Source organism: Cucurbita maxima, unplaced genomic scaffold (genome assembly GCF_002738345.1).
Source record: "Cucurbita maxima cultivar Rimu unplaced genomic scaffold, Cmax_1.0 Cma_Scf00088, whole genome shotgun sequence".
NCBI lineage: Eukaryota > Viridiplantae > Streptophyta > Magnoliopsida > Cucurbitales > Cucurbitaceae > Cucurbita > Cucurbita maxima.
The window spans coordinates 103694-175782 of record NW_019272104.1 but is presented as its reverse complement, the minus strand read 5'-3'; the positions used below and the strand labels follow the sequence as shown (position 1 = coordinate 175782).

General features: G+C 38.0%; 1 long non-coding RNA gene and 1 other non-coding gene across 2 annotated transcripts; both read right to left on the bottom strand.

The window, feature by feature from the left end:
* Positions 1–17537: 17537 nt before the first annotated feature.
* Positions 17538–29820, bottom strand: LOC111472816. The gene is made up of 3 exons (XR_002715489.1): positions 29632–29820; positions 25216–25218; positions 17538–17552 (listed from the first exon to the last, which is right to left on the bottom strand). It is a non-coding gene; the product is annotated as an uncharacterized LOC111472816 (long non-coding RNA).
* Positions 29821–31054: 1234 nt separating this feature from the next.
* TRNAN-GUU lies at positions 31055–31128 on the bottom strand. Its single transcript has one exon. It is a non-coding gene; the product is annotated as a tRNA-Asn (tRNA).
* Between the last annotated feature and the right edge of the window lie 40961 nt (positions 31129–72089).

Here is a 72089-nt window from a genome sequence, read left to right as displayed (position 1 = left end):
TAAAGGAGCATTCTTCTTTCGTCTTGACTTACTGTTTAGTCTTTCTTTCCTGCTAATTCATTCTTGAACAGTAAAGGGGCGAGTGAGACCAACAGGCGAAGAGGCGAAGCCATGAAGACTGGTAGGGAGAGGAGAATGAGTCTTTCGTCTTGCCTTCCTGTTCCGTCTCTTTCTTACTTATACTTCAATCAATTAATTCTCCTTGACTCCTTTCCCTTCTTTTACCGATACCATACCAATTGCAAAGGTTCGGTTCGGTTCAGGCACCTCTCTTCCTGTTCTTTCTTTTTCTTGACTTACTGTTCAGTCTCAAACCTCTCCCAGATTTCCTTCTCGTCAGGTTCCGCAGGCAGGTTCTGATTCAGCTTTTTGACCTAGTTCAACCCACTAGAGTTCAAGAGTGAGAAAGCAAATAAGAAAGCTAGCAAACAAGCAAGCCAGTTCCGGAAACTCTCTATAATAAGGATAAGGAGTCTTGACTTAGTAATTACCTATAGCCCGCAAAATAGGGTGATAAGAAAAGGAACCACTACAAGGGGAGTAAGATTCGGATTACCTTGTTGATCGAATATCTCAAGGCAAGAACATTGTTTGAGATTCGAATCACTCCACAAGCAAGATCGATCATGTCTAGCTTGAATGATTCTTGTTGATCAAATATCTCAAGGCAAGAACACTTGCTGGAGATTCGAATCACTCCACAAGCAAGATCGATCATGTCTAGCTTGAATGATTCTTGTTGATCAAATATCTCAAGGCAAGAACACTTGCTTGAGATTCGAATCACTCCACAAGCAAGATCGATCATGTCTAGCTTGAATGATTCTTGTTGATCAAATATCTCAAGGCAAGAACACTTGCTTGAGATTCGAATCACTCCACAAGCAAGATTGATCATGTCGAGCTTGAATGATTTTACATGCAACCTAAACTACATAGAATTGCAAAGAAACTTAGCCATTGACTAAAGAAGAGCACAAATGCTTCTTTTTACTATATTTTTCAAGTCTCGTACACATACAACATACATGGCTTTTTATAGCCTCAAACTGAAACTACTAAAGTCATTCCAAGAGTTGTAACATTCATACCTAATGGCCATAATTAACCATTATGTAATTGTAACCTATAGTAAATAAAGTCTTAAAATACATAAATGAAATACAATAACTCTAAATTGTAACCCACCCAAAATTTATAACAATCAAACTTCATTCTTCTTCAATGTGGCATGAATTGAAACATCTTTTGATAATTTTGACAACCTTTTCTTCACATCTTCATTGAAGTATATTGTATGATTGATGTCTTTTGGTTCATATTTGTCATGATCATCAAGAATGGACAAGTTGTCACAGATAGTGAGGAAAGTGACCATGATGAGCTAGTTGAAGAGGAAATCCAGGAGCATGAGGAGGAACTAGAAGATGGGAGTCGTTTGGTACTTGTAACCAGAAAACACCATCCTAAACCTTACAAGCTTCAATGGCTCAATAACAGTGGAACAATGAAGGTAACTTCTCAAGCTTTAGTATCTTTTACTTTAGGAAAATATAAAGATGAAGTTCTTTGTGACGTTTTACCAGTGCATGCTGGAGACATATTGCTTGGCCGACCATGACAATTTGACAGAAGGGTTATGTATGATAGCTATTTGAATCGGTATTCTTTTGTAAAAGATGGTAGAAAACCACTCTTGTGCCTTTGAGTTTTGCAAATGTATTTGCTGATCAATTAAAGTTGGAAGAAAAAAATAAAGAGTTTGAGGAAAAAAAAAGTTGAGTGAAAAAAATAGAGAAAAGTCAACGAGAAAACCATAGTGAAAAAAAAAATGAAATTGGAGAAAAAGGAAAGAATGTGAGTTGTTTGGCTAGAGTGGGAGAGGTTAGAAGGGCAATGTTCTCACAAAAAACCATCTTTGTACTTGTGTACAAGGAAGGATGCTTGGTCTCTAATGATAATAATTTGTCTTTGCCTAGTATGTTTCAATCTCTTTTACAGGAATTTGATGACGTATTTCAAGATGAAGTCCCTAAAGGACTACCTTCAGGGTTCTACAAAAAAATTGTTTTTTCGTCAATTCAAAACCCGGAAAAAGGTTCTACCGTATCTTTTGTTTCATTTCTTCTGGAACAATCACAAACACTTTTTTGATTATGGATCTACTACCAGAAACTCAATGCGTAATCTTAGCATTCAATGTGTATTCCTGAATAATCTCATTTTTCAATTATTCAACCATTTCATTTTACCAAGTTCAATGTTAGTCAGATTAGTCAACATTGATAAAGAATTTTTTTCCAAAATCAAAAGAGCGAGATATTGAACATAAAATAGACTTCATTCCAGGGGCGATAATTCCTAATAAGCTAGCTTATAGAGCCAACCCAACTGAGACTAAAGAAATTCGAAGGCAAGTAGAGGAGCTTATGAAGAAGGGATATATACGAGAGAGTTTGAGTCCATGTTCTGTACCAATCTTATTGGTGCCGAAGAAAGATGGAACGTGACGCATGTGCATGGATTGTAGAGCCATCAACAAAATCACAGTAAAGTATCGACATCCTATTCCTAGGCTAGACGATATGCTTGATGAATTGCATGGTTCATGTTTATTTACAAAGATTGACTTGAAATCTGGATATCATCAAATTAGAATGCATGTAGGAGACGAATGGAAAACCACGTTCAAAACTAAGTTTGGATTGTATGAATGACTTGTTATGCCTTTTGGGTTAACTAATGCTCCTAGTACATTTATGCGCTTAATGAATCATGTTTTGAGAGAATATTTAGGAAAGCATGTTGTTGTGTATTTTGATGATATTTTAATTTATTCAAAGACCTTGCATGAGCATGTGAAGCATGTTAAGTTAGTTTTGATTACACTTAGAAAAGAGAAACTTTATGCTAATTTTAATAAGTGTAGTTTTTGCATAGAAAAAGTTAACTTTCTTGGCTTCATAGTTCGTAAAAATGGAGTAGAAATAGATGAAGAGAAAGTTAAAGCAATCAGGGATTGGCCAACACCACAAAATGCAAGTGACGTTCGTAGTTTTCATGGGTTAGCTAGCTTCTATAGAAGATTTATAAAAGATTTCAGCACCATAGCTACACCATTGAATGACTTGGTGAAAAAGAATGTTGTTTTTAAATGGGAAGATATGCAAGAGAATGCATTTAATGAGCTTATGAATAAATTAACCAATGCACCATTACTTGTCTTGCCTTACTTTGATAAAACTTTTGAAATTGAGTGTGATGCAAGTGGTTTGGGCATAGGTGCTGTTTTGATGCAAGATGGCAAACCCGTAATGTATTTTAGTGAAAAACTAAATGGGGTAGCATTGAACTATCCTACCTATGATAAAGAATTGTTTGCTTTAGTTCGCACATTGCAGGTGTGGCAACACTACTTATGGCCTAGAGAATTTGTGATCCACTCTGATCATGAAAGCTTGAAGTATCTTAAGGGTCAAAAAGCAAACTGAACCGTAGGCATGCAAAGTGGGTGAAGTTTATTGAAACATTTCCGTATGTCATCAAATATAAGCGAGGTAAGGATAATGTGGTAGATGATGCATTATCTAGAAGGTACAATCTTTTTACTTCTCTCAGTGCAAAAATTCTTGGATTTGAGCATATTAAAGAATTATATCGAGATGACCACGACTTTGGAATTATTTATGCATCTTGTCTTACAAAAACACTATAGATGATTATTATGTGTTTCATGAATTCTTATTTAAGAAAAGTAAGCTTTGTATTCCTAAATGCTCTATCCGAGATTTGCTTGTTAAAGAAGCACATGGTGGTGGCTTAATGGGACATTTTGGGATTAGTAAAACTTATAATATGTTGCATGAACACTTCTTTTGGCCGAAAATGAAGCATGATGTTCATAAATTTTGTAGTCAATGCTTTAAATGCAAAGAAGCTAAATCTAGGTCACAACCAAAGGGATTGTACACTCCTTTGAATGTACCTAATGAACCTTGGACTAATATATTTATGGATTTTGTTCTTGGTTTACCGCACACTAAAAAGGGTAAAGATAGTATTTTTGCTGTGGTAGACAAATTTAGTAAGATGGCTCATTTTATTGCATGTAACAAGACGGACGATGCAAAACATGTTGCTGACTTATTTTTTAGGGAAGTAGTAAGATTACATGGAATCCCTAGAATAATTGTTAGTGATAAGGATGCTAAATTTCTAAGTCACTTTTGGAAAGTATTGTGGGGTAAGTTGGGTACCAAATTGTTGTTTTCAACTGCATGTCATCCTCAGACGGATGGACAAACTGAGGTGGTTAATAGAACATTAGGAGCATTGCTTAGGGCTATTATTTCTAAGAATATTAAGTCTTGGGATGAATCTTTGCCATTTGTAAAGTTTGAATATAATAGAGCAATTCATAGTACAACTCATTGTTTTCCTTTTGAAGTTGTTTATGGATTTAATTCATTTATGCCTCTTGATTTGCTTCATATTCCTTCTAATATGTTTGTGAGTGACGCAGCCACAAGTAAGGCAGACTTGATCAAAACATTGCACAAGGAGGTGAAGGAGAGAATTGAGACCCAAAATTTCAAAGTTACTTCAAGGATTAACAAAGGATGGAAGGAAATCATTTTTAAACCTTGTGACTGGGTTTGGATACATTTTCGCAAGGAGCGATTCCCATCTCAACGGAAGACAAAGTTACATCCAAGAGGGGATGACCCTTATCAAGTCCTTGAAAGAATTAATAACAATGCATATAAAATTGATTTTCCCGGAGACTTTTCAGTACATTCTACTTTCAATGTTGCTGACTTAAAGTCCTTTTGATGTAGGTGATGATTTGAGAGAAGCATATGATGGTGCCTTAATGGGACATCTTAAGATTAATAAAGTTTATAAGATATTGCATAAGCACTTTTGTTGGCCGAAGATGAAGCATGTGGCAGTTAGATTTATGGATGATGCAAAGCATGTTGCTGACTTATTCTTTAAGAAAGTAGTTTATGGATTTAATACACTTCATTTGCTACCTATTAGAAGCATTTACATTTGATCAAAACATTTCAAAAGGAGGTGACAGAAAGAAGGTGATGATTTTTTTTTTTTTTTTCAGATTCGTGGATGAATGTAATTCAGATCTCAAATTGAGACGTTTCCCTTAGAAATCCGAGCATCATATTTTTCATTTCTAAGTTTGAAGAAATTATTGTGGTAGAATTGCACCCGAGCAATTCAATCAATCCTTGATCAAGTTAGATTGTGGAGTGCAATTCAATCAATCCTTGATCAAGTTAGATTGTGGAGTGACTCAATTTAGAACAAGGTTTCCGAATCTTGCTTCTAGATCTTTGATCGTAATAGGTAATCTAGATAATCTAGATCTTTGATCGTAATAGGTAATCTAGATAATCTAGATCTTTGATCGTAATAGGTAATCATAAAGAGGTGTTAATTACTTTTGCTTTAAGAGTTCTTGCTTCAACAAAAGTTCGGACAAAAATTTGAACCTATGCGCAGAGAACTCGATTAATTTCAAGTCTATCGCATTAGCCACTCAAGCACATCAACATTTGTTAAAAAAACTTATGTTTAATTTCATAAATTATGTAAAACTCAAATTGTCAATTTGACTTATTCTTTGTGGAGATTAAAGGGGATCGGGAATAAATCCACTTCACAAACATCTCGAATAAATCCCGTTCACAAACGTCTTTTATCGAGAGACTATAAATACCCACAATATGTTATGTAAAATTCAGATCTCAAATTGAGACGTTTCCCTTAGAAATCCGAGCATCATATTTTCCATTTCTAAGTTTCAAGCAATTCTTGTGGTAGAATTGCACCCGAGCCATTCAATCAAGCCTTGATCAAGTTAGATTGTGGATGACTCAATTTAGAATAAGGTTCCAAATATTGCTTCTAGATCTTGGATCGTAAGAGGTAATCTAATTCTAGACTTATCTCTTGGTTGATTCAAATTTCGTATAAGGAGGTGTTAATTACTTTGATTCAAGGGTTCTTGATAAGATATGGAACCACTACAAGGGGAGTAAGATTCGGATTACCTTGTTGATCGAATATCTCAAGGCAAGAACATTGTTTGAGATTCGAATCACTCCACAAGCAAGATTGATCATGTCGAGCTTGAATGATTCTACATGCAACCTAAACTACATAGAATTGCAAAGAAACTTAGCCATTGGCTAAAGAAGAGCACAAATGCTTCTTTTTACTATATTTTTCAAGTCTCTTACACATACAACATACATGGCTTTATATAGCCTCAAAATGAAACTACTAAAGTCATTCCAAGAGTTGTAACATTCATACTTAATGGCCATAATTAACCATTATGTAATTGTAACCTATAGTAAATAAAGTCTTAAAATACATAAATGAAATACAATAACTCTAAATTGTAACCCACCCAAAATTTATAACAATCAAACTTCATTCTTCTTCAATGTGGCATGAATTGAAACATCTTTTGATAATTTTGACAACCTTTTCTTCACATCTTCATTGAAGTATATTGTATGATTGATGTCTTTTGGTTCATATCAGTTCTTGCTAAAACAAAAGCTTGGATCGTTAGGCTGAGGATTAGGGTTGCCTTATCACTTAGCTTTTAGAGTTGCTTTATTCCTGATTTACTGCCTAGCCCTGAATCAAGGTCGGTTTGAAACTAAGGAATAGCGCTCCACTCTGACTTCTCAATAAGGCCTGCCTAAGCATCCCCATAGAAATCCAATCACGAAATAGATCGAGTTAAAGTCAATACATCACTCCGGACGTGTGACACATGTGAATGAGTGAACTCAGTTTGTCTTCTTCGGTTTCAGCTTATTCCCTATTGGAAGACATTATTAGGTAAGGGCCTAATCCACATCTCTATCTCTCCTGAAGCGGTACTCAGTCTTACTGCCTCCTGGTGAAGAAAAAGTGAAAAAGTCAACTATTGAGGGATTGGGAATAGATATTGAAGATAAGGCTTTCAGCCGAAGGTCAACTCCTTGATATTTTAGATCTTTTAGGTTACGATTCTTTGAATCTATAGATCCTCAGCTACTACTAAATCTCAATAGTTTGAGTTTGCAGCTTCTCTAGCTCACACATTCGATCTTAGCGAACTAAGCGTTAGGCCTTTATCAGAGGTCAGAATGTAGATCATCCAACAACTACTTACTCATTAATACTAGTAGAAAAAGTGGCTTTATTCTCTGTATCAGGTTAGACGTCTAACTCAATCTCGAAGAAGGAATCGGGGAGAAAGATCAATACTTATCCCCGGCTTTAAGCCTCTTCTCAATCATCTCAGGTCGGGGGACGTGTAAGAAAAATAGAACTAACTATGAAAAGGGCATCTCTGTCTGCTTCTCCATCACAGTACGGACGTGTAACTAAATCATACTACTAGCTCGCTTTCATAGGATAGGAAATTCGAGCAAAATTAGACTTCTCCCCTCGTAGTGATCCCCAATCAAATGCATTAAGGGCTAATGAGCTCAGCGGCCATTGGTACTTCTTTGCTTCCTGATTGATTTAAGAGGAATCTCTCGTAACGGCCTCAAAGACTGTTATTTCGTCATCAGTATCATCTGATATTCTGTTCTTGGCCTACTTTTGATGATGAAGGAAGAGAAATTTGATAATATAGACTGCCTGAATTGCATCTTCATTAGTGTGAATTAATTTAGTGAAGGACTACAGCTCAATTACAACTTAGTCTGAATGATAAGATTCTGTAGTATCTTCCCTGGGAATCTCTTTAAAAAAAAAAAAAGCTAGTCCCTGAAGTCTGACTAATGCCTTCTAATTCTCAGCACGGGCTCTTGTACAAGAATAGCAAGATTCTAACTTATTCCAGTTAGATACTTAAGAATTCTAGCTTTGTTGCTGCTCTTCAACTGCACCCTAGACGACTTGATAGACCATATTCCATAGTAATTGGTTAGATACATACATGACTACCCTATTGACTTAGCCTCAAGGTCTAACTTAAGCCTATGTCTCCCTCGCTGCTCTTTCTCCCGTCGTGGTGATTTCTGGTTCGCCTTCTCTTATAACTACTTGCTGTATAAGACTTCCTTGGCTCCTTTAACATTTAACAGATGAAGGAATTTGATGAGATAAGAATTTTGATGCTAGCTTAGCTTATAACTCAAAAGTGAGAATCCGCGGCTTTAGACTGATTTGCTGCCATATCAAATTAAGGAGGGGAAGATTAAGTTAATTACAGGCTGATTTTCATAGATTTGATTATTAGAGCATGGGAAGAGATTCTATGGGATTTAGTCAAAAGTAGCTTGAAGCTAACCCTAGTTCCATTTTCGCCTGGACTGCAACTCATTCAGAAAGGCGTACACATAAAGCCTTTCTACTTCTAAGTTCTAAGTACAGAATGAATGCACCAAAATAGAGCTCTTAATTTACTGTTTTCGGAACAGAAGACTCCACTTCCGGACAGGGACTTTGACGAAGAAAGATTTGCCTTTGATGTATAAGTTTAGGCCATAAATCATACAATCGAAGAAGTAAATACTGTTGAGACGAAGGAAGCCCAGTAACAGAGTCTAAATCTCCTACCCTCAGTCAATAATTCTATCTTTGGTTAAGTCAAGGGGGTAGCGGCTCTAGTGAAAGAAAGACTAGAAGTCACTCCAGAAACATAGTAGTAGAAAAGTCTAAACCAATCAGATTTTCTTATAATTAGAATATTTCCACTGAGGCAATCTAAGTAAAGACCGGCAAGAATAAAAACAAACTCCACCTGTAAAGAAAAGAGAAAGAGCGAAGGGAATAGAGAGTCAGAGAGGAATAAGGAGTTCAGGGACAAGTTCTTCAGTGAAGAAGAAAGAAAGAAAGAGAAAGAAAGAAGAATACTATCCTATTTATAGAGTGAAAGAAGAAAAAGGGAATAGAGGTGTGATGGTGTTAATATAACACATGTGAAATCAGTTTGGATCTTAGGCACTTTTTGAACATCAATTATAGTAAATAACTAGCATGTTCATAAGTATTAAAACTTAATGAATTTGAATACTAACCTTTTGTAGTTCAAATTCCTTTTTCCTCACGAACCGGTTTCGAACCACCACTAGTGTCTTCTCCACTATCCTCCAGCCTTAGAACGAGATTGTGGAATCCGGTGAGTGACTAAACTTGGGAGGGATTACTAATATATGAAGAGAGAGCTTGTGAGAATTTTCTCAAGGTCTTTTTCAAGAAAGAAGATCTTCCATGTACCATGATCACTCTATTTAAAGAGTCATATTTGCATGTTCATGCAAATTTGAGATCACCAAATTTTGACACTCAAAATTCCACTCAAATGTTTGGGATTATATGGCAAGCATGCATGTTTGAGTTAACCAAATTTTGACACTCAAAATTCCACTCAAACTTGTGGGGTTTATTTGGCAAGTATGCAAGTTTGGTTAAACCAAATTTTGACACCTCAAAATTCCACTAACATGGATTTTTCCATTAAATGAAGTCAACATTTTGACTTTCTTCATTTTAATTCAACAATTAATTTGAATAATTAATTTAAAATTAAAGTAACATTAAATGATTAATTAAACTATTTAATTAATATTTAATATTAATTAAAATGTCAATCCCAATCAATTTCGACACATAATTTTTTAAGATATTTAAATCTTATTGAAATATCTCAAATTCTCTCTTTTTGTTTAATTCGTAAATAAAACAAAAATGTAGTTAAATATATCGTATATATGTAGCGCATATTCCCTAATTTGAATTCGAACACTTCGAACTCACTCGTCACACTGTTCGGGTTTAGTCCGACATGAGCTAGCAGAGGGACCTAATGGACCTATAGATCATGGGCTCCAACGCTCTATGATTAATTGGTTAAACTCATTAACCTTGTTAACCAACATTCGTTAACTACTAGGACACTCCACTATAGCCTAGTTTGCACTCCCCTCACTATAGATATATTTCTGTCCATTTGATATAACCATGATTAGTAAGTCGATCCTTCACAGGTTGTTTGTAACTAGAGCTGGGTCAATTAGCCGTTTTACCCCTGAAGTTACTTCTTGTTCCTTATGTCCCACTGATTCTCTTATGAACAATTGGTTTGTGGTCCAACCAGTAAACCAAATCCCTCTCAGGCCAATGAGTGGGTGGGGCCCCTTGTTCAAGACCTGGAGTCAGTACTTAAGGGAACTACCACTCTTCTATCCCTAAAAGTGGGTAGGAGCGAATTCCATCTTGCATCCCACGTCCCCAACTATTCACCCAGTCTTACCCCTGAAATGGGAGGCCTATTGAGTCGGCGAACTCGAGCCACTCTCACCAATGAAAATCTAAGGATAATTCCGAATGAACAGGAGTTCATGGTTAGCTCAGGATTAAGATCGAGTTACCTAGGTCATCGAATGAAAAAAAAAAATCAGTCTCAACACTAAATGACATTATAAAGAGAGAGTGATTTTCTTCATGGTCCGATCTTATGCAATACTCATTGCATAGGACGCCCCCACTCACATGTCTCCACATGTACAATTTAGTGATCGCATTGTTTATATCATATAAAAAAGTGGGCCGCATCCATAGTGTCCCCAGAATAAGATACTCAGCCTTATCCTTATACTATAGATCATTTTGACTATATACTTGAACTCAATCCACTTTTATGTCTCTACATATAGTTCAAGTAATCATACTGATATGAACCAAAAGACATCAATCATACAATATACTTCAATGAATATGTAAAGAAAACGTTGTCAAAATTATCAAAAGATGTTTCAATTCATGCCACATTGAAGAAGAATGAAGTTTTATTGTTATAAATTTTGGGTGGGTTACAATTTAGAGTTATTGTATTTTAAGACATTTTATTTACTTTAGATTACATTTACATAATGGCTAATTATGGCCATAAAGTATGAAGGTTACAACTCTTGGAATGCCTTTAATAGTTTCATTTTTTAGGCTATATAAAGCCATGTATGTTGTATTTGTAAGTAGACTTGAAAATATAGTAAAATAAGCATTTGTGCTTTTCTTTAGTCAATGGCTAAGTTTATTTGCAATTCTATGTAGTTTAGGTTGCATGTAGAAAAAGGAACTACTGCAAGGGGAGAAATATTCGGATTACCTTGTTGATCGAATATCTCAAGGCAAGAACATTGTTTGAGATTCGAATCACTCCACAAGCAAGATCGATCATGTCTAGCTTGAATGATTCTTTTTTATCAAATATCTCAAACACTTGTTTGAGATTCGAATCACTCCACAAGCAAGATTGATCATGTCGAGCTTGAATAAATAGGAAAAGGAGAATGATGAATAAAAGAATCATGATGAATAAGGAGTTCAGACTTGAAACACTTTCAAGTTCATGGTCAGGATCAGATCAAGAATGAATCTTCCTGTTCTGTCTCATGAATAAAAGTTCTAGTTCTGTCTCATTCTTCTTTCGTTTCGTCTTGACTTTCTTACAGGAGAGTAAAAGAGTGTTTGAAAGGATCAGAGAAGGAATAGTTCAACCTGAGTTCAAGAGTGAAAGAAGGAAGGGAATAAAACAAAGCTAGAACTAAGACTAAAGGAGAGAAGCCGAGGTGATTGAGTGAAGGAGGAGTTCAGTTCGTAAACTCTAACTCTAATTCATCTTTCCTTTCTCCTTTTTCTTTTACCTTGTTCAATCTGGTGAAGGAAAGAACAGATGAGAGACTAGCGTCATATCATATGTCCTATTCAAGAGAGAAGCCATGGTTCAGGATCAAGATCAGTGAAAGAATAAAGAGGAGCGAAAACGAGGTTCAGGTTTTCGGTTGAGTCTTGACTTTCTTTTTCTTCTTCAATCCATTCATTCTGTAAAGGTGAAACATTGAATGAATTTACGATACTGTAAAGTGAAGGTGAAGAAGAGAAACTGATAGTTTACGAGGTGAGAAAGAAGAAAGAAATAGGTGTTCCAGAGCTTGACCTTTCATCCAGCCTATCCATTTCCCTTGTGAAAGAAATCAGTCTCATTCATCTTGAGTATTCATCTTTGACAGTTTAGAGAGAGGCAATTCAATCCTCAGCCTATTTACCCAGTGTTTGAGTTCAATTTGTCGAATTAATAAGGAGTCTTTGTTTACTCTTCGTTCAAGGGAGAGGTTCATAAGTTAATCCTACTTTCCTTATTCATTAGACTGAACCGACACCCTTTTCTTTCGCTCACTCGACTGTAATTTAAGAAACAAGCAAGAATGATCCAAAACTCTCTTTTACTTTGTCTGTGTCTTCTTCCTTTGCTTTTCCTCTTTATTCATTCTTGTTAACTTCTTTTACTATCTATCCTTTAGAGTCAGAGTCGTTAAAAGAAAAGAGATTCATTCCACTTAACTACTTCCCCTTCACCTGATTGAACTCATGAGACAGATTTCTCTCGATCAAGCTATTTGAAGAACCTTCATTTCCAAGAGAGAAGAGAAAGTAAATTCATTAACAATCCGGAACAAGAGAGCTTTCAATTCATTCAATGCGTACACCTTTGACTCTACTTCCTCTTTTTCTTAGTGAGAATCTAAGAGTGACTCGAGAAGGAAGCTATCCATTTATGCCTTTGGATTACGAGAAGAATAAATTAGGAGAGAAGCAGTTGGAAGTAAAAGAGAAGAATTATTATCATTGAGTTCAGTTGTTAAGGATGAGACTTCATTTTTCTTTCACTCACTTTAAACAAACAAGGTGGCTTCGCTCCTTGCTTTAGTCCATTTCTTATTATTCTTTTTCGTCAGGTTTCTTTAAGGAAGGAAAGATTGAATGAAAGAGTATAGTAGGATTTAAGGAAGGAAAGAGAAGAGAAAAGGGTTTTGGTTCTTTCTCCTTCACCATAGAAGTTTAGCCAGCATATTCTACAATGTCTCAAGATGCTAGTTGTTTTGGGTATTCTTTATTGGCATTTTGAATCAATAGGGAAAGCTGCGGGGATTGATTGATTGATTGCCTACTTCACCTCGGTCTCTTTTCTTTCCTATTCTATTGGTCACGCTTCGAACGATTGGTTTTTCTCTTTCATTTGTTTCGTCTTTCTCTTTTGATTCCTTTCAGAATTCTCAGCATAAAGGAAGAATGAGTCTCGTAATCAAATCATCATGAATGAAAGTAAGAAGTAATAAGGTCAGGTTTATAACTAGTAAGGTAATTCTCATCAGTAGCTGTTTTTTTGTTTGCTTCCTCCTTTCTATCTTTACAAACGATTCTTCTTTCACTAGTAAGGTTTCGCTATTCTTTCCTCTCGCTAGAGGATTCCCCTTCAAAGACTATAAACTCAGTAAACTCATTCACCTTTACAGAATAAGAAGAAGATAATATGAAATCAAAACGAACAAACAAATACAGTTGAGTCAATTAAATCCTCTGTCTATATCTATTGGTCAAGTAGCTTCGCTCCGGAACCCTTTATTTAATCTGATCGAAACCTTATACTTTAATTCCCTCGTTATTCAATGACAAGGTAACATAGGCTTCACTACTCTTTTTCTTCTCTTTTTCATTCACCTGTTGGTTTCCCAATTCCATTACCTTATTCTGTTTCGGAAGGTTTAAGGAAAGATTAATTCCACTTTACTCGTTCACCTCTCTTTTCTTTGTAACTAGGCTTTTTAAACAAATAGAATTTACAGGCAGAAGAGTAAAATAGATAGCTTGAGCTCGGCTCGGTTCCTAAGAATTAATCCTTCCCTCCCCTTATACTGTATTACTAGATTGAACTGAAAAAGCAGGTGAGAGTTGTCAGGCAAAGAAGAATTTGGGGTAGAGCGGGGGATTCATCAAACTTACCTTCTCCTTGACCTGTCGGTAAAGCAATTCTACTATATGCTGGAACTTGAACAACCTTTACACGGTCTCTTTTTTTCCTCTCGCTATAGGTAGGTCGTCTCGAATCTCTTTTCTTTCTCTTTATTCTAGTGTGAGTTTTTCTTTCCTTTACTTTTGACTGTATTACCTTCCTGTTTTGCTTTAATTTTCTTCTCTGACTGATTAAACTTCTATCTGAAATACCTTTTTTTCACCTGTAGAGATTGGGTTGGCGTGAAGTGAGCGACTTCCCCTGTATTCCCTTCCCTTAACCTATTTACTACATTATTCATTTGAACTACTAAACCTATTGCTATTTCTTCTTTCTCCTATGGATTCTTGAACAGTAAACTCGGGGTAAACAGTAGGCTGATTGAACGAACTCTTTTCCTCTCCTGTAAGAAGGATGAATTCGACTCAAGATTAACCCTTTTGATTGAACGAGGTAAACAACTGAAGGAAAAGAAGAAGAAGAAACCGACACCCTGAACCTGCCTGATGTCCCTTCCCTATTTATTTCTTCCAAAGGCAAGGTAAGGTCAAGCTGCTAATTCATTCATTTATTCAAACAAAGATTGTAAACTCTCTTTAATATTTCATCTACCTTCTTTCTCTATCGGTTACGGTTCAGGATCATTAATATTTTTTTCTTCCTCTTTCCCTTCTGGCATTCTCTAACTAAAGGTGAAGTAGCGAAGTAATGAGACTAACAATGAATAGGTTTTGGTTCATGAGCTAATCCTTCCTTTTAAGTTCAATATGGTTCAAGAGTAGGAGTTCATTTATTAAATAGGTTCCCTGCCTGGGACGGGAATAGAGGTTCTGGTTCAGGAGCTGATCATTAATCTTGTCGGGCTTCACAGCAGTCTCCCTGATTTCATTCTCTTATCTTTTCTTCTCCGATAAACAAGGGTTGGTTAAACTACTTCTCTTTCATTTTCTTCTGATTCTTGCATGAATTTACTTGACTGTCAAGTGAGGGGAATAGGGATTCAGGAGTAAGTAGAGAAGCAAATAGTTTACAAGGGTCGAAGATGCGAGACAAAGGAGAGGAGCAAAGCGACTCGACCAACAGGGAGAGGAGAGGAGCAAAGCGATGAGACACAAATAGTTAGGCGAATGAGTGAAGCGACTCGACCAATAAATAAATAGAGGAGCGAAGACATGAAATAGACAGTTCAAGAAGAGGGAGCCAAAAGAGCAGAGGTTCAGTAGAATGAATAGGAAAGATGCGAAGCAGCTCCACGAGAAGACGAGAGGAGTAAAGTAAGTAGGCAGAGGAGTTCAATCGAATTAAAGGTTCAGGTAATATCAAGGAAGGAAGAAGCCACAAGAACGAGTTACATCACCTAAAAAATAGGGAGAGGTTAGGTAGTTCAGTCGAATAACGAACACAGAAAAGAATAGAGGTTAATGAGTTTACTGTTCCAGAAGTGAAGGTAGTAATAATCTAATATAGAAGGGGGTGGTTCAGCAGCTTCTCTTTCTTTTTCAGTTCAATCTGGTACTGGATTTCATGAATTGACTCTCCTGTAATCTTCAATCAATTCCTTCTCTGAGGGAAGGAATAGAGGTGAAGAAGAATAGTCCGTCCAGTTTACCCTGTTCATTCTCTTTCAGTAGCAAATCCATTATAAGGTTAAGGTTCTCGTACTCTCCCTCCTGAAAAGTCAAATTAATCTTTCATTTCTCCCCTCCCTTCAATCAATTCTCTTGTAAAGTAACTAATTCATTGACTCGATAGTAAAGAAAGGAATATCTTCTTCTTTCATTCTGGTCAGGTTCAGGTTAGAGAATAGATAAAGATGAACGAGAGAATAGGAATAGATAGGAGTGAACTCTCATGAATAGTGAGTTGAGTCTTAGTTTAGAGAGAAGCCGAGGTGAAGTAGCGAAGGTCATATAGGTTTCAGTCAGAGGCAGGAGTGAAAGCAAGCAAGAAAGAAAGAGTTGTTCAGTCTCTCTCTGGACTTCCAATGTAATTACCTCATACATGACCCTAAACATAGGGAGAGGTGATTGAGCTGATCATCCTGTTGCTTTACCGAGTGAAAGAATAGTGTTTGAATAACTAACCATAACTGAACAAGGAGTTAAGGATCATGCGGCTTGAGTGGAGTCTCTTTCCTTCCGATAATGAATAGGTGAAAGAATAAGCTTTACCCCGAGAGTTCAATGACATAAAAAATAAGGAAGGAATAGAATAAAAGGGTTAGACAGGTTAATCAGTAATAGTCCTGTTATGGCTGACGAATCTTTCTTTAGTCTTGACTCGACTGTCACAGTAGCTCTTGTTTTGCTTGATGAGTCTCCCCTCACTGTAAACTCTCATTCATACATAAGGAGTCTTTATTTACAGCTCAATAAATGAATGATGAAAGATCTCTCTCTTCTTTAATGATTATTTCCTTGTTATTAACTCTTAGTTGTCCTTACTCTCTGATTTAAGGAAGAAAAAGAGAAAGGGGGAGAGGAAGCAGTGAGAACGAGTTTACTACTGTTCAATAGGAAAGGAAAAGGAGCAGCTTTACAGGGGAAAGAGCAGTTCAAGAATCAAAATAGTTGGGTGCCTGGCTGATGAAACACTCAGAATGACCAGAGTACCTAACCCTTGAGGTGAGGTCAAGGGCATTGATAGGGAAATGTACACGCACGCACTTGGAGTCGTTTCAGATGCGATCAAAAAGCCTTCCTTTTATAGCAGAGAGTCTACTACATATACTAAGATGCGAATAGAGATGCAGAAGGTCTTCTTCAGTTAGAGGTTAAGCAGTTTACCAAGAGGAAGATGCCAATAGAGATAAGGTCGGAAGTTAGAAGGGAAGAAGCGAAGACGAAGAGTAAGAAGAGAGAGAGAGAATTGACTCGCCAGTAATGTAATGCCTTTTGAGAGGAGCCAAGACGAGGTGATTCAATTCAGGCAGGAGAAAGACTACTACTATCTATTTACCTCGTTCAAGAAGTCAAGGGAATAGTAGAGGGTCAGGTTTCTTCCTCTTTTCTTACAGTTCCAGAAGAAAAGGGACAGGAGTTTACCCCCTTCAATCCGGGAAGGGAATAGGAATAGAGGTGAATGGGCAATAGTTGTGTCTTATCATCTCTCATTCATAACATAAAGAGTTTTGGCTTTCAAACACTGTCAAGCTGCTAACTCCTTCATTGATTCAAAGACTCGTTCATCTACTTTCTCTTTCACTCTTTTTACTGTAAAGACCATGAATGAATTTTGTCTATCTTTCCCTTATTTTGAGAGCAATAGGTAATGTTGTATTAAGTCAAGAAGAAAGGAAAGAAAGATTAGCTCCTTAACCTCTCCAACTCGGTTTCACTATTCCATTGCCCTCACCGGAACCTATCCTTTCAAGTTTTAGAATCAATATAGATGCTTTGAAAGACGAAAGAAAGAAAAACAAGACAAGATTCATTCTCCGGGGAACCCCTATTACCAAACAAACACCTATAATTACCAAGTGAAAGAAAAGAGCTATTGAATATGCTTTACCGTCGGCCGAGTTCAATCAATCCATAGGACAAAGAAAGTCAATGCTGAATTTAATCCCATACCATAGAGATGATAAATCTTGATCTAATCCTTTCGTTCTCTTCTTCTATTCCTTCTCAATTCCGATTCTTTAGTTTCCCCTTCTCCTGTAAGAAAGATTCGTTAGACTGACCAAACTTCACTCCTTCCCCTTGCCTTTGACTCTATATACCTGACCAAAGACCTACTCGTTCAATCAAATAGTGAACCCTGAACCTATTCATTGTCGGTCTCTTCTCTTGATCCTCTCCATTCGGTCTCATTCACCCTTGACTGATTAAACAAGGTAAATAGAATAGGTGTTTTCAGTTGTGTCCTTCTTGAAGAAAGACTCACCAAGAATTCCCCGCCAAACAGTGTGCAGTTCTTGTGAGTTATTCAAGAATGAGAGTGTGAACTGTGTAAGTCAAAACTCAACATTAATTATCCTGATTGAACAAGGTAAAGGTAAAAGAGAGAGAAAGGAAAGAAAGTTCAGCTCCATCACCTGATTGAACAAGCAAGGTCAAGCTCCGTAACCCTATTCCATTCGTCTCAGTCTGTAGGTCTGTGTTTGTTCCTGAACCTTCACCCACGCATCCTTTATGGTCTCTTCTTCTTCTTTACTCTTGAAACTGAAAGGAAAGACGAAACAAATTCAATCAAGATCAGCTACCTACCTTCTTGAACTAAAGCAAGCACTAAGTTTAAGTCAGTTCTTTCACTCCTTCCCCTAGAACCGTCACTTTCTTTACCTTTCTTTACAATTTAATCAGGGTTTAGACTCAAGAAGAATTAGAATGAACTACTGAACCAGCCCCTGTCTGTCTCGTTGTTGCACTCCTTAGCTGCTTTTCAAGACTCAACCAACAATCAAGGAGACTCCTGATTCATTAGACTTCTCTTACGGATTCCTTTAGACAAGAAAATCCTGCTGACGTCATTGAACAGTAAACTCTTCTCTTCGTCTTCACTCCTGAACTACTGATACTGAACGAACCTCTCTCTATTCTCCTATGGATTCTTATTCTTTCTTCGGAACTGTAAGTAAAGACTGAGGATGGATGCATTCTCCTTCCCTACTTCACCTTTACCTCTAAACTATCATCAGGTCAAGCTCCTTCTCCTATGTTCTTTCTTCTGTTCGCTACTAACCAACTGGAACCAGATTTAACTGTTCTTAATCCCTTGAACTTGGGTTTCTTTCACTCTCTTTGTAACATATATAGGCTAGCTTTTCTCTGATTCTTGATTGAACAAAGCGAAATAGTTCTTATTATTTCTCCTTCCCCTTTATTATTTTATTACTTGAGCTCTTGAATGAAACCCTTCTTGATGGATTTCACTCTTGAACTGCTCATGAGCTTGCCCCCGAACCTATATGACCTGTGAGCTATTGAACTTGTCCCTTTTCTTTCACTCTGGAACTCCTCTCTGTTTAGAGCCATTTTTTAGTAGAGGTAATTACGTTGGAAGGAAAGAAGGGAATGGAATTGTTTGTGTTGTGATCCGTAACCTGATTTCACTGTCAACTCCTGTGCTGGCTGGCTATGACTTCTTCGCCCTGGGTCAAAATAGAATAATAGGTTACTTGCTTCTGTTCTTCCTATCCTTTCCAGTCTCGTTCGTCTCGCTACTTAACTTACTCCATGAGTAACCCTATTGAGTGAAAGAGAAAAAGAGAGTGAGAGTAACCCTGCCTGCATTGGAGTGAATTGACTTAACTATTGAACCTGACCCGGAACAAAGCCAAAACGAATCATTAGACTTTAAGTAAGGACCATTGATTAGGAAATGTCTACTTTCTCGGTAAATAAAAGGCCTGATTGAACTGCAAAGACTGATCCTATTGATTCCTTATTGAAGTAGGAGGTAAACAAAGAAGACTGAACCTCAAACCTGCCCCTGGCTTACCGTATTACCTGACCTTCGTCAAGACTCGAGAAAGATGAATTCATTCTCCTTTACGGGGAGAGTCACTCTGCATTGGACTTCATTGTCCGGTTCCTTCACTCGCATATTCAATCTTTACTTGCTTTCACTCTTGAACAAGGGAACTAGGCAAGCTGGATGAGAAGAAGGTCAAGCTTTGGAGCCTATATTATTCTTTAACTTCTCTTGCTTGATTCTTTCCTTTCTTTTACTCTGCTGCCTGTAAGAAAGATGAATTTCGGGTTCACTCAATCACTTGTCCCTTTTGAACAAAGTAAGTAAAGTGTCCTGATAGAAGGTCAAGCTCCTACACCTTCTGGAACAGTAAACTCCTGGACTACTACTACTACTATTACTAATTAACCTTCTGGCTTCTCTCTCTCCCCCTTACTTCGGCTGGCTGATTGTGATCTTTTTACAAGGGTTGGGTAAAACGTCTTGTCTTCTTCCTTCTTTCTTTAACTTATTCATTCTATGGGTCTCTTTTCTTGAACAAGGTAAGTCAAGACGAAAGCAGAATTATCCTCTACAGTTCTAGAATCAATGAATTAGTAGCTTTACAGTGGAGCTACTTACTCCGGAAATGAATGAAATCCTCTTCTCTTTGTTCGATCGAGTCTTATTGGTTCTTTCTCCCCCCTCAAACACAGTCAAATTAGCATTTTATATAGTATAGCTTATAGCTGCTGTTACATGAATATGTAATAGTAAGAAAATCAGGCTATTGGCTGCATGCATCTTCCGTCGTCCTATTCTTCTTGAACTAGGGTTTCACTTTAAACAAGGGGTAAAGCATCTTCTTCCTTCACCTTCTTTCACAGTAAAAAGAAACCAAAAAACTCTCCTCTCTATATTACTTTCCCTAAGTGCACCTCGCTCCTTCCCCTCGAGCTTATTACTATGACTTCTTTATTCCAAGGTAAAACTCTGTCAGTTTGTTTGCTTATTTCAGAAGGTAAATAGATTCAGTAGCTCTTCGGGAAAGGCGAACTCAAGATGAAAGTTCCCCAGCTCTAGATCCTCTGCCTTCTTGTCCCTATTTCTTCATTTCACGGTAAACTCATGTAGTGATTGATTGTTTACCTCATTCCCTTCTTTCTTTACTCAGTACTGGGTAAACTAATTCATTGACTCACTCTCCCGGAACCTATATGAGAGAGAGTTTATAGGGTAGGCCGGCCGATTCTTCTTTGCAGGAGGTAAATCTCTTTTCTTTATTTTCCTATTTCTTATTCTTCTTCTCTTTCTCCTAAACCGGAACCTATATGAGAGAGCTTACAAGGGGGGTAGGCCGATTCTTCTTTGCAGGAGGTGAAGCCCTCTCTTTTCTTTCTTTGCTTTTCCTATTTCTTATTCTTCTTTCTTCTTCTCTTTCTTTAGCTTTTCTTTACTATAAGGGATCTGCTGGAGCAAGCCTGCTTCGTTCGGTAATGATAGTAGCTTCAAGGGAATTGGTAAGGTAATACTTGGTCTTGGTCTTTGCATCTTTTTTGGCAGGGCGGGTCGCTTGAGTGAACCCAACGGTGGTTGTTTTTCCTTCCTTGTCTTATCGAACCAGTGTATGCCCATTCCTCCTTTCTTTGATGACTCCCTAGTGGATAAATAATTTGTTTCCGATGTGGATTGAAGGGGATAGATATAGATCCCTCTGCCTATCCGGAGTGTTGAAAAGAGTAAATGACTAAAAGAAGAGAAAGAGAAGCGACTAAACCGTAACCTCTGTGTCCCTCTCCTATCCTATATAGTGAATGAAAGATATTAAATGAATTAGCAGTTTTTCCAGACTCAAGCAAAAAAGAGCTAGCTACTACACCTTCGCCTTCTTTAACTTCTCTTTCTCCTCACTTACTCAGGAACAGGAATGAAATCCAGGAGACAAGACAAAGAATCCTCCTCCTCCGGCTCCTTCCTATTTATTCCATAACTGTAAACCCCTTACCTTTTGACTTTACGATCTTACATGACCTTTCTTCTTACTTCCTTCATTGGGTTTGTTTCGGTTGAGTAAGTAGCTTGCCGAGGAGAGGATTTAATTGACTCAATCAACTATAAAGAAAGGATCAGAATTAGAATCATTTAGTTAGTAGGTAGCTGAAGAAGGAAGAATCAAAGAATCAGACAAAAGACAATTCTATTGCTTGACCGTAGAGGAAATGAGCTATTTCACCGGACCCTACTACTATTTACCATAAGTTATTGAATGAAGTAAACAAGGGAAAGCCGAAACAAATCATTAGACTGATCCTATTTCTTTCACTAATTCGACTGACTCAACCTTAAATCTTTGACTAATCTCGGTCTCTTCTCTTTGACTGTAAGAAAGATGAATGTGAGACTTCCCCTAGCTAGGCTTCGTTCTCTGATCTCCTTGATTGATGAACTAACTCGCTCTAATCCTTGATTTCACTCTTTGTTTTACTACTCTCCTGCCCGCTGTAAAGACTTAGGATTCATTCCCCTATTCCTTCTGCTCATTAACCTATTCTAATTGAATAGACTTTCTTATAAACTTATGACCCTGTTGACCCTGCCTCTTCACCAGTATTAGCATTATCTGAAGTTCGTATTCTTTCCTATCTGTAAACTAAGACTCTTATTATAAGGAAGTGATTGTTCACCTCTGCCTTCTTTCACTCTTGCCCAAGAAATTGAAATAGGCTGGGTTGGATGACCCGCTCCTTCCCCTCGGCTTCTTGATCTTCTCCTTCACTCATTGCTTTCTTTCACTCTTTACTTTAGGACCATGAATTAAAAAAAGCTATCTTTCCCTTATATTTTTTGGATAAAATGTTATCCTTTCCCTATTTTTTTTTTTACTAAAATGTAGTGGAGGTAATTGATTAACTATTAAGTCAATCCTCCCGATTCATTCTCTGGTCCTTGAATTGTAAAAGAGAAATACTCCTTCCTTACTTATTCATTATCTTCTCAATAACTACTTAATCTTCCCTTATTCATTCTTTCTTTCACTCCTTTTATTCTTTCTCCTAAACTACTAAATAACTTAAGTTGTCGTGTGCCTATTTCTTTATTTCTTCTTTAATTGGAAACTCGGTAAACTCTTTAACCTTTCTAGAGTTGGTAAAGGATATTCTTTCTTTAGGCGGAACCTGAACCTGATTTGACTCATTCACCTCGTAACCAAGGCAAGGGTTTAACTATTAACTATTCTAGAAGAAGGTAAAACTATTTTACGGTCTCTTTCTTTCCCCTTATTCTCTTCCTATGAAATCTGTCACCTCTATACCTTCCCTTCGCTACTTCCCCTTCCTAGTAACCTTCCTTCTTTCAGGGTAATCTAAGAAACTAAAAGAGAAGTTCAATCACTTCTACTTCTATTTATTCTTGAACAGTAAACTGAGGCGAGAGTTTACGACCGGACTGTCCCTTCTTTCTTTGACTCCTCTACAACAAGGTCTCATGGCTGAGCCCATTCACCTGAACCTGGTAACCCTATTCAGTCCGTCAAAGAGGAAGTGTTTGACACGAAAGCTCATTCACCTCTATTCCTTGACCTTATTGAAGGAGGGAAAGCACTTTCTTTTCTTGAACAAGGTAAAGCTAGAGAAAAAGATATTTCTTTACCAATTCTAAATCATCAGAGAAAGACAAGATGCATTCTCCGGGGAACCTATAAGACGTTGTTGCCTTATTGAAGGAGTTAACTGCTTTTCAAGACTCAACCAACAGGGGACAAGATTCTTTCTCATATACCTTCTTCAAACACGAGGTAAACTAATGAATTGACTTTACTCTCTCCTCTCTCTGATTTCATTGTCAAAGATGACTCTCGATTCCTTCTCTATAACCTTTTCCTCTATTACTGGATTGGCAGGGTAAGCTGGCTGGGCCGATTCATTCTACTTCTCTTTCACTACTCTTTATCTAGACTATTACTGAAGAACCTTGGTAAATGGATAGGCTGGCTGAGAAGAGGGTCTTGATCCTGAACCGTAACCTGACTAATTGAACTTGAACGATTAGCTGATGAACCTGAATCTATTCCATATGGTCTCATTTCATTGCTTCGCTCCTTTACCTATCGGTTTCATTGCTTCGCTCCTTCACCTGACGAGAATAAAAGGAAAGAAGGTAAAGGAAAGTGGAATGAAATCAACAAACACAAATTATCCTGTATTTTAGAGAATGAAAGAAAGAAGAAGAAACCAAAAAGAGAATGTCGAACCAACACCCTTTTAACCCTTTTCCTTCCTCTGCCTGAACTGTCAAAAAGAAGAAACTACTTTACATTCTCCTTTTCTTTCTATTTATTCAATCAATCAAACAAGGACTCTTTCTTTCACACTCACTGTGTAACCTCAATCAATCACTACTGACCCTTCAGCCAGCTTCTGTTCTGATTCATGATCTTTAACTATGGATACTGAACCTGCTTGCCTTGCCCCTCTCTCTCATCTCCTCTTTACAGTCTCGCCGCTTCGCTTTAAGTCGAGCTACTTGCTTTGCTTGCTTTGTTTGCTTGGCCCCTTTCCCTTTCTTTTACTTTTCCAGCGTGTAAGAAAGATGTATTCTTTGCTGCCTGCCTTCTTTGACTGTTCATTCTCCCTATGTATTCTTTCTAATGGACTTGACTGGACTCTCCTCTCTCTCTTGTAAACTCATTAACCTTTTCCTTCAACGAAAGTCTCTTTGCTTGCCTTCCTTGTTCTCACATATTCTATTCATTCTCCTGAACTAACTCCGTAACCTTTCTTTAGAAAAGAGAAAGAGAGCAGCATTCTCCTTGCACTCCATACGTAACCTAACCTATCCTAATAGCCCCTTTTACTTACTGTTGGAAAGCCTAAAGCCAGATGTGAAACTGAACGAACTTCACTCCTGCTTCTGACCTACTCTACTCTTTTATCTTTCTTCTCTTTTACTGTTCTAGAAGGTAGAGGAAAGCCGAAACTTAGGATTCCTGAACTACTGAACGATTGACTATCCTATCCGAGTTTACAGTCTTTGTTTGTTTGAGGGGAGACTCTCTCTCAAGCTTCTACTGATTGAACTCCGTAAACTCAATTACCTATTTATTCTTTCTCCTTTTGCTACTTACTTACTTTGACTGATTGAATGAGGTAAAGCAATTCAATTTCCTTTTCTTTTCCTCTATGCTATGACCTTCCCTTATTGAGAACTGGGTAAATGGGGTTCTTTCCGTCCGTCCTGTCCTGGCCTGTTCCGTATGTCTCATTGCTGCGCTCCTCTTTCTTTATTCCTGAATGCGACTGAACTACTGAACGTATTGATTCTATTGCCTGCTAAACCTTAACTTAACCTATATGCTATTATTTATTTATCACTTGATTACCAGACCTTACCGAGCTAGCTTTGTTTTTCTTAGTTTTATTCCCTGATTAACCTGTAAAAGATCAATACTCTCGATTCATTTTCTTCCCTGTCAAAGATCACTACTCAAGATGGATTCAAGTTCACTTAAAGTAAATCCGAAACATGAATGAGAGTGAACTTGAAGTAAATCCTCAAGAAGAATCAATTCGAGTTCACTATCAGTCAATCCAAAGATGAATGAGACTTAACTTAAAGTAAATCCTCACTATTCTTTCATTCTTTTTTTCTCTTTCTCTTCTCTTTCTTTAACTCTTGCACAAGGTAATTTGTAAGTTAATCCTCAACTAATTATTCATTTGACTGAACCTCTCCAACTAGGCTTGGCTGATCTTAACTCTGGAACTTATTGATTTAAAGACTAGGTAGTAAAACATATTCAATTAATTCATTCTCTTCTCGAGTTCGTTATTCAATCCGGAACTATAAACAAAGCAAAGACCGAAGATTGATTCTCCTTCTTTCCCAAGGTAAAAGCCAAAGAGAAAGTCGAAAACCTGAAACCCTTATTCCTTCTTTCACTCGGTAGTAAAACAATTCAATTGACTTTTCCTTCTTTAACACTCTTTGACTCTCTTCCTCAGTACTTACTCATTCAGCTTTTTCGATCGATATTACCTTCCCTTTACCTATTTATTCACTGTAACCAAAGACTGCCGATGAATGATGTTTGTGTACGAATTGAACTCCTCTTCTTGAACGGTAACTAAGCCGAAAGATTAATGATCTTGATTGTGAACTTGGTAAAGCTATTCCATTGCCTTCACTGAACTTCTCCCAGATAGAACTGTAAAAAAAGAAGAAGAAAGATTAGAACAAGACATATGGTCGGCCGGTCTCTCTCTCATCTTTTCTTTCCTGAGCTTTCTTTAACTCCTTCCCCTTTAAAGACTCTTTCAGAAGGTCAAGCACTATTTGATGAGAACCTTTTCTGATATTCCCTTTCAAAAACTGTAAACAAAGCCGAACCTCAACAAGATTAATTATCCTTCACCTTTCGATCCATTCGATTGAAGTAAGTTAGTCCTCAATCTCAACCCTGGACGATTCTTATTGAAGGAGGTAAAGCAGCTGGGTGATAGGAACCTTCCCTTTTGACTCTATTCCGGAAGCTATTAACTGTAAACAGAAAGAGAAGAAAACTTAACCCTTTGCTCTGACTGAACCTTTCTTCACCTGACGAGAATGGAAGAAGATATTCCTTGTCTAGTCGAGTCAATGAATTCAATCCTAAACCTATGCTTTTACTGTGTTTGAAAGAATCTATGAATTAGCAGCTTTGAAACAACCCAGAACCGGAACTTCTATGACCTGACCTTAACCTATTAAGGTATTTAGTAGCCCTTTCATATGACCTCCGGCTAATTCATATAAATACCTTAGAAAGTTCAGCAATTGATCTGGTATATCGTAAAAGAGGTAGATATCTATGAGGAAACCAATAGATATTGTCACCTGATGAGTATTACGTAATAGACTGTAACAATAGGGCTTGATATCTCAATACACTGTGGCTGATTTTCTATTCATTGAATGTATTGGACCAAGGGGCATATCTGTAAAGAATTGAGTAGCGAATGCATCTATTGTCATTAATACATAAATCAAGATACCAATTAGTAGTGATTGAATTCCTTCTATGGTTCCACATGAGAAACCAGTATGAATATAACCTACATGTCCAATTGAACTATGAGCTAGAGGTCTTTTGACTTTCGTTTGGGCCATGAAGGCCAGTGCTCCTAAGATCATAGAAGCAATGCTGCAGAAAAAGAAGATTTGTTGCAATGTAGCTCCATAGGAACTATAAATAGAAAGACGTGAAATATTAGCAAAAATAGAGATTTTAGGCGCAATCGAAAGGAATGTTGTAACCGAGGTGGGTGAACCCTCATAGATATCAAGTGCCCACATATATAGAGTCAAAAGAGATATGGAGTCCGAAGGGTAGGGAGTTTTTCTTCGGGGCTTGAGAGATGGAATAGATAGGGCCCCACAAGTTGAGAATTCGCCACTGTGGAATTCACACGAAAGGGAACGAGGAATGATCAACGAAAAAAGTGCTCTCTGAACCGAAAGTGAAAGTTGTTTTCCATCAGACGGCTCTTTCCGTAACTCCACTCTCGACTTGGATTATATATCCAAAAATGTCCACTCTCAGCTATTCTACACGCTGCCGCCTAGCAGAGGCATGGTTATCTGAAGTGGATTCTCTCTTTTCTAGTGGATGCCGAACCTGTTGCCCCATTGACTATGGAGGGGGCGGGCGCAGCAGCTACATGGACCCCTTCCTTTTATTACCAGTGCTTTCTCGGGCCAAGCCGGAATTCTTGATGAGAAAGGGCAGGTAAAGCCCGAGGACAGCTATCCTACCTAATAGGCCAGCGGGCAGAACGAGGAGAGGGCCCGACAATCATACCACCGCTTTCGAAAAAGCGTGTTCCCTTCAGATAAGACGCACTGTAGGCCATCCTCGGCCTTCTTCGTTTTTTATGAAAAAGAAATCCAATCTTGATCTCCGAAAGCGTTTTCCTTCCTCTCCCTTCGTCGAGCCTTTAATGGTTGGGGGACGCATTTTCTTATCTGAACTTGGCGGGCATTCTTTACTAGCCTGATTCAAAGAAAGAGGGGTGTGAACATAGGCGATGATTTTTAGGTCCTAGGCCATTCATTCAATACAAAAGAAAGCTGTAGGGATGACAAAATGAGGTTTCCTATCTTGCAATGAAAAAGAAAAAAAGAGGAATAGAATAGACATCCCTTTTTCCGTCTATGTATTCTTTATCATCTCCCTATTTCTTTGTTTTGATATCGTTATATATCTCTCTCTAAATCAAATTGAGAAAGAATGGATTCTATCCCCTATATCGAACACTAAATTCTATCTATTGATCGAAAGATCTTCGTCAAATACCGGACTTTGCCTTTTCTTTTTTTTAGGAATTCCTCATATCCAAAGCGGCTTACCACAAGCACCCCACCTCATACGACTAGTTGGGGGGGCTGGCTGTTGGCCTTTTGAATCAAACAAAATCAAAAGTCAGTAGTAGGGGGCTGAATAGCTACTTTCTTTCATTCTCAAGGAAAGCGAAGAATCCACCTTTAGTCAATAGGAAGGAGCCTTACTTCATAAGTTTCCGGGCGTAGCACCGCAGGTTAATCTCTCGTTTTTTTAGCTTGACTTTACTAAACTAATAAGGGCTCACTGCTTGATAGTGACTTCTTTAGTTTGGTAGGATGATGAAAGACTATGCTCCGATCCTGCAAGTAATAATAGACAAACTCTGATATGAACCAAAAGACATCAATCATACAATATACTTCAATGAAGATGTGAAGAAAAGGTTGTCAAAATTATCAAAAGATGTTTCAATTCATGCCACATTGAAGAAAAATGAAGTTTGATTGTTATAAATTTTGGGTGGGTTACAATTTAGAGTTATTGTATTTCATTTATGTATTTTAAGACTTTATTTACTATAGGTTACAATTACATAATGGTTAATTATGGCCATTAGGTATGAATGTTACAACTCTTGGAATGACTTTAGTAGTTTCATTTTGAGGCTATATAAAGCCATGTATGTTGTATGTGTAAGAGACTTGGAAAAATATAGTAAAAAGAAGCATTTGTGCTCTTCTTTAGCCAATGGCTAAGTTTCTTTGCAATTCTATGTAGTTTAGGTTGCATGTAGAATCATTCAAGCTCGACATGATCAATCTTGCTTGTGGAGTGATTCGAATCTCATGGAAGTGTTCTTGCCTTGAGATATTTGATCAACAAGAATCATTCAAGCTAGACATGATCGATCTTGCTTATGGAGTGATTCGAATCTCAAACAATGTTCTTGCCTTGAGATATTCGATCAACAAGGTAATCCGAATCTTACTCCCCTTGTAGTGGTTCCTTTTCTTATCACGTTCGCTGGTAACCCGTCACAACATAATAAAAAGGAATGAGTTTAGCTGACTGAATCCAATCCATAAACCCGAAAACGAAACTTTGTTCCCTTTCGTCAAGTAGGTCAAAAAAGAGGTATACGAACGACTTTTGCTTTGCCTTAGACTCGATTGGAACAAAGCTTAGAAAGAAGGGGAGGCGAAATGGAGAAAGGAAAGGGGCAAGGGCGGTCTTGCTTGGCGCGAAGGTGGTTGGGGGTAGGGTACTAAAGGTCCTCGGACTTCCAGGCGGTTTTTCTTTTGGGCAGCTGTTCACCGTTGGATCTCGCGATATCTTTACCGAGATATCTTTTTTTCATTGTTCCCAGGGTTTTTTTTGGGTAATTTGCTCCCATGCTGCAAACAGTCAAATCTGAACTCAACCCTGTCGCCCTTCTTTCTTTCCTCGCAAGCAGGAAGCACACCAACTGGGTACCTTGCGTGATTCTACTGTGTTTTTTGCACTTGACTGGGTGGACAGTTGACAGGAAGAGAACTTAGATTCGCTTGGCCATCAGGCGGGCTAGTGCTTATCTTATGTGAAAACACTACAGAGCGAGTGGCTCTTCTAGGCGAGCTGCTGTGTGACAAGACTACAGAGAAAGCAGCGCTACGTGTAACATGCTATGGTCTCAACGCCCTTACGAGGTAGTGATGAGTTTCACGCGCTCTAAGCCCGGCCCGCGTGCGGTTAGGAAGATTGGCCATAATCTGAGCGGTATCACCCATCCTACCCTACCACCTATAGGCGGTCGTCCGTCCTACAGCCGCCTGAAAAGGAACTGTAGTGATCTTGTACAGCGATAGATAGAATCCCGATAAAAATACCACTAGATTGAGCACCACTGATTTCGTATCTGGTCAAAATCTTGGCTAATTGATCGAAGTGGGTAGCTCCAGTAGACCCATAGATCATGGAACAAATAGGGTGGGTAGGCCCAAACACCACAATACACGTATAGACGCGAACCCCCCTCGTTACCATACGTGCGACTCTCACCACATACTACTCGCACAAATACTCATAAATTCATACCGATTTCTTCCACCTCTCCAATCCTCGATCAAACTTGCGTTCCCCAGGCGCTATGAAATGGGAGTCTTGACTTCGCCTATCGTATGTATTGGCTTGGCTTCGTGCAGAACCAAGGAGGCATTCTGGCGGGCGCGTGCGTGTAGGAAGGGAAGGCCGACCACTACATAAGCTAAAGACAACGACTACAAGCAAAACCGAAAGCCACTCATTTCTATTCTTGTTGGGATTGTCTATCGATGGGAATCTATAGATCGTAGTAATTTGCCAACCTCTCTAAACTGAAATACGAGACAATTTCACTTCACACCACGGAAAAAAAGAAAGAGCAAAGCTTGCTGGGCCTTCCTACGATGACAAATGCCTCTTTTCTCTTCTCTTCAGTCTACAACAAACAAGTGGGAGAGGCAGGATTCAAGCCTACGTAGAAAAACTTCAACAGATTTACAGTCTGTTGCTTTTGACTGCTCGGCCACTCTCCCCTTCCCGGGCTAAGGCCCCCCTCAATGGGTTCTAAGAAGGAAGACCACGCCCTGAATCAATCAATAAGCTTTTTTATTTGAGGGACTAATTACTATTTATTAGCTTAGCTAGCGTTCCGGGAGAATCGAGTCATTTAGTCAGTTCATAACAATCTCTGTAAAGCAAGGGGCAAAGCTTCGACACTTCCCCCTTCCTCGCTTCTGGCTAAGCTGCGAGTGAATGAGCAAGTAAATGAACAAGCCATGTTCCTAAAAGGAGTGACTCTCTTTGTTTTATTCCCTTCCCCTATCCTTTCAAAAGCCCATAGGTTGGGCGCTCCCGCTTGACTAAGAGTTGTTTTGAAAGTCAGGCTCTTCCGCTGAGCTGAGATTCTACCCTTCTCGAGAGCCTACTTAAATAGCTTACGCTTACCAAGCCTAGTCTACCAAAAGAGGGCTACAACAAGCAAGCTTTCCCCCTTTCTTTGTTTTGGGTCGTGCCTCACCGCAGGCACTGAATGAATGAAATGAGTGGAGAAATTCCTTCTCCCTTATTACCAAGAACTTCGTTGTTGTTAGAAGCTAATTTAGACCATCCCACACCCAAAAACAACTCGGAGCCTAAACAAATAGAAGAGAGTTCAGTCTACAAGAAGCTGGCAGAGCTTTAGCCATTGAACTACATCCATCGAATGATGCTAGTGGAGACAAATTCCTTTTGGCGTGATTCAGTAAGATGATTCAGTCTTCCCATTCATTCCCAGATCCTTTTTTAGAGACAAATTCCTTTTGGCGTGATGATTCAGTCTTCCCATTCATTCCCAGATCCTTCTTCTCCGTAAGAACCCAGTTTTTCTATACGAGAGTGAGGAATCAAAACCAACAACTTCCCACTTTTGATGTCCCACAATTCTTCCCGTTTAGAAACTCAAGAGAAGGACAGGGGTTGCTAGGTCAAAAAAGCGAGAACTCCAAATTCTCCCCAAGTAGGATTTGAACCCACGCGACTAGTCAGTTAACAGCCGACCGCTCTACCACTGAGCTACTGAGGAACAACGGACTTTAGGAAGCCCACTCTTGTTCTTTGGACCAACTTCTGACCGAACAAAAAAGGGAAAGGGGTGAGTCACTCTTTTTCACATACACCAGGAGACAAGGTTACGATAGCAAGCCCCAGTCGGAGAGCCTCCAGGACAAGGGGGCGACGGTCAACCATCCACTCTCGAGATTCATATGGATCAATCTTCCTACCAGTTCGCTAAGTAGACTCACTCTACCGAGTGGCAACAAAGGCTGGAACTATTCCTGCCAAAAACAAGGGACCTACTTCTCATCCTAGGAGTTAGCAGGTATGAAAGAGTCCCCTCTCTCTCTCTCCGAGTTTCGACTACTAAGTAGCACTTCTGCTATTTTATAATGGAATCGATTCTGGTCAAGCTGTAAAAGCCCACTATTATTAGTAAGCTAGCGCGCCCCCCTTCCCTTCTTTATCAAAGTCGACGTTTCTCGCTTGTTAGTCCGACCTTTTTGGATATTTGAAGAAGGCAGGTTTGGAACCCTATCCAAGGGCAAGGTGCTAGTCTCGATCTCGCTTGGTGGTGTCCTTCTCGATGATTGTTGACTCAACATAGATTTCGTGCTTGAGTTGGGGGGCCTTCCCTCCATCTATCGAGTCAAGTAATTCGCTATCAGAAATTTGTCCGTCCTCATGCCATGCTTCTTCTTTCTCCGAATTGGTTCCTAGTGTCAGTCTATCAAGATTCGCCATCAAGAGAGGGTTAGGTTAAGCCAAGCCAGCGGGTCTTGTCATTCACTTCCCCCGTCCATCGATAACGGGAGTACGCATCAGCACATATCAAACGAAAAAAGCGTGAATCCTGATTCTCTTCCTCAATCAAAATGTCGAGCAATTTCTCCCTATTAATTCGGTCATAGTCTCAACAGGACCCTCTACGTGGAGGTGCACCAGAGGAAGGCAGCTTTCATGGCAATCATCACTAGTTTCTCCCTCATTTCTTCTGTTTTCTCTTGAATAAGGGCTATCCATTGAGTAAAGGGAGGTTTTGCTACAGTGATTCGGGCGGTTGGTGTCCTCTTCCTCTTCGAGAGTTGCGGGTCTTTCTGCATGAGTGGTAGCTCACGCTCAAAACTCCTCGTACACGAGTCCTAGTCGTTATGCAGCGGTCTGTTTGCCGGCTTCACTTGCGCGATGATGATTGGTTTCATCCATCCTCGACCCTAATGAAATTGAGTATTCCAGTCAGTCAAGCGGTTCGGGTTCTCGGCAGGTTCTCGTTCGCCTGCCCACTCCCTCATAGTCCATTAGTGGGTAGGGTGGTAAACTGATAAGGTGCCCGCCTCATCTTCAGACGTGTCCTCGAAAACTTGGCGGTTGTTCGGTCTCCGCTTTTGGGGGCAGAAGTGCTTGGTCGCTGGGGTTTCTTCCTTTTCCTCAACCAAAACGAAAAAGGTTGTTTGTGTCAGTCTGGTCTAAGATTTGGTTATGAGCTGGCTAGACAAAGAAAGATGGATTGAAGGTCAGATAGATTGGAGGAAAGTGGCACAGGACCTTTGATCGACCATGGGGCGTATTCTACCCTTACCGAATTCATTCTATGGAAGCGTTACGTAAAAAGCTCCTTCTCATGTATCTTGCATTTCTTTGGTTTTTGGAAGTTCCAGAATGTTGTCTTCTGATTTCCTTTGTTGGGAAGCCCCCTTTGATTAATGATCGTTCTGTGCAGCTCGCTAGTCCCCAAAGCCAAGGACGGGGTCAAACCATCATTCCAGAATTTGCAGTCCGATACATTTTCATTATGTTACCTAGTCAAACCCCCCAGCTCATGGACCAAAGTCAAACGGTTGTTCTTCCTTCCCCGCTCCCTCTTTTTCTAGATATGCGGTGGCGGGCGAAGCACTCTAGATGACCGGCGGCGGGTTACCATAGAAGAGGGGGCAACTTCTTTCTCCCTTGCTCCATTTTCCTTTGATGATTGAAAGTAGCAAGCCACTCCACTACTAGTTAGTACAAAGGCCAGATAGATAGAAGATAGCTCATCTAGCCCAGTGAGCAGATCCATTGTTTATGCGGCAGTGCAATGCAGCTGAAAAAGGTAAGCTTCTTTTTATTTATTAGTAAGGGTATAGGTTGGGGAAAACTCCAAAACTAGAGTTCCAAAAAGCTAACCTTAGAAAGGATATCTGTTTTCGAAAAGGGCACCCCTACGAGACCCCTAAACTACAAGCTAGTGCACAACTAATTTTCCACCATTGTTGATTGTAGCTTGCAGGCTCGAAAATCTCTCTTTCGCCTCTTCTCCATGTCTCCATTTGATTTGCTTCTTCTTTCGCCCAAGCGTTTGGTTTGCCCCTTGTTATCTTGCATTTTGTGATCCGGAGCTTCATTCTGCCTTTTGCTTCTCGCAGTGATCCGACGTGGATTTTCGATTGAAATGTTAGCTCCAGGTTTTGGGCGGCCCATCTGGTGGGGGGAGCTATCACTGCTAGAAGCCCTTGCGTTCGGCTGCGTACTCCCCGTCCGCGTATCTCACACTCCCTGGATTTTGGCTTTCATCTTTCATTTGCCTTTCCTGCATTTTTCTTTCGAGATATAGGTCGGCTTCGTGCATCTCGATGTTTGCCGGGGGTGCTCCTGAGGTATGCCCTTCCGGTAGGTTGTTCTCTTCTCTATCTTTTCCATCCAGTGCCCACACAGCGTCAGAAAATCTGCGTCTTCGATCTCTCTTCGCAACGCAATATATCAGTCTCTTTCTCTTGGCATCTGTCTTTGAAGTCATTGATTTCATATCGAGAAGCGGTGTTCACTATTAAGCCTACGCCCATTCCTTTCAAGCTTGATTCTGCCCTTAGACTCGTTACACTGTTCGACTGAACTCGTTGGCTCTGCGCTCTATTCAGTCGAAACCCGGTTCGATAACCTTCTCTCATAGATTCCCTTCACCAAGTCATCGTCAGCAATCCGCTCTTATCTCTTCGGCGAGTTCCTTTCTTGTCTTGCCCAAAAACTTTATGTATTCTCATTGGCGAAAGACTCTCCCGCAGCAACGTTTTACACATAGGGGCACTTTCTCTCGCTTGCCGTTAGTCCGTCTAGCGCCTTTCGGTTGTGGCTCGCCCCGTGGGTTAGCTTGAGTTAGATTTTAAAGTCTGGAAGGCATCCTTGTATTCTTTCAAATGGTCAGCCATTCTTCTTCCATTAGACTTGATAATCCTTTTCTCTTATCTTTGTTCCTTCTCTCTTCCAGTTCTCTCCATTATATTCTATAAATAACAAGAAGAAAGTAGCAATTTTGTTTCCAATGGTTTGAGCTTGGAAGCAACCTACTATCTATCGATAGGCGAGAATAGACAGCTATTTATTGGCAGCTTCGCCTATCTATTCTATTATGGCCGGCTTGGAGACAGAAGAGGAAGACCATCATCCCTAGGTACGATCATAGCTTGATTCATTCATTGAACCTTAGGGATAACCATTAGCATTGAGGTCAATCACCACACCACCTATATAAGAAATACGACATTCCATTCCTTCCGCGAGAGTGCATGGTCAACACACACCTAACCTAAAGCGCCTACGTTTCGTTTGCAGCCAATCCAACCACAACCTAACTAAACTAGCACGAGATTCTACAACCGAAACTACTGGTATTCTTGAGGGGACTCCTCCTATAATAGTTAGCAATACTGTGAAGGTGTTAATATAACACATGCGGAAGCAATTTGGATCTTAGGCACTTTTAGAACATCAATTATAGTAAATAACTAGCATGTTCTTAAGTATTAAAACTTAATGAGTTTGAATACTAAACTTTTGTAGTTCAAATTCCTTTTTCTTCACGAACCAGTTTCGAACCACCACTAGTGTCTTCTTCACTATCCTCCGACCTTAGAACGGGATTGTGGAATCCGGTGAGTGACTAAACTTGGGAGGGATTTTGTATATATGAAGAGAGTGTTTGTGAGAGGTTTTTCTCAAGGTTTTTCACCAACAAGCACCCTTTCATGTATTATGATCACTCTATTTATAAAGTCATGTTTGCATATTCATGCAAATTTGAGATCACAAAATTTGACACTCAAAATTCCACTCAAATGTTTGGGATTATGTGGCAAGCATGCATGCTTGAGTTAACCAAATTTTGACACTCAAAATTCCACTCAAATTTGTGGGGTTTATTTGGCAAGCATGCAAGTTTGGTTAAACCAAATTTTGACACCTCAAAATTCCACTAACATGTATTTTTCCATTAAATGAAGTCAACATTTTGACTTTCTTCATTTTGATTCAACAATCAATTTGAATTATTAATTTCAAATTAAAGTAATATTAAATGATTAATCTATTTAATTAATATTTAATATTAATTCAAATGCCAATCCCAATTAATTCCAACACATATTTGATTAAGATATTTAAATCTTATTTAAATATCTCAAATTCTCTCTTTTTGTTTAATTCGTAAATAAAAAAAATGCAGTTAAATATATAGTATATATGTAGCGCATTCTCTCTAATTTGAATTCGAACACTTCGAACTCACTCGTCACACTGTTCTATGGTTTAGTCCGATATGAGCTAGCAGAGGGACCTAATGGACCTATAGATCATGGGCTCCAACGATCTAAGATTAACCGGTTAAACTCATTAACCTTGTTAACCAACATTCGTTAACTACTAAGACTTTCCACTATAGCCTAGTAGTTGCACTCCCCTCACTATAGATATATTTCTGTCCATTTGATATAACCATGATTAGTAATTCGATCCTTCACAGGTTGTTCGTAACAAGAGTTGGGTCAATTTATCGTTTTACCCTTGAAGTTACTTCTTGTTTCTTATGTCTCATTGATCCTCTAATGAACAATTGGTTTGTGGTCCAACCAGTAAACCGGATCCCTCTCAGGCCAATGAGAGGGTGGGGCCCCTTGTTCAAGACTTGAAGTCAGTACTTAAGCGAACTATCTCTCTTCTATCCCTAAAAGTGGGTAGGACTGAATTCCATCTTGCACCCCACGTCTCCACCCATTTACCCATTCTTACCCCTGAAATGGGAGGCCTATTGAGTCGGCGAACTTGAAAATCTAAAGATAATTCCGAATAAATAGTAGTTCATGATTAGCTCAAGATTAAGATCGAGTTACCTAGATCATCAAATGAAAAGAAAATCAGTCTCAACAGTAAATGACATTAAAAAGTGAGAATGATTTTCTTCATGGTCTGACCTTATGCAATACTCATTGCATAGGACGCTTCCACTCACATGTCTCCACATGTACAATTTTAGTGATCACATTGTTTATATCATATACAAAAGTGGGTCGCATCCATAGTGTCCCTAGAATAAGGTACTCAGCCTTATCCTTATACTATAGATCATTTTGACTATTTACTTGAACCTGATCAACTCTTATGTCTCTACATATAGTTCAAGTAATCATACTATAGCCATAGTGTTCTTAGTTTATTGGATTTAGATTAATGATCGTAAAGTTCACTTTATTCAATAACAATCTTTATTGAATAAACAACAATAATAACTTTATTGAAAGAAGGGAATGAGGTAATCCCCCTTGACCTTGGTGAAATTCAATAACAGCAACAGACTCCTTTTTTATGAAAGATATGTTGACAAAGAATTTGCTATGTGGAGGAAGAGATCTTTCTATTTCAAGTTGATGAGAAAAACTCTACATGGATAGTCCTTATATAGGCCTTTTGGAACATCCTCATTCATGGCCATACATTTACCATTAAAGTGAATCTACCTAATACATGTATCTACTCAATGTATCTAACTCTTATGACTCTTCAAATATTAACCAAGTAAATGGATCTCTCATGTACATGTATCCTACAAATTCATCTATCTATATAAGTGCATGAAACTTGAATATCTAAGATTCTCCCCCCTGAAACTTCTTTCTCCATGAACTTGGACCCCAAGCTTCTTCCTCAGATGTTGAAAGGCATCCGACTTTAATGCTTTTGTAGATATGTCGGGAATTTGATCACTCGAACTTATATGGTGAAATTCCACTTCTTTTGTCTTCATATGTTCTCTTATGAAGTGAAAGAGAGTGCTTGCTTCCTCATGATGAATCGGGTTCTTGGCTAGAGCTATTGCTGACTTGTTATCAATGTAGATCTTGCTTGCTTGCTTGCTTCTTCTTGTTTTAGCTCCATTTTCTCCAAGAATATCCTCCTCAACCATATAGTATAGCATGACAAACACAAGCGGATGCTGCTATATATTCAGCCTCACAGGTGGATAGAGCTACTATAGATTGCTTCTTCGATGACCAAGTAAATGCGGGGTGGGTGTCGCCACGATCAAATACGAACCCAATTGTACTCTTCCGATCTTCATGACTTCCGGCCCAATCACTCTCGCCCAACCAACTCAAGATTGCAATTTCTAGAGTAGAACACTCTGTCCCCTTTATGTAACTGAGAGAATCCTCTTTGCTTCCTTCCTTCAAATGTGAGGTTCTCGGTGTCTCCATAAACTTGCTTACAAGTCCTACTCCAAATAGAATGTCAGGACGAGTGCAAGTCAAGTACCTTAGCCAACCCATTAGACTTTTGAAATAAGTGGGTGGGGTTCCTTCTCTTCACCTTCCTTTGTTAATCTGAGACCGCACTCAACAGGTGAGTCTTTCGGCTGGCAGTCTTCAACAGCTAATTTCTCTAAGATCTCCTTAGCATACTTCTACTGGGAAAGACAAATCCCATCTGAATCTTGTTGCATCTCAATGCCTAGGAAGTACTTAATCAGACCTAAGTCTGTCATCTCGAACTCCTTCTCCATTGAGCGCTTTCATTCTTGGATCATAGAGTTGTTGCTTCCAATAAACATCAGGTCATCAACATACAAACATACAAACAACACTTCTCCACATGAGTTCCCCTTTGCATATAAGGTTCATAAGGGCATTTCACAAATCCTTCTTGGATGAAAAGTATGCATAAAAAATTCTTTCATTCCATGCTCTCGGGGCTTGCTTCAGTCCGTAAAGAGCCTTCTTCAATTTGTATACCTTTCTTGTCTTTCCCTGTTGGTTGTTCAAGATAAACTTCTTCAAGTTTCCCATTAAAGAATGCGGACGCCCATTTGATGCATCTTTCACCTTCGTTGGGCCGCGAGTGAGATTTTTTGTTTCTCTCACTCTTTCTAGGCTCGCTAATGGGGGCAAAGACCTCCTCGTAGTCAATCCCATGCTTTTGCTTATAGCCCTTCACGACCAACCTTGCTTTATAGCGCTGCACCTTTTGCATCTCTCTTCGTCATACCCATTTAAGACCGATGGTTTTGTTTTGAGCCTTGTGTAAGTGATGTGAGTTCCCACGTTTTATTCTTCTTTATGGGGTGAATCTCCTCCTCCATAGTTTTCCTCCACTTTGGCTCCTTATTTGCCTCCTCAAAGGTCAAGGGATGAAAACCTGCGTTGAACTCCTCCTAGTACTCCCAATCAATTGGATTAACTGGTTGAGTAGAGTCATAGATCTCCTGGATATTCCTTGTCTTGCGTACTGGACTGCTAAACTCATCATGGTCTGAGTCATCATCAAGAGTAGTGTACGGTGGTACTCTCTTCTCCTGCTCACCATCAAGAGGAATCGTCATCCTTTCGTCAGTTTTCTTCCACCAACTTCTATTTTCATCGAACTTGCCATCTCTCGACATCACGAGTTTGCGAGTTACAGGATTATACAACTTGTATCCATTGTTGTTCTCACCATAGCCCAAGAATATGCATCTTTGACTTTGATCTTCAAGCTTCGTGCGCTTCTCCTCCTTCACCTTTGCATAGGCATTCCATAGATTCGGAGATGATCAACTTTTGGCTTCTTGGAAGTCTTCCTCCGGGGTCATGTCTTCAATCCTCGTCGTTGGGAACCAGTTTAACAAATAAACGTAACATGCTACAAACAGCATCTCCCCAAAATTCCTTCAACATATTCTTCTTCTTCAGAGCATGCAGCGAATCATATTAAGAATCGTTCTTCGAGGTGCCTATTGGTTGTGGCATTTGAGGCATCGTGAGTTGATGTTGGATGCTCTGCCTTGCCTGCTCCTTGCACCAATTCTCAAATTCTTGCGACATATACTCTCCTGCACGATCAGTCCATAGACATTTGAGCGTCCCTTTGCTTTTATGACTTTTTCATTCTTTAAATCTTGTTGAGAAAACAACTTTTTTTTTCCTGTAGCATGTACACCCAAGTCTTACCACTAAAATCATCAGGTTAAGAAATACTTGTTACCACCAATGGATTCTGGCTTGATGGGTCCACATACGTCAGAATGCACCAACTCTAGCCGTGTGGATGTTCTCCTTGCACCATACTTCTTAAATGACTTCCTTTGTTGCTTTCCCACAACGCACACATCACAAAGGTTGTTGGGAGATTCAATCAATCCTTGGCAGTCCCATCACCTCTTCTTCTCCATCAGCTTCAATACCTCAAAGTCTGTAGCGAAGATGCCACAGAGTGCTATGATCTAGAAGTGTTGCCTTCATGCACCTCGACTCCATAATGGAAAGCTTCAACGAGAACATCCTGTTCTTCATCATCTTCACGTGAGTAATTCGCTTGCTCTTTTTATCCAATAAGCTGAGAGCCAAATAAATCACTCATCTTGATGTCATATCTTCTCTCCAACAGTTGCCCAATACTCAAGAAAGTGCTTTTTATATTAGGGACATAACATAATATAATAGACATTCGAAATACGAAGTTCCCTTCTTTGAAGACAACATCACCTTTTCCTTTAATTGGTGGTCATTTTTATAGATCACCAAATGTTATCTTGCCTTGTTGACCTTCATCGAGCCTTGCGAAGAACTCCTTTCTTCCAAACATTGGGTTTGAGAATCCCGAGTCAAGGAACCACGTGACCGATTCAGGCAGCTCAGTTTCGTTGTAGGACATTAAGAAGACAAGTTGGTCCATCACTCAGCTTCTCATCATCAACAAGATTAGCCTTCTCACCTCCATCATTGTTTGTATTATACCAGGAGTCATGGGGTTTTATAACATTGAGTAGAGAGAGACATAAATACAATAAACTAGGGCATCACATACTCATGCCTTATATCCCACTTGCCCTAGATTACATAACTCGTAGTTCTAGATTCACTAGGTGCCCTTCAAACACTTTAGCCGTGAGGGGCTTTGTAAATGGATCAGCAATGTTGTGCTCCGAAGCTATCTGTGTGACGATCTCCTCGTTGCACAATTTCCCTTATGAGATGATATTTGCGCTCAATATGTTTTCCTCGCTTATGGCTTCTTGATTCTTTCGAATTTGCAACTGCTCCACTGTTATCACAATAAAGAGTGACGGGAAGATGCATATTTGAAACGACTTTCAAATCAGTTAAGAACTTCTTAAGCCATACAGATTCTTTCGCTGCTTCATAAGCAACAACATACTCAGCCTCCATGGTGGAATCAACAATGCAACCTTGATTTATGCTTCTCCATATTATTGCTCCTTCGTTCAGAGTGAAGACAGATCCTGATGTCGATTTCCTCGAATCTACATCGATCTGAAAATCTGAGTTAGTGTACCCTGTAAGGATCAGATCCTTAGCACCATACATTAGCATATTAATATGGTAAGGAACCACTACAAGGGGAGTAAGATTCGGATTACATTGTTGATCGAATATCTCAAGAAAAGAACATTGTTTGAGATTCGAATCACTTCACAAGCAAGATCGATCATGTCTAGCTTGAATGATTTGTATTTATCAAATATCTCAAACACTTGTTTGAGATTCAAATCACTCCACAAGCAAGATTGATCATGTCGAGCTTGAATGATTCTACATGCAACCTAAATTACATAGAATTGCAAATAAACTTAGCCATTGGCTAAAGAAAGCACAAATGCTTCTTTAACTGTATATTTTCCAAGTCTTTTACAAATACAACATACATGGCTTTATATAGCCTCAAAATAAAACTACGGAGCATTCCAAGAGTTGTTACATTCATACTTAATGGCAATAATTAATCATTATGTAATTGTAACCTAAAGTAAATAAAAACTCTTAAAATACATTAATGAAATACAATAACTCTAAATTGTAATCCACCCAAAATTTATCACATGAAACTTCATTCTTCTTCCATGGAGCATGAATTGAAATATCTTTTGATAATTTCAACAATATTTTCTTCACATCTTTATTGAAGCATATTGTATGATTGATGTCCCTTGATTCATATCATTCTCCACTTCTTCAAAAGGATTCGTCCTCGAATCTATTTGTGAAACTTTGCTGCAAGAAATAAGTTATGAAAACACAAAAGACCTCACAACACTCTCTCACGAGTATATTCTCAAGGAATTTTTAGGCCACTCTTTTTACACTCGTTTACACAGATGAAGCTCTCATTCTCACCTCTAGAGCAAATATTGAATTTTGAACTTTGAGAAGAAACTAACAAGATAAAAATAAATAAAAATCAAATTGAGAAGAAACGCAAAGGAAAAATATATCCGATCTTGAGCCTGAAGCTCTGATACCAAATGATAAGATAAGAAACCACTACAAGGGGAGTAAGATTCGGATTACCTTGTTGATCGAATATCTCAAGGCAAGAACATTGTTTGAGATTCGAATCACTCCACAAGCAAGATCGATCATGTCTAGCTTGAATGATTCTTGTTGATCAAATATCTCAAACACTTGTTTGAGATTCGAATCACTCCACAAGCAAGATTGATCATGTCGAGCTTGAATGATTCTACATGCAACCTAAATAACATAGAATTGCAAATAAACTTAGTCATTGGCTAAAGAAAGCACAAATGCTTCTTTTACTATATATTTTCCAAATCTGCTTACAAATACAATATACATGGCTTTATATATCTTCAAAATGAAACTACTAAAGGCATTCCAAGAGTTTGTTACATTCATGGGAAAGAGAAGAAAAAGAACAAATAGGTGAAGTAGGGAAGGTAATATCAGTTCAGCGGAATGAGTAAGTAGGGAGAGGAGTTTACCTCGTGAAAGAAGGTTCAGAATCATTCATCCTTCGTACAGGAGAGAAAGAAAAAAGAGGAGAATGAGACCAATAAGTTCAGGAGGTAAGAGAGTGAGACAAGGGGGTTTCTTATCTTAGGTTACAGTGAAGGAGAAGATCAAGAAAAGAAAGAAAAGAGACCGTAAAGTGTAAAGTCCAGTGTCTGAAGGGAGAGGAGCGCAGACGAAGGCATAGTGTTTGAAGGTGATTGAGCAAAGAGAAGATACCTCGTTCAAAAATCAATAGGTGATTGAGCTTTACGTTGTGAAAGAATAGTATATTTCAGGAAGGCACGATGCAGAGGTTCAGGTTTCTTCTTCTTTTCTTAATGTTTCTGGTTCAATAGTTCAAGTTCAGGTTCCGGAGCGAAGCAACTTTACAGTGAAAGAAGGTGAATGAGTGAATAGGAAGAGAATACAAAATAAGGAGAAAGATCAGAAATAGGTTTAGGTCAGGTAATAAGGGTTCAACAGTTTACAGTCTTTGAAGGTGACGAGCGAAGGAAGCCACTACTTTAACAGATCCATCTATCTGTTAAAGTAAAGCAAAGAGAGAGTTCAATCATTCAAACACCTATTCTATATTCCATTTACCGAGTTCAAGAAGTCCAATTCATCCCCTTGATTAATTAACTCGACTGCAAAGAAAGTTTTAGTAGTTCAGGAGAAAGAGAATAGAAAGAGAGGATTTTCTCTCTAAAAATATGAAGATAAGATTGATTTCTTTATGGTCTTTACAATAGAAGGAGAATGAGAAAGAATCTTGAGGAGTGACTTCTTCATTACCTTGTATTTGAAAGAAATAATAGTAGGGGACAACAAGTGATTGAGTTCCGCTCGTAAACTCTCTTTCGGCCTTGGTTACTATGTTTGAATAACTTACCTTAACAATAACAGTAGGTAATGTAATAGAGGTTCATGAGTTCGGTTTCTTCTTCCTTTGTTTATTAGCAACAGAATGAATAGGTTAATATCAGTCAGGAGTTTACCAAGTTGTAGAGAAAAAAGAGAATCGGTCTTTCATTTGAGAATTAATAAAAAGAAAAAGAATTGAATATAAATCAGGGGCAAGTTTGTCACTTTACCTTGTTCTCAATCCGTCTCATCCTTACTTTAGTCTGTCTCCCCCTTTATTCAAAGATTGTAAACAAAGAAAGATAGTTGGGCAAGGAATGAATCTTCACCTTATTCTTTATCATACAGTCAGACAGCCAATTTACTTAGTTCAAGAGTTCAATACGGGACAAGTTAGTGAGTTAAGGAGTTGCTCGAGTCTTTGGTTAAAGAATCCTATCAATAGGAAAAAGAAAAGAGAACACGAGTCAAAGAGTTAAATCAAGTTACGAGGGAGAAAGAATATATATATATACTTTACCTTTCTTACCTTGTGAAAGAATAACTCACAACACAATCACTTTCTTCTAACTAACTAAGAAAGAATAACAAGAATTAAGGGGAAAGAAAGATCAATTAAAGACAATCAGGGAAAGAACAGAGAAGATATCGTCAAGAAGTATTGGTATTGGTTCAGGGGTAGGAGCAAAGACCAGTAAAAGAATAAATAAGGAAAGGAGTGAAATAGCGCGACCGGTAGGGAGAGAAGTGAAGGATCAATCAATAGGTTACGACGGAGTGTGAATGAGAATGATTGTTTCGGCTTTTTCTTAGTGCTTGCTTTACCTTGTGTTTGAAAGAATAAAGAGGTGTAGGAGTTCGTTCAGGATCAGAGAAAGAAGCCGAGGTTTTTCTAGTTCCGGCAGAGAAAGAAAAGAAATAGTTCAACCCCCAGTAAGTAAAGGAAGCAAACAAACTGACAGAGCTTTACCTCCTTCTTTAATAAATAGGTAAGGAATTAAGGTAAGGAGAATGAATCTATATTTTGTTGAGTCTCATTAATCTTCTCTTGCTTTCTCTTCCTTTACTTTGATTAACAAGGTTCAGTAGCTAGCTTTCTCTTTAGTCTTGACTTGTTTACGAGAAGGTGGAATAAATGGGTTCCGGGTTGAGGTTCAGTTGCTTCTCTTTTCTTGACTCTCCAGTAAAGGAAGAGATTCTTCTTCTTTCTCTTAAGTCTTTCAAAGCTAAAGCTGCTAACTCCTTGATTCTAGAACGAACATCGTAAACTCTCATTCATCGATAGTCTTTCCTCTACTGCTAATTAATATCCCCCTTGATAGGTTCAATCGGGTTCAGGTTCGACTTTTTCTAGCATTACCTACTTCAATCTTGTCAGGGAATAGAATAATCAAAATAAATATAAGGGCTAAAGGTTAGTTAAGGTTGAGTCTTTCTTCTTAGTTTACTTACTGTGTAAATAGGGGAATCGTCCTGTTTAACTCGTTCAATCCATTAATCTTTCTTCAGTCTTTCTTTGTTGTTCAATATACTATCAGGTAATAAAGAAATAGAATAGATAGAGTATTTAAGGTTATTACGGCAAGTAGAGTATTAAAGTTATTACGGCAAGCAATGGAATAAAGATTTTTTCGGATTGAATTAAGTAGTAGCGAATGTAATTCAGGTGAGGGAGTTCAACCCTTACTGTAGTGGGGCGTGCAGGAGCAGATTAAGAATAAGTAGGTAGTATTTATTTACTTACCTTTTCATTCAGGTTCGTGAGAGAGTAAGTAGCTTGACTGGAAAGAAAGATTAATCAGACTTTCCCTTTAGTGTATCTACTGTAAAGGAATAAGAATAAGTAAAAGATAGATTACGGAGTAAACTAACTAAGGAGAAAGCAAAGGAGCGAAGACACGCACTTCTAATGGTTCCAGGTCAGGTTTAGTAGTTCAGTAGAATGAATAGGAGTTAGTAATGAGAGGAGAAAGAGAAGTGAAAGAAAGATAAAGGGGAAGGTAAGGTACAGTTACGGAGCTAGCTAAGCCACTTTAAAGAATAAGGACAAACAAGAGAAGGAATCTTTAGTCTCTCTCTTCAAACCTTAAAGAATAGGAACAGGAGAATTCATCCTTAGTCTTTCCTCTCCCTTCAATCAAACAAAGACAATAAAGGTTTGGTTCAACTTCATTCATTCATTCATTTACTTATTCCGAGTAACATCAACAAGTAATAGAGGGCTCAGTAGCAAAAAGGTGACGCTTTCTTCTTTACAAAGATAGTAAACTCTCTTTAGTCTTGACTTTCAGTATCAGTAGTTTACCTACTTCTCGCCGTAACCTAATTAGTAGTTTAGTTTACCTATTTCCCACCATAACCTATTATTTCTATACTAATTACCTAGCGAGCAAAGGAGTTCTATTCCGTATTACCTAGCGAGTAAAGGAGAATGGAGTTAATGGTTCATCCACCTGCCCTTGCCCTCTTTCTTCTTCTCTTGCTTTACGAAATGAATAAGTAGTTGGTTCTTTCTTTCTTTCCTCTCCCTATTATACTAGCTAGAACTGAAGAGATGCATCTTGTATGTGTCTTTACTACTTGTTCAAACAGGGAAAGGAATAGGATTTACGGATAAAGAGTTCAGTCAGTTCATCTTTCTTTAATCTACCTTCTTTACTTTTAGTCTCTACTATAAAGAAAGCATAGGGGAAAAGGAATATGCAAGTAGTTAAGGAGACTAGAAAAAAGAATAGTTTCTTCTAACCCGCTTTCCTCTTTCAAAGACAGTAAACTCTCGATAGTCTTTACTTGTTGGTCAATATACTTTCATCAGGTAATACCAACAAACAGAGAATAGACATAGGATTATTACGGTAAGCAATAGAATAAAGCTTTCATTCACAGATTGAATGAGAAGTGAGAAGTAGCTCAGGTAATTCAAGGTGAGGGAGTTTCATCCGGTTTTTCAGTAGTTAAGTAAGGATCAAGAATAAGTAGTCGTTACTTACCTTTTCAATTCGGATTAATCTTTCTCCTCTGTAAAGGAATAAGAAGAAGACAAAGGATAGGTTATACAAAGTTCAGTAACTAACTAAGGAGAATGCAGAGAAGCAAAGACACTCGTTCTAGAGGTTGTTTCGTACGGGGCAGGTTCAAAAGTAGTTAAAAGGAGAAAGCAGAAATAGGAGTTTAGTCTTTACTTGTTTACGAGGAGGTGGAATAAATGGGTTACGGGTTTCAGTTCAGTCTTTCAAAGTGAAGTTGCTAATCTAACTAATTAATTTAATATCCCTTCTAAACTAACACTGCAAAGGATAAGTTCAGGCTTTATTTCCTCTCCTTATTATATTTATAGAACAACTGTAAGAAGGGATAATGCATCTTGTGTCTTTACTGTTCAGGGACAGGGAATAGGGTTTATGGATAAAGAGTGAAATCAGTTCATCGATAGTCTACCTTCTTTACTTTGAGTCTCCACTAGAAAGAAAGCATAGCAGAAAAGGATTGAATATGCGACAAGGTAAGGAGAATGGAAGAGAAAGGATAGCTACTTCTAACTTGCTTTCTTCTTTCAAAGACGGTAAACTCTCTTTATTTAGTCTTTACTTGTTCAATCTTCATAGTTAAAGGGTTAAGAGTCGTAATTGAATTAATCCTTCTTCTTGTGTCTTTACTTCTTGGTCAATATACTCTCACTCACTCAGGTAATACCACAGAGAATAGACAGAGTATAGGGTTATTACAACAAGCAATCTAATAAAGCACAGATTGAATGAGAAGTAGCACACCAGGTACTTATTAAGGAAGGTGTGAGAGAGTTACATCTGGTTCAGTAGGGAAAGAATAAAGAATAAGTAGTCGTTACTTACCTTTTCAATTATGATTAATCTTTCTATACTCTAGTAAAGGAATAAGAATCAGACAAAGTATAGGTTATACGGAGTGAAGTAACTAACTAAGCAACAAGTAGAGGAGCGAAGACACTTGTTCGAGAGGAGGTTCCATACAGGCCCTGGTAAAGTAGTCGTTAAGAGCAGAAATAGGAGCAGAGTCTTGACTTGTGAAAGAATAGTAGAATCAGCTTACCTTGACTTCCTGCTAAAGTGAAAGAACCAACGAGACCCTGCTGTAGACGTGACGAATTGAAGAAGAACAGAAATATGGTACAAGAGACCTGAAAATCGTTTTCTCTTGTTCTCGAATAGTTAAAGCCTTGTTGGCGAGGTAAAGCTAATAGAGGTTGAGTATTAACTTCCTAATATTTTCTTGAGTTTCAGTCTTTACCGGGAGAGCAAATTCATTAGCTACAGCTTTACTACCAATAAAATAGATGAAAGAAGGCTTGAAGGATAATGTGAGTGAATATGAAAGTCCTTACATGTGAAAGAAAGAGTGCCAAAGAAGGGAAAGATAGAATGAGTTAAGTTCAAGTTCATGAAGTTCGTAAACTCTTCATCAGTCTTTCAAGCAGAAGCAAAGTCAAGAAGCCACCGCATTCGATATACAGCCTTTGACTTACCCTTTACCAACAAGGAGGTCAATCAGAGAGAGTACTAAAGAGAGAGTAGTTAGTTAGTTAGTTATTTAGTTAAGGAGAATGAAAAGAACACAGGTATAGAAGTGAACTTGATTGAATGCTTCAAAATACCTTTACACAGTGAAAAAGAATACTTGAACATGCGCATAAGACTTTAACAGTGACAAAGAGAGTATAAAGTCAATCAGAAAGGAGACAGGGGAAAGAGTGAGTTCACGCATCTTGTCTTGGTTAAGTCTTTCTCTTTAGTCTTGAAACACTATAGTATCGGTTACTCTTAATGAAAGTAGGCAGTTACTTACTTTGACTAGACTAGTTATTCAAAGACCGTACGTAAACATTCTCTAGCTAGCTTTCTTTTTCTTTAGTCTTGCCTTTCAGTATCATTATCAGTAGTTTACCTATTCCCTACGTCCGTAAACTATTCTTGAATATTCAATATTCCCTAAAGACGAGTAAAGAATTCGGGAAATGAATTAATAGGTCTTTACTCCGCCTCCCTCTTCTTCTCTTGTAGCTTTACGGAATGAATGAATAAGTAGTTGCTTGATAAGTCTTTACCCTGCCTGCCTCTTTCTTTCTTCTTCTCTTGCTTTAGTCTTTACTTGTTGTGGTTCAGTAGTAGTTAAGTTCGGAAAGAAACACCTATTACATTTACAGAGTTCAATCTCTTTCATTCTTAGTCTACTTTACAAAGACTTTAAAGAAAGCATAGCAAGTATTATTGAATATGCGAGTTAATTAATGATGCAGAGAAGAAAGGATAGCTTCTAACCAATTTACTTTTATTCAAACAAAGACTAGAAACTCACTCTCTAGCTTGTTAGTCAGTCTTTACAGGTTTAAAAGGTAAAAGCTTTATTTAGTCAGCCTTTGCTTTCTTGTTCAATATACTAGAAAGGTAACAACACTAGAAAGGTAACAACATACTATAAAGATAACAACAATACAATATACCCTCAACAGGTTAATAGAAAGGAGGCAACTCACAATATACTCTCAGGTAGATACAATAGAAATATAGAACCTTTGGCTTGAATGAGTGAAGTAGGTTAGGTAAAGTAAAAGCTTTCTTCTCGGCTTGAATGAGTGAAGTAGCGGGGGTAATCAATCCCCACGAAGGAGTTAGTTCAATCCCTATTTGTTTGTTGTAGTTACACCCTTTAGTTAGTAGTTAGAGAGTGGAGAAGAAGAGCTACAAAGGAGAGGGTAAGGAGGAGCAGCAGATCAAGTAGTCTTTCTTTTCTTTACCTTCTCTTTTTCAATCAGGGGAGAGAGTAAGTAGCTTTCCTTTCAAGTATCATTAATCTTGACCTTAACCTTTACCTTTTAGTCTCTACTAGGAATAAGAATAAGCAAAAGATAAGTATAGGAGTGAATGAACACTAACTAGGACTCAGAACGAAGACACTCCTTCTAGTGGTTCCGGGTCAGGTAAAAGAGTGAAGAAGAATTCTGCAATCAAGGAGTAGAGAGTCTTTACACTTGTTCAAGGATAGCAGAATGAATCAAATCAGCTTAGCTTCACTTCCTCTCTTTAGTATCCTAGCCCTTGAAAGAACTAATGAGAGCTCACTGTAGAGCCTCCGGATTGAATAAGAACACAAATACAGGTAAACCAGAAGACAACTTTCTTCTTGTTGTTCTAGAATAGCTAAAGCCTCGGTGGAGAGGTTCCACTAATAGAGAGTAGTAGCTTGGCCCCCTTCTTCGCTTACAATTCAATCAGGGACAAAGGAAAGAGGTGGTGAGTCTAATGATTCAGTCTTAGTTTACGCGCTTACTCTTCAATCAAGAAAGCAGAAGCAAAGAAAGAAGCCCCATATCCATCCTTTTCTTTACCCTTTACCGACAAGGAGTTCAGTCAGAGAAAGTACTTCAATCTAGAAAAAGTAGTTAGTTAGTATCTAAGTAGTTAGCTAGTTAGTTAAGGAGAATGATTGAATGAATGAAGAACATCGGCTACGAAGTGAATAACTTGAATTGAATGCTTGATATTACAGTGAGTAGAAGACAAAAGCTAAGGTAAGGCGTGAAGCAGATAAACAAGAAAAGAAGAGTCAAATAACAGCAGAATACTTTGACAGTGAAAAGAAGACTTTGACAGTGACAAACAAAGAGTATAAAGTAAATCATCAAAGGCAGGGGAAAGAAAGAGTGAATGCTCAGTCAATCAATCAGTAGGAGAGGAGCTTAAAGGAGAGTCTTGAATGAAGCACTATAGCTTAGTAATGCAGGCAGTTAGACTAGTTATTCAAAGACAGTAAACTAACTCTCTTTAGTCTTGACTTTCAGGAAGTCTCAGTATCTGTAGTTTACACCTCCTTCTTCCCTACATCCGTAAACCATTCTTTCTATTAGATATATTACCTAACAAGTAAAGAACTAAGGGAATGGAATGAATTAATGGTTCTTTAGTACGCCGGCCTCCTTCTCTTGCTTAAGGATTGAATGAATGATTAAGTAGTTGGTTGGTTCACAGTCTTTACTCTTCTTCCTAAAACTAGTCTTTATCTGGAAAGAACGTACAGGAGAATGAATCTTCTCTTGCTGCAGTCTTTAGCTTGTTGGTTCAGTAGTTCAGTTCATAAACAAACACCTATTACAGAGTTTAATCTGTTTCTTAGTCTCCCTTCAAACAAAGATTGTAAAGAAAGAAGCGCATAAGGCAAGTATTGAATATGCGAGTTAATTAATAAAGAGAATGTAAAGAAGACAAGAGAAGAAAGGATAGCTTCTAACCCCCTTTCCTTTTAAAGACTAGAAACCAATAAACGAACTCTCTTCTGGCTTTATTACTTGTCCTTTGGTTTAAGGTGAAGCTTTAGTCAATCTTCTTTGCTTTGTTGTTGTTCAATATACTAACTAAAAAGGTAACATCAATATACTAAAAAGGTAACTAAACTCTATACTAACAAAGAAAGGTAACTAACAATATACTCTAAAGGAAGGTAATATCGAATAGACAGAGTATTAAGGTTACAGCAATGGAATGGAATATAATAGAACTTTCGGATTGAATGAGTGAAGTGAAGTAGGTTTGGTAAGAAAGAGCTTTCCTCCAGATTGAATGAAGTAGCTTAGCTCGGGTAATACTAGTGAGGGAGCTAGTTCAACCCCTATTGTAGTTACCCTTCTTGTAATTTGAGAGGAGAAGGCAGGAAGAGATTGGAGAGGAGAGGGCAGGAAGAGCAACAAATCAAGTGTAGTTTTTACCCCTTCTTCAATCAGGAGAGAGAGTAAGTAGCTTCTTGGCAAGCAAGTCTAATTAGATAAATCTTTGATCTCCTTTTAGTCTCCACTGGAAAGGAATTCAGAATAAGCAAAAGATAGGTTACGGACAGAGTGAACGAACGAGCGAACTAGCTAGGAATCAATCGATCGGAGCGAAGACACTTTTTCCTTCTTCTAGTGGTTACAGGGCAGTAGGTGAAAGAATAGTTAATAGTTTTTCAGGTCACAGGTGAAAGAGTTTCTAGTTTTCCATCCAGGTCAGGTGAAAGAGAGTTAAAGAGAATTAAAAGAGTTCAGGATAATTACAAAGAGAGTTAAGGAGTAGATTACTTGTTCCAAGGATAGTGGAATCAGCTTACCTTCACTGATCCTCTTCAGTGTAAGTAGAAATACCCGATGAGAGTTCGTTGTGGAGCCTTACTTAGGATTGCAGAAGAACACAAATACGGGGTAAGTTAAGTTAAGTCAGTTTGAAGACTGCTTTCTATTGTTCTAGAATAGCTAAAGCCCCGTTCACGAGGTTCCACTAATAGAGACTAGTTCATGAGCTTGACCCTCCTCTTCATCTTACACTATTCAAGAAGGGGCAGACAAAGGAAAGAGGCGTTGAGTCTATAATGAGTCAATCAGAGACCAATAAGCAGAGAGAGTAGTTAGTTACGTTAAGTCCTACGAAGAAAGAGGTTACGGCCAGAGAGAGAGGAAAGACGGTGAAGGAAAGAGTTAAGGAGACAAAAGCTAAGCTAAAGTGCGAAGCTTCTAGATAGAATAACAATTACCAAACTTTCCTTAAAGAATACTTTATTTAACAGTTAAAGCAAACAAAGAATACAAATTCTCTATCTGGTTACGGGACAGGGGAAAGAAAGAGTGAATGCATCTTGCTTAAGCCTTTGCTCTTGAGTCTTGAAACAAAAACTATTCCTTCCTCTTATGCAGTTACTTTGACTAGTTATTCAAACACCGGCTTTAGTCTGACAGTTCACTCTAACGAATCAATCAATATCTAGTCCTTTTTCAATCACAAAGAAATCTCATTTCACTCACAAAGAAATATCGTAAGTGGTCAAGGGGGGAGAGATATATCAATATTCTTTATTATATTTATATTCGTAATAGAGTTTAGCTTTACCAGGCTTGCTTGTAATTCATCTTGTTGTTTGTTTTCTTGTTCCTTTATCTTGCTCATGAATAGAGTTTAACTTGAACTTTCTGTAGTATGTAATGAATGTAGTTGTTCTAGACTAGCTAGAGCTTTACCTTCCTTACTGTAAATCTTGTTATTGGTCTTCTCTTTGTCAATGTAGTAACTTTACCTGACTTTCTTGTAATGTTGTTGTTGTCGTCTTCTCTTCTAAAGGTTAGTAACTTAACTTGACCTTCTTCTTTCTAAAGGTTACAACTTGACCCTTCCTTCTTTTCTTTTAAAGGTTATAACTTGACCCTTCCTTTCTTCTTTCTAAAGGTTAGTAACTTTACCCTTCCCTTCTTCTTTTAATGTAACTTGACCTTCTTTTAAAGGTTAGTATCACTTCTTTTCTGTAATGGAAATGTAGCTCTTGCTCTCGAATAGCTAGAGCTCGGCCGTAATGTAAATCTTGTTGTTGCTCATGACAAGCTAGAGCTTTACCCTTCCATAATGTAAATTGTTGTTGTTTGTCACGTCAGAAGACTTGACCTTCTTGCCCGTAATGTATTTGTAGTTCTTCTTGACCAGAGGTAAGCTTTACCCCTCTGTAATGACTAGCTAGAGCCCGGCTGTAATGTAAATCTTGTTCTTCCTTCTAGACAAGCTAGAGCTTTACCCGGCTATAATGGAAATGTAGCTCTTCCTTCATGACTAGGGGAAACTTGACCTGGCCATAATCTAAATGTAGCTCTTCTTGACCAGAGGGAAACGTTACCCTTCCGTAATCTATATGTAGCTCCTCTTGAGACTAGAGGTAAGCTTTACCCTTCCCTAGCTCCTCTTGACTAGAGATTAACGTTACCCTTCTTTTGCTTGTAGTAATGATGATGATGTTGTTCTTCTCCTCGATAGGTTACTTTACCTTCCTGTAATTAATCTTCTTGTTGTTGTTATAGACATAAGGTTAGCTTGACCCTTCTGTGGTAATTTATGTATCAGTAGTTCTTCTTGATGTCAGATTAGTAGAGATTACCTTTATCCTTCCGTAGTAATTAGAATGTTGTTTGTTGTCTGTCTTGGTTGCTTGCTCTATAGGTTAGTGAGCAGCTGCTTCTCTTTCCGTATGTTATGAATCTTGTCTTGTTGTTTGGCTTGTTCATGACATTAGATTACTTTACCTTTCTGTAAATGTAAATGTTTATCTTGCACATGACTAGCAAGAACTTGAGAACCTTCTTGTAAATGTTCTTCTTCTTCTTGTTCTAGTATAGCTAAAGCTTGAACCTTCCCTAATGGAAATGTTGTTCTTGGCAGGTTAGTAGCTTGACCTTGACCTTCTTGCTCTTGACCTTGACCTTCTTGCTTTTGTAATGTAGTAAATGTTGTTGTTGTTGTTCTAGCCGTTAGATTAGCCAGCCTTGACCTTTCCATAATGTAAAATGCTTCCATAATAGCTGAAGCTTTACCCCTTTCTGTAATGTAAATCTTGTTCTTCCGGAATAGTTGTAACTTGACCCCCTTCTATAATCTAAATGGAGCTCTTCCGTAATAGTTGTAGCTTTACCTTTCTGTAATGGAAATGGTGTTCTTTCAGAATAGCTGGAGCTTGACTGACCTTTCTGTAATGTCTAATGCTCTTCTTCTTGTCAGGTAAGCTTGAATGAACCTTCCGTAGGAATGTACCACAGTTTTTCTTATGTTAGATTAGCTTTACTACATTTCCGTATGTAATTCATCTTCTTGTTTGTCTTGCTTGGTTTCTTGCTTGCTCTATAGCAGCTATAGGTGAGTGAGTGAGCAACTTCTCTTTCTGTTCTGTATGTAATGAATATCTTCTCTTGTTCTTTGTCGTCACGTCAGGTCAGTTTTACCCTTCCGTAATCTTGTTGTGTTCGTCACGTCAGCTTGAGCTTTCCATATGTAGTAATCATATTTTTTGTAGTTAGTTCTTGTTCGAGACTAGCTAGAGCTTGCCTGCCTTTTTAATGTAGTAGTTGTCTTTCTCGTCAGGTTAGGTTAACTTGACTCCTTCCCGTGTAATGAATTGAATATGTTATTGTTGCCTACTTGGTTGCTTGCTTGCTTGTCTGCTGCTTGCTTTCTTTCTTATCAGGTTGGGTTAGCTTGACCTCTTTAGTATGCAATGAATGTTGTTGGCTGGCTTGCTTCTTGCTTGCTCCCGAGGTAACTTCTAAGAGAGTATTTGAGCTTCCTGTATGTAATGTCAATTAAGTTCTTCTCTTCATCAGGTGAGTTACCTCTTCTTGCTTGTAATTCAGTTGTTCTTCCTTCGTCAGGTCTTACTTGAGCTTCCTTCTCATACTCTTGCATCTTTTTTTAGACCAGAGAGAGGTTAGCTTGAACTTCCTTCCTGTAATAAATCTTGTTGTTCCTATTGTCTCGTTAAGTTAGTAGCATGACCTTCCGCCGGGATAATAAATCTCTTTCTTCTTCTCTTGTAGCTTTCTCGGCAAGTTAATGAGTGAGCTTGACTGTGACCTTCTTGTAGTAATTCATATCTACCTCTCTTGCAATACCTACTTCATTTGCAATATCTACTTCTCTTGCTTTCTATAGAGGTTATGTTGTAAGGGTTATAGGTTAGGTTATTAAGTAAGAGTGTTATAGTAGCATCATTACCTTCCTAGATGTAATAAATCTTCTTGTCTTGCTTTCTCGGTAAGTTAATGAGTGAGCTTGACTGACCTTCTTGTATGTAGTAATTCCTATCTGCTTCTCTTGCTTTACGGAATGAATAAGTTGTGTTGTTGGTTCAGTCTTTCTTTACTCGTCACGTTAGGTTAGTTAGCATTACCCTCTTGTAATAAATCTTCTTCTCTTGCTTTCTCCTCAGTTAGAGGATTGAAAAGGTGTAACATAATAGGTTATCCTCATCAAGGAATAGAGTAGAGCAGCTTGTAGGCAGTAGAGCTTAATTAATGAGTAGGAGAGCTAGCTCCTTAATGAGTAAGTAGTTCTAAGTTCAAGTAGAGAGTAGGTCTAATCTAAAGTAGATAGGGAGTATAAGTGTAATGATATGAACCACGACCAAGGAATTTCCATACCTGAAGATCCAATTACAAGGACGAGAGCTAAGAAGCTACAACAAACCTTATACAGTTATATTCAAGCTATGGTGAGCTCATCAAAGGAAATTCTAGAAGACGCTGGAGACCTCCCTTATATGTTGTGCAAAGTTGAGCTTCAAGAAAGAGATGAATTAAATGCACTTTAAGTTGCATTTAATGAACTCCACTGAATTTATGAAACTAGTCCAAGGATGAGTCAATAAGCACATTTTATTAATTGCATTATTTTATTATAGTTTAAATATTTGTTTGTCATATTTAAGCTAGTTTTAAATATAGGAGTTAAGGTTATATTGTAACCCACATAGGTTACTATATTCCACCATTAACTAGCCATTTTAATATGGAGGTTATGAGTATTTTTCATAAGTGTCAGTATAGAATAGGGAATGGTTTCAGGTTTCGGTGTAATAGTCCTGTTCTGTTCAGTCTTAAATTTCTCTTTCTCTTTCAGTTGCTGCGGAGTCTTGACTTGATCAAAGACTTGCTAAGGTAAATCATGGAAGTATAGAATAGTGATTTAGTTCAGTAGAATGAATCTTTAGGCTTGACTTTCAACACTTCAATCAAACACTAGAAAAGGTAAAGTAAGGTAAAGTAAAGAAAGAAAGAAAGAAGAGCATAGGGTAAGGAGAATCTATAAATCAATATCTTACCGACAGTTAAAGGAGAGAGAAAGTAATAGTTACGAGGCGTGGTGGAGCAGATGGAAAGACGAGAAGATCAGAGGTCCGGGGCTGGCAATTTCATTATAAGATAGATAGATAGATAGGTGAATGGGCACACTCACTTCTAGTGGTTACGGTTTGAGGTCTCTTTGACTTTGGGCAATTCGGTGTAAGAGTAAACGATTAGGAAGAAGAAGTATTTCTCTTTGACTAAGGTCTCTTTGCCTTTGACTTTGGGCAATCTGGTGTAAGAGTAAATGAGAAAGAATGGTTCGGCTTGACTTCCTCCTGGTACGGTTCAGAGGTTGGTTCTCTTTGCCTTTGACTTTGGGCAAGGTAAACTCTCACTCTAAGCTTTCTTGACTTTTAGTCTTTCACTAAGGATAGGATAGTCTCGGTTGGTTTAGCTTCTTCGTCAGGTAAGACTTCTGGTTTAGGAGCTTAATCTCTCATTGACTCGTAAAGGAACTGATTCCTCTTGAGGGCAGGTTGTTCATTCTAGATTTTGACTTACCTAGTTCAATCTCAATAATACATATCGAACAAGGAAAAGGAAGGGGCGAAGTAGACAGACAAGAAAAAGGAGGAGAGGGGCACGAGCAGCTGTTTAGTTATCTTTATAGTTAGTTCTAGTTATCTCTCTTAGTTAGGGAGAAGGTAAGGAGGCTATTTGACAATCAATTTTTTCTCTTTCTTTAAGATAAGGGATAAAGATAACGCTTCTTTACTTACGATGTCCTGACTATAAACTCTAATTAATCTTTAGGTCACTGCCTCTTCCTTCCAACACACTAAGGAAGAAAGAAAGCATCAATCAGTATATAATAGTCCGACCTAACCCATAAACTCTCTATAATAAAGAGTGAAGTCGAGACTGACTGTGACAGATCATTAATCAATCAATAGTTCAGGGAATAGTTGGGAAGGAGTAAAAGCAAGCAGTTCAAGACAGCCCAGCCCAGGCCTAGAAACTCTCTTCTTAGTCTTTACTTGATGAGTCTCGGTCAGGGAATACATATCGTACTACTAGGGGTGTTAGTTAGTTCTCTCTCTTTCGACAAGTAAGACAAAAAGAGGTTCTTCTTTTTATTATTACAATCTCTAATTCCGCTTGTTGAGTCTCCCTTCTCTTGTTAAACTCAGGACAAGGTTCATGGGAAGGGTCATAAGTTTACAAGAAAGTCAATTCAAGACGAATAGGTGAATGAAGGAACAGGTTAAGCCAAGCTAGCCAAAGCAGATAAGTTTGATTGATTGATTCTCTAACTAAAGACTATGAAGTAGATTGTAAAGAAAGGCTAGCCTGACCTTTTTATCTGTAATAAATATTATTCCTCTTGTAGGTTCATGAGTTTATCTTTCCGTCTGTAATTCATATCTTGTCTTCTTCATTCTCTTTCTCGAGACGTCAGGTACGTTTACCCTTCCTGTAATGTAAATCTAGTTCTTGCCCTAGACCAGAAGAGGGTACTTGACCTTACAATGTTGTTGGCTGGCTCGAAGACGTTAGGTTAACTTGACCCCTTCCAGCCAGCCTGTAATGAATATCTTGTTCTTCCTTGCCTGCTGCTTGCCTTCTCCAGACATTATTAGGTTATTAGCTTTACCCCCTTTCCCAAATGTAATGAATCTTGGTGGCTTGCTCCAGAGGTGACTTAGAAGAGAGGACTTGACCGACCCTTTCGTGTAATGTAATAATCTGATTCTTCTTCTTGTCTCGTCAGGTAAGCTTTACCCCTTCTTGCTTGTAATTCAGTTGTTCTTCGTCAGGTTTTACTTTACCTTCCTTCCTTTAATGAATTGAATCTTTCTTCTTCTTCTTGTTCGAGACCTTAGGTTAGCGTTACTATCCCCGTCCTATAATCTAATTATCTTGTAGTTCTTCTTGTCTCATTTAGTAGCATTACCTTTTCGTAATTAATCTTCTTCTTCTTGTGTTCTAGCAGTTCATGAGCTTGACCTTGACCCTTCTTTCCCCTAATATAATAATCTTCTTCCTCTTCTCTTGCTTCAGAGGTGAATGAGCTTGACCTTGACCCTCCTGTAATTCATAATATTGTTGTTCTCTTCTTCTCTTGCTTTCTCATCGGTTACTTAGAGGAGAGGTCTTTCCGTAATTAAACTAATCTTTTTCTTCTCTCGGCAGGTTAAGTAAGGTTACTTAGAGAATTGAAAAGTAGTAACTAACTGACATAGGTTGTTCTCGTCAGGGAATGAATGAATAGAGCTTAATGAGTAGACAATTGGAAGTAGAATCTCAGTATAGTAGGGAGAGGGAAGAAGTCTAAGCAGGCAGTAGTCAGTTCTTCCAGTAGCAGCAGTAGTCAGTTCTTCTAGTAGAGGCAGTAGTCAGTTCTTTTCCAGTGCAGTAGTTAAGTGTAAGAGTTGAAAGTGAAGTTTAGTAGCTAGCTAGCTTGATCTTGAGTCTTTACTTGTTCCTTCCAAGCAAGAAGAGCTGAAGTGCAGTCAGTAGTTCAAGATCATGTAGTAGTTTAGGATCATAAAGAGTCAGGCTGACGAAGAGGAAAGAGAAGAAGTAGCTTTACACCTCCTGAAAGAAGTAGAAGAATGAATCTTGTATCGAATACATTCTTAAGGCTAAGCAAGTAGTTATGGATTTATTGACTTCTTCAAGAAAAGAATAGAATTGACACAGGTTACGAAGTAAAGACATAGAGAGAGAAGGTTCAGTCTCATTCTTCTTTAGTTTCGTCTTTCGTCTTTCCTTTCTTACAAGAGAGTAAGTTCAAGCAAGAAGGAAAAGGGTGTCGGTTGAGGAATCGGAAAGGGGCCAAGAAGAGGGTCAGGCTTCTTCTTCTTTTCTTACTGTTCTTGGTTCAATAGTGAAGGAGAAGGAATAAGGAGTCTTTCTCTTTTACACTTCCAACCCTCGTTCAAGAGTGAAATCAGGTTCAGGGGAAGGTTTTCTCTTGAGGATTGACTTGAAACACTTTCAGGTTCAGTAGCTAATGAATTGACTCTTTCTTTCACTGTAAAGGATAATGAATCGAGAGTAGAGTCTTTCCTTTCAACACTTTCAGGTTCAATAGCTAATGAATTTACTTTTTCTTTCACTGTAAAGTCTAATTAAGCTTGAGTTGAGTCTTGTCTCTCATTAATCTTTCTTATCTTACAGAGGAGAGTAACTTCAATCAGTACAATGCAGGGTTACGAGAAGAGGGAGTAAATAGCTAGAGGAGAAAGATAAGAGCTAAGATTCCCAGTTTACTCTTTTGAAGGGAAAGAACGGAGACAATGAATAAATAGGTTCAGCTAGCAGTTCCAAATCTAAAGGGAAAAGGAGAAGAAAATGAATAAGAAGATAATCAAAGCCTATTTACGAATAAAGAAGAGCAAACAAAGCAATGAGAGAGACCAAGTGCAAGAAGGAAAAGTAGCTCAGGAGGAAATAGGGACAGGAGAAAGATTAGTGTATGAATCCATAGGGGAATGAGAGAGATAGTTGTAGAGGTTATGTCTCATTAATATATTTCTGACTGGAACTGTAAAGAAAGGACAGGTTAGTTAGATAAAGGGTAAAGGACAGGAGAAGGATAGCGAAATGAAGGAAGAAGACAAGACGAAGGCAAAGTGGTTGAAAGAGAAGGATCCTTAATCTTGACTCTTTACTGGAGAGGAAGTAAAAGAGTTCCATCAGGTTCAGTCTAATCCAGTCTCTCTCTTTTCATCAGCTAGAGGGGAAGAGAAGAAAGAAATAGGTGCTTGTTAGGGGGAAGGTAATAAATAATAGAGAGAGGTTCATGAAGGAGAATGCATGTTTCGTCTCCTAAGACTTTACCTCCTTAAAGAAAGAATAGGTGTAGTAGTTCCGTTCGTAAACTCTTTCGTCTTTCTTTACTGGGGTTGAAAAGAAAAGAGATAGTTCCACTCGATAGTTCAAGAAGGAATTGGAGAAAGAGCAATTCCAGAATAAATGCGTATAGGGGAAGGAGTGAAGCTGCAAAGACTGTAAGGAGAGGAGTTCAATCTGGTTCATTAGTAATAGGCCATCCAGGAGTGAAGTAGTGAAATCAGGGACAAGTTATTAAGTTCAGTTCCTAAACAAGAAGAAATAAGAAGTTTAGTCTGAACTTGCTTTTTCAGGCAGTAGAGGGTCAGGGGATGGATAACGAATCCTTCTTACAGGAGGGAGAGAGGAAAAGAAAAGAGTTCAATGAACAACGAGAAAGAGAAGATAAGAAATAGGTGTTCAACAGTTCCAGAAGGAAAAGAAGTTCAATTAGGAAAAGGGTTGAGGTTTCGGCTTGACTTAATAATTACCGACCGAGTCTTGGAATAAATAGGGTTTTGGAGTTCAAGAAGGATTGAATATCCTCCCTCCACTGTAAAGGTTCACTAGTGATTGAGTCGAGTTTACTGTTCAAGAAGGAATCGGAGAATGCATCTTGTTAAGTCGAATGAATAAGGCAATGGAATTGTTTACCCTTCAAGGACAGAGTAAATGAATTAATGGCTTTACCGAATGAAGAAAGAGAGAGGAGCGCAGCCAGCCACTTTACATACAGTCTTTGAAGGGGAAGGAGTAAGAGGAGAAAGAATCATAGCTGAAAGAAGAAGATATTCCTGTCTTGTAAATGAATTAGATACTTCACCTAGTTTAATCAACCCACTCGACCGAGTTCAATCAAATCAGTCAAAGAAATAGAAAGGGTCAGGAGTAAGAGGAGAAAGAATCATAACTGAAAGAAGGATTGAATATCCTTTACCGGAGGGAGAAGAGAAAGAAGCAGAGTCGGGGTGAAAGATAACGAATCTTGAGGATTGACTTACAAATTACCACAGTCAATAAAAGAGCTACTGAATATGCTTTGCCTAATTCAAGAGAGTAAATGAAAGAATAAGTAGGGAGAGGAGAAAGAGAAGTTAAAGAAGCTCCCGGTGAAGGAGTGAACGAGAAAGAATTAATCTTGAGCATTGACAAGGATAATGATAATGAATGTTTAGTTTTGTCTGGACTTTCAACACTTCAAGGGAAAGGTGAATGAGTTTACTGTTCAAGAATAAAGAACTCTAACGGAACAAGTAGTGAAGGATAATGAGCCCTTCGGTGAGTCTTTCAAGCGAGAGGAAATAAAAGATACCGAATAGGTTCAGGGGAATGAATGAGTTCCATCAAGGAATAAAACAAAGAAAGCTATTAAAGACTAAGACAGAGAGAGAGGAGCGAAGCTGCTTTACCGACAGGGGCAGGAGCGAAGCTGTGAAACCGACAGGTGATTGAGCGAAGCTGCTTTACCCAGTAAAATAAAAGAAATAGGTTCCAGAATAAGGAGTTGAGTCTTTGCTAACTAATTACCTTGGTCAAGAGTGAAATTAGTCTTATTAATCTTTTGACTTTATAGTTCAGGGAGAGGTTCAAAGTCTTTGAAGGCCAATGCGGGGGAAGGAGTAAAGAGAACAACAGACCAAGTTCAATCAGGTTACGGTTTAGGTTCTTCAAACAAATAGCTTTACCCTCTAAAAGAAGAATAGGCCAGGGACCCTTTCGTCTTGATGTACTTAAACCTGACTCATAAAAAATCAGAATAAATAGGTAGAGGTTACGGATTGAATCAATAACCAGCTAAATAGAAGAAGGGGAAGGAGAACGAATAAGGGGATTTCTCTTTCATTTCATTCCTTTACTTACTACTTCACCTAGTGAAGGGAAGGGAATACGACCCGGTTATGGAGCTCAGCTGCTTTAGAGTGAAACAAGTTTTGTTCAGAGTAGTTCTGTCTTATTAATCAATCGAGAGTATGGATCTTTTACAGTTCATGGAGAATGAGTAAATGAATTAGTATAGTTCAGGCAATGAATTTCATATGCTTTCCCTTGTGTTTGAGTTCAATGGAAAGAATAAATTGGGAATATCGTCAAAGGCTCAATCGAATTAAAAGAGAAGAGAATCCTCAGTCTTTCCTTCGGGGTCAGGATTGAATGAATTTATTCTTTCATTGTCAAAGGCTATTAGTAGGGTCGGTTCACTCTTTCGCTTTCTTCTTCTTTCTTTCCACTGTAAAGGCTATTAGTAGGATCGGTTCACTCTTTTTCGGCTTGACTTCTGCTGCATTACCTTCTTCCTTCAATCAAAGAGTTACTTCAACTGCATATGCTTTACTTACCTTACCTCCTAAAAGAATAGTGAAACCCGAGGGAAATTAGGTCAGTCAGGTACTATCAGAAAAGCTGAATGAGTCACTTAAGTAGTCAAAGTAGTTCAAGATAATTCATAAGGATCAAGAATATGCTTTTTGCGGCTTTCCCTTGTTCAAGACAGAGTGAAATCAGTCAAAGAATCAATTAGGTAGGATCCCCGCGGGTTCTTGAGTCTTACTTTACAGTTAAAGAATCTAAAGTTATTGAGTAGAATGAATCTTTCTTCAATCAGTCCAGGGATGAAAACATCTATTCCATATTACTGAGGGAAATCCGTCAAAGAAAGGTGAATGGGTCAGTAAAGAGGGAGAGGACAAAGATAAGAGACCGAAGGGAAAAAGGAGCTGTTATCGAAGAAGCTGTAGAAGAGCACCACCATGGTTTAGGTTCACGTTTCACTCTTTGATAGATCAAACTAATCTGTAGCTAATGAATTGACTCTTTCTTGAACTATAAAGAAAGGAGCTTTAATTGATTTACTCAACTGTAAAGATAAAGTAGGGTCAGGAGAATTATTCCTGAATTTATTCAAACACTACTGGAGAATTCATCTTTAGTTTCGTCTTTCAAAGCTGCTAATTCATTTCTTCTTCATTCATTTAATCGACTGGAAAGTTAGGGTCATATCGGGGTGTAGATCAGGTAAAATAATAGATAGAAGCTAAGGTTACAGAGCGAAGCAAGCTGGTCGACCAATAGAAAGACATAGGGACAGGAGAGAAGCAGATAGTTGTAGAGGTTTCGTATTCAAGATCATTAATCTTGAGAGTGTTTACTGGTCAATCAGGGAATAAAACAAAAAATGCTAAAGCTAGAAAGGCAAGGTAAGGTCAGTCATATATATCGGAAAAGGTTACGTATGGAGTGTTTAAAGGGGGACAAGTCATTGAGTTCAGAAGTAGTAGTCCTGTTTCGCCGAATGAATCTTGTCTTGCTTTCTATTACAGGATTGAATGAATAATCTAAATAGGGGAAGTAGCTAATGAATTGACTCTATAGGAATATATCTGATTCTATGTCTTCTTCTTCCATTCTCTTCGTTTACCAGAGCAGCAAATAGTTCAAATAATCAAACTATAGCCATAGTGTTCTTAGTTTATTGAATTTAGATTAATGATTGTAAAGTTCACTTTATTTAATAACAATATTTATTGAATAAACAACCATAATAATTTTATTGAAAATAGAATATGTTTTTGTTTACAAACTATGAGTTTTAGGACATAAAACGCAACAAACTCCCACTTGGACTAAAACTCTAGTGGGGTTTTATAACGTTGAGTAGAGAGAAAGACATAAATACAATAAACTAGGGCATCACATACTCATGCCTTTTCTCCCACTTGCCTTAGACTCACTAGGTGCCCTTCAAACACTTTAGCCGTGAGGGGCTTTGTAAACGGATCAGCAATGTTGTGCTATGAAGCTATCTGTGTGACGATCACATCTCCTTGTTGCACAATCTCCCTTATTAGATGATATTTGCGCTCAATATGTTTTCCTCGCTTATGGCTTCTTGGTTCTTTTGAATTTGCAACTGCTCCACTGTTATCACAATAAAGAGTGACGGGAAGATGCATATTTGGAACGACTTCCAAATCAGTTAAAAACTTCCTAAGCCATACAGATTCTTTCGCTGCTTCACAAGCAGCAACATACTCAGCCTTCATGGTGGAATCAGCAATGCAACCTTGCTTTATGCTTCTCCATATTATTGCTCCTCCGTTCAGAGTGAAGACAGATCCTAATGTTGATTTCCTTGAATCTACATCGGTCTGAAAATCTGAGTCAGTGTACCCTATAAGTTTCAGATCCTTAGCACCATACATTAGCATATAGTCTCTCGTTCTCCTAAGATACTTGAAGATATTCTTAACGGCAGTCCAATGAGTACGTCCCGGATTGGACTGATATCTGCTGACAATTCCCACAGCATAGCATATGTCGGGTCGAGTACACAACATGGCATACATCATACTACCGACCGCTGATGCATAGGGAATGTGTCTCATATCCTCAAATTCTTGAGGTGTCTTAGGAATTTGTTCCTTTGATAAATGAACTCCATACCTGAAAGGTAATAATCCTTTCTTGGAGTCCTGCATCTTATATCAAATCAACATTTTGTCGATGTACGATGCCTGAGACAATGCTAGTGATTTGTTCTTGCGATTTCGAACAATTTGGATTCCAAGAATAAACTGAGTCTCTTCTAAATCTTTCATTTGGAATTGTGTTGCTAGCCAATGCTTAATGTCAGTCAGAAATCCCACATCATTTTCAATGAGTAAGATATTGCCAACGTACAACACTAGGAAAGCTACTGTAGAGTTGACTATTCTTTTATAAACACAAGGTTCGTCAACATTCTGTTTAAAACCATAAGATTTGATCGCAGTATCAAACTTTATCTCCCAGGATCGAGATGCTTCCTTCAACCCATAAATGGATCTTTTAAGCTTGCAAACCCTTTGCTTGTGATCCCGTTCAATGAACCCCTCTGGTTGAGCCATATAGATACTCTCTTCAAGATTGTCGTTTAGAAAGGTTGTCTTAACATCCATTTGCCAAATTTCATAATCATAAAATGTGGCAATAGGCAAGAGTATTCTAATCGATTTAAGCATAGCAACAGAAGAGAAGGTTTCTTCATAGTCCACCCCCTCTCTTTGTGTTTAACCCTTTGCTACTAGTCGAGCTTTAAAACTCTGTACCTTACCAGTTTGGTCTCGTTTCCTCTTATAGATCCATTTGCAACCAATAGGTTTTACCCCATCTAGTTGATCTACAAGTTCCCAAACTAAATTGAAGTACATTCACTCCATTTCAAGATTCATGGCTTTAATCCACTGATCTCTATCTTCATCATTCATTGCCTGTTTATAGATCAATGGATCCTCAATGCCATCATCAGGTATGATGACTTGAGTTTCTACCAAACCCAAGTAACGATCGGGTTGAGTTATAACCCTCCCACTACGTCGAGGTATTCTCAACTCTTGAGAAGAATGTGATTGACCAGAGGTGTCAGCTCCATCAACAACTCTTGTTGAAGGACCAACTTGATCAACAACTCTTGTTGTTTTATCAGTAGCTTCTTTAGAAATCTCATTTAATACTAGTTTGCTGTGAGGTTGATGATTTCTTACGTGGACTTTCTCTAAGAATGTAGCGTTTGTTGATACAAACACTCTATTTTCTTGTGGGTCATAAAACAAATCACCTTTCTTCTCTTTGGGGTATCCTATGAATAGACATAATTTTGAACGACGTTCTAATTTCTTGGGGTTTTGCAACAACACATGTGCTGGACATCCCCAAATTCTGAAGTGACGTAAACTATCTTTATGCCATTTCCATAACTCATAAGGTGTTTCTGAAACACTCTTAGTAGGAACCATGTTCAAAATGTATGTAGCAGTCTCCATTGCATATCCCCAAAACGGATCGGGTAATTGAGCGAAACTCATCATAGACCGAACCATGTCTAACAAAGTTCTATTTCTTCTTTCTGATACACCATTTTGTTGAGGCATACCAGGGGCTGAGAGTTGAGATCTTATTCCATGTTCTATCATATAGTTTTGAAATCTTAAGTCCATGTACTCTCCTCCTCGATCTGATCGAAGTGTTTTAATAGTTTTAACTAATAGATTCTCAACCTCAGTCTTATACTCTCTGAATTTTTAAAGAGCTTCGAACTTGTGACGCATTTGGTAAAGATAGTCATACCTTGAATAATCATCAATAAAACTGATGAAATATTCATACCCTCCTCGTGCTTTGACATTCATTGAACCACAAAGATCTGAATGCACGAGTTCTAAGGTTTCTTTGGCTCTATAATCTTTTTCGAAAAAGATCGTTTAGTCATTTTACCCTCAAGACAAGACTCACATGGAGGTAAAGAGTTGTCTTCTAACTCATTTAGAAGTCCTCTTTTAACCAATCTCTCAATCCTATTGAGATTAATGTGGCCTAGTCTTAAGTGCCAAAGATAGGTATTAGGAGAAATCTTTTGTCGTTTATTTTGAGTTTCAGCTGTCTTAAACATCTCGGTATTTAAAATAGCTTTTGTTTCTCTCGGTTTTAACATATATAAGTTGTTTTCTAGTTTTGCAGAACAAATATGAATACCTCTTTTGCAAGTGAACACTTCATTGATTTCAAAAGATACTTTATACAATTGTTCTAATAAACAAGAGATAGATATTAGATTTCTTTTCATTTCAGGAACAAAAAGTACACTATCTAATATAACAAATCTATCTCTAAAAAACAACTTTAAATTTCCTACTGATCTTGCTGAGACAACCTCTCCTGTTCCAACCCTGAGTGTTATCTCGCCGACCACAAGCATTCTCAAGGAGCTAGTTTCTTGGTAAAAAGAACAAATATGATTAGTCACCCCTGAATCTAGTATCCAAGTTGAGTTGTCATACTCTACTAAACATCAACGAGTAAATCATATTTACCTTGTTGTGTCTTTTCGGCTTTCTTCTCAGCAAGGTATTTTGGGCAGTTTCTCTTTTAGTGCCCGTTTTCGTTGCAATGGAAACATTTTCCATTATCTGCTTTTTGAACCTTGTTGTTGCGGTTAGTAGGAATCTTATTTTTCCCTTTACTCTTCTTCTTCATCAAAACACTTTTAGAAGTTGAAGGTCCAGACTTATTTTTGGAGGACGATCCTCCTAATAATTTTCTCCTGTTTGTCCCTTGTTCGTTAAGAGGGACTAATAAGTATGTAGCTCATTGAGAAGAGTAGTCAGTTATATTCTATTTTGTTCATTACCACATTTGTGCGGAACTAGAAGAAGCTCTTCAGAAGAGACATCTGACTCTTCTCATCAATGACAGCTTCATTTTCTTCTGCCACATTGAAATGGACCATCATGTCCAGGACATGTTCTCTAACTGAGGTCTCTTCTTTCATACGACAGTTGTAAATGTATTTTATGGCTTCATGTCTAAGGGAGAAGGACGGTTGTCCAAACATCCCTTTTAGAGATTCCATAATCTCTTTAGCAGTACCCATAACATCGTGTTTCTTAGCCAAAACACCATATATGCTGGCTAGAATGTATACTAGAGCTTTGTCATTTGCCTTTATCCATCTGTCATATGCATCCTGAACTGTTCAGTTTGCATTTGGGCTGGGGTTTGGAGGACATTCCTCAGTTAAAACAAACTTTAAATCATCAATTACCAGTATTGTGTTTAGGTTTGATTTCCAAGTTGTGTAATTGTCGCCGTTTAATTTCTCAGAAGCGAGTAATTGTACTATTGAGTTTGTCATGCTGTGATATAAAGAAAATTCTATTAGTGACTTGACTTAATCCTGTTTAATCCAATCAGTTTTAGAAAATGTAATAATGTACCTAAAAATTATTAATTTGCAACGATACTTTAGTGAGTTAGAGCAACTGCTACCGAGGGGCAGTCAATCACTCATTCACTAAACCAAGACATTCTTGACTTTAAAAACTAATCCCAGAATAACTCTTGTTCCTATAGTATTTTTAGTTATCGCTATTTTGGTCAAGAATATACTAACTCTTAGTAATTCTTCATAAGTGTGATCCACCATTTTCAGACCTCAGAGATTGGTCCCAACAATGCTATCGAATGAAAAAGCCAAAGTTGGGAGCGGACCTAAGAAATCCTATCCATTTCTGGAGTTTGCGTTGTTTCGACTCCAATGTTACGACCCTTTGAATGGGTAGTTGCTCTAGGGCAACATGCAGGTGGAACATGGGAATCTCACGGTGCAACCTAGTGGTGGAGACCATAGGAGGTGTGGATATACTTCCTTCTCCCACTTACTGTAAATACTTTCTCTATTCACCTTGTTATTGACTCATGCAAACAAAAAACGACGTGAATTTTCTAAAGGCCGAGCATGAATCTCACGGTGTGAATTTTCCAGAGAGCATAAAAGGAAAACGATGTATCTCATATATCTTTTTCCTCCCACTATGTATTTTAGACAGTTGGGTATACTTATTACTTAGTTATATTCTGGCTAATTAAATATAACTTAAGTCTAGGTGATTTTTCTAAAACTGATATCACTTAAACATGCTAATCTAACTGAGCTAACTAAGCTCAAGTACTGGTCCGATCTCCTGGTAGTAGGTGTTCCGTAAACCGTCAACTTAAGTACCTTCAGCCTTAGACAAGATCGTGCCGGGTGAGCTTTCTCGTAACCGCAATTTGGTAAGACATCGACCTATTTTAACTATTAAAATTGATCGTGCACTGTTCTTAACCCTGAGTGAGCATGTACTTAACTTTATTATAGATTTTAACGTCTATCTCGTTTTATGACATTGAAAATAACCTATAACACGCATCTAACATGCTTTATATAACAATTATATAACCATCCATTCCATGCAATAATATAACAATTTATATCTATCACTCATGGAACCCTAAACATGTATACTATACATTATAACACTTATAACATACTTGGAATGCATGAAACATGCTTATCATATGGTGGGATTTTAAATCTATATGACATACTTTATGCATATACATTTTCTATTTATTTAAAACATACATTCATAATGCATAATTAATTAAACATGCTAAAGTGGATTGGTTTTGGCATTTTAAAACAAGCCATTAACTAAATTATTACATTAATAATTAAAATAACTTTAACCACTCCCAAGGATCACGAACTGGGCGAACCAACCCTTAAAAATGTTGAACCAGATTCCAAAGGCAGAAAAAACACCCGGACTGCCTCTCCATCTTCTGCTTCAGTTCAGCTTGCTATCTCTTCCATTTTCGATCAATTACAACATAAAATGGACTCTAATGACTCCAAAAAAAAATTACAGACCTTTCTTCATTCATTAAAGCCCATAAACATTAGGCTTATTACAAAACTTGTATCAAATGTAAGCATAAAAAAAAAATTCCAAAATCAAAACCATCCCCTTTAGCAACCACAAAATTTCATTCATGAAATGGTACCCACCATGATCAAATTAATGTAAATAAAGTGCCTAAAATTAAGCAATTTGGATCTTAGACACTTTTAGAACATCAATTATAGTAAATAACTAGCATGTTCATAAGTATTAAAACTTAATGAGTTCGAATACTATCCTTTTGTAGTTCAAATTTCTTTTTCCTCACGAACCGGTTTCGAACCACCACTAGTGTCTTCTCCCCTATTCTCCGGCCTTAGAACAGGATTGTGGAATCCGGTGAGTGACTAAACTTGAGAGGGATTTTGTATATATGAAGAGAGTGTTTGTGAGAGGTTTTTCACCAACAAGCACCCTTTCATGTGTTATGATCACTCTATTTATAGAGTCATGTTTGCATGTTCATGCAAATTTGAGATCACCAAATTTTGACACTCAAATTTGTGGGGTTTATTTGGCAAGCATGCAAGTTTGGTTAAACCAAATTTTGACACCTCAAAATTCCATTAACATGGATTTTTCCATTAAATGAAGTCAACATTTTGACTTTCTTCATTTTGTTTAATTCGTAAATAAAACATAAATGAGGTTAAATATATGGTATATATGTAGCGCATTCTCCCTAATTTGAATTCGAACACTTCGAACTCACTCGTCACACTGTTCTATGGTTTAGTCCGATATGAGCTAGCAGAGGGACCTAATGGACCTATAGATCATGGGCTCCAACGATCCAAGATTAACCGGTTAAACTCATTAACCTTGTTAACCAACATTCGTTAACTACAAAGACATTCCACTATAGCCTAGTAGTGACACTCCCCTCACTATAGATATATTTCTGTCCATTTGATATAACCATGATTAGTAAGTCGATCATTCACAGGTTGTTTGTAACTAGAGCTGGGTCAATTTACCGCTTTACCCCTGAAGTTACTTCTTGTTTCTTATGTCTCACTGATCCTCTAATGAACAATTAGTTTGTGGTCCAACCAGTAAACTGGATCTCTCTCAGGCCAATGAGAGAGTGGGGCCCCTTGTTCAAGACCTAGAGTCAGTACTTAAGGGAACTACCTCTCTTCTATCCCTAAAAGTGGGTAGGAGTGAATTCCATCTTGCACACCACGTCCCCAGCCATTTACCCAGTCTTACCCCTGAAATGGGAGGCCTATTGAGTCGGCGAACTTGAGCCACACTCACCCATGCAAATCTAAGGATAATTCCGAATAAACAGGAGTTCATGGTTAGCTCAGTCTCAATAGTAAACGACATTATAAAGTGAGACTGATTTTCTTCATGGTCCGATCTTATGCAATACTCATTGCATAGGACGCCCCCACTCACATGTCTCCACATGTACAATTTTAGTGATCACATTGTTTATATCATATACAAAAGTGGACCACATCCATAGTGTCCCTAGAATAAGGTACTCAGCCTTATCCGTATACTATAGATCATTTTGACTATATATTGAACTTGAAAAACTCTTATGTCTCTACATATAGTTCAAGTAATCATACTATAGCCATAGTGTTCTGATAAGATAAGGAACCACTACAAGGGGAGTAAGATTCGGATTACCTTGTTGATCGAATATCTTGAGGCAAGAATATTGTTTGAGATTCGAATCACTCCACAAGCAGGATCGATCATGTCTAGCTTGAATGATTCTATATGCAATCTAACTACGTAGAATTGCAAAAAAACTTAGCCATTGGCTAAAGAAAGCACAAATGCTTCTTTTGCTATATATTTTCCAAGTCTACTTACAAATACAACATACATGGCTTTATATAGTCTCAAAATGAAACTACTAAAGGCATTTCAAGAGTTGTAACATTCATACTTAATGGCCTTAATTAACCATTATGTAATTGTAACCTAAAGTAAATTAAAAGCCTTAAAATACATTAATGAAATACAATTACTCTAAATTGTAATCTACCAAAAATTCAAAACATGAAACTTCATTCTTCTTCAATGTGGCATGAATTGAAATTTCTTTTGATATTTTCAACAATATTTTCTTCACATCTTCATTGAAGCACATTGTATGATTGATGTCTCTTGGTTCATATCATTCTCCACTTCTTCAAGAGGATTCGTCCTCAAATCTATTTGTAAAACTTTGCTGTAAAAAATAAGTTATGGAAATACGAAGGACCTCACAACACTCTCTCACGAGTATACACTCTAGAAATTTTAAGCCACTCTTTTCACCCTCATTTACACAAATGAAGCTCTCATTCTCACCTCTCAAAATTTTAAATAGAGCAAAGATTGAATTTTGAACTCTTGGTCAATTAAAAACTAAAAAGATAAAAATAAATAAAAATCAAATTGAGAAGAAACGCAAAGGAAACATATATCCGATCTTGAGCCTGAAGCTCTGATACCAAATGATATGGAAAATCAACCCAAGGGAAAGTATGGAACGGATTACCTTGATGATCAAGATCAAGAGTAAAGAAAACTCGTTTTTAAACTCGTGATTCGAATCAATCCACAAGAGATTTGATCAATACCACTTGAATGACTCTACATGCAAGTTCTAAACACAAGAATTTGCAAAGAAAGTTTAGCTCTCTACAAAACTAAAATAGAAATTCTATTTTTAATTCCAAAATCTGATGTCTAATCAAAGAAAAGAAGGCTTTATATAGCCCTTACAACCTTAAATGTGATATATAACTCCCAAATTAAATAGCCAAGTAAATGAAAAATACCCATAACCTTCATATTAAAATGGCTAGTTAATGGTGGAATATAGTAACCTATGTGAGTTACAATATAACCTTAACTCCTATATTTAAAACTAGCTTAAATATGACAAACAAATAGTTAAACTATAATTAAATAATGCAATTAATAAAATGTGCTTATTGACTCATCCTTGGACTAGTTTCATAAATTCAGCGAAGTTCATTAAATACAACTTAAAGTGCATTTAATTCATCTCTTTCTTGAAGCTCAACTTTGCACAACATATAAGGGAGGTCTCCAGCGTCTTCTAGAATTTCCTTTGATGAGCTCACCATAGCTTGAATATAACTGTATAAGGTTTCTCAGTTTGTGTAGAATGTTCATGTTCTATCACAAAAATATATAACAAAAAAAAAAAAATCTTATGTTCTTTAAAGTGTTAGATCTGAATCTTATCAACACTTTGTTCTAGTTTATGATCTTCTAAATAAATTTTCTTATACAGTTATATTAAAGCTATGGTGAGCTCATCAAAGGAAATTTTAGAAGACGCTGGAGACCTTTCTTATATGTTGTGCAAAGTTGAGCTTCAAGAAAGAGATAAATTAAATGAACTTTAAGTTGCATTTAATGAACTCCGCTG